The sequence below is a fragment of the Triturus cristatus genome, chromosome 1_1 (genome assembly GCF_964204655.1).
Source record: "Triturus cristatus chromosome 1_1, aTriCri1.1, whole genome shotgun sequence".
Taxonomy (NCBI): Eukaryota; Metazoa; Chordata; class Amphibia; order Caudata; family Salamandridae; genus Triturus; species Triturus cristatus.
In genome coordinates, this window is record NC_140579.1 from 588317471 (window position 1) to 588389559 (window position 72089).

Genomic DNA, 72089 nt, shown 5'->3' on the forward strand with positions numbered 1-72089 from the left:
TGGCAGTTCGGGCTGGACTGTTCCCATGAGGCACAGGGTCAAGACTGATTTGCATATGGCTTGGTTCAAACTGAAATGGCATGGTGAGCAAAATAACGATGGATTTAGGCCCAGATCCCTGTACTGGGGTGAATGTATGACATTGTTCTGCATTCTGTCCATCAACTGTAGTTTTTGCATTTGTCACCCCGAGTGGGACGGGTATGCCTAGACGTAGGTCCCGTGCTCTCCATGCCACTGGAATCAAGCTATCCTGGCTGAAGAGGGGTGACACCCCGAAACCGGTCCTAGGATGCTTGTTTCCAGTCCAGGGAGGACCTGGCTTGGCAGTTCGGGCTGGACGGTTCCCATGAGGCACAGGGTCAAGACTGAATTGCATATGGCTTGGTTCAAACTGGAATGGCATGGTGAGCAAAAAAACGATGGATTTAGGCCCAGATCTCTGTACTGGGGTGAATGTATGACATTGTTCTGCATTCTGTCCATCAACTGTAGTTTTTGCATTTGTCACCCCGAGTGTGACGGGTATGCTTAGATGTAGGTCCCGTGCTCTGCATGCCACTGGAATCAAGCTATCCTGGCTGAAGAGGGGTGAAACCCCGAAACCGGTCCTAGGATGCTTGTTTCCAGTCCAGGGAGGACCTGGCTTGGCAGTTCGGGCTGGACTGTTCCCATGAGGCACAGGGTCAAGACTGATTTGCATATGGCTTGGTTCAAACTGGAATGGCATGGTGAGCAAAAAAACGACGCATTTAGGCCCAGATCTCTATACTGGGGTGAATGTATGACATTGTTCTGCATTCTGTCCATCAACTGTAGTTTTTGCATTTGTCACCCCGAGTGGGACGGGTATGCCTAGACGTAGGTCCCGTGCTCTCCATGCCACTGGAATCAAGCTATCCTGGCTGAAGAGGGGTGAAACCCCGAAACCGGTCCTAGGATGCTTGTTCCAGTCCAGGGAGGACCTGGCTTGGCAGTTCGGGCTGGACTGTTCCCATGAGGCACAGGGTCAAGACTGAATTGCATATGGCTTGGTTCAAACTGGAATGGCATGGTGAGCAAAAAAACGATGGATTTAGGCCCAGATCTCTGTACTGGGGTGAATGTATGACATTGTTCTGCATTCTGTCCATCAACTGTAGTTTTTGCATTTGTCACCCCGAGTGGGACGGGTATGCCTAGACGTAGGTCCCGTGCTCTCCATGCCACTGAAATCAAGCTATCCTGGCTGAAGAGGGGTGAAACCCCGAAACCTGTCCTAGGATGCTTGTTTCCAGTCCAGGGAGGACCTGGCTTGGCAGTTCGGGCTGGACTGTTCCCATGAGGCACAGGGTCAAGACTGATTTGCATATGGCTTGGTTCAAACTGGAATGGCATGGTGAGCAAAAAAACGATGGATTTAGGCCCAGATCTCTGTACTGGGGTGAATGTATGACATTGTTCTGCATTCTGTCCATCAACTGTAGTTTTTGCTTTTGTCACCCCGAGTGGGACGGGTATGCCTAGACGTAGGTCCCGTGCTCTCCATGCCACTGGAATCAAGCTATCCTGGCTGAAGAGGGGTGAAACCCCGAAACCGGTCCTAGGATGCTTGTTTCCAGTCTAGGGAGGACCTGGCTTGGCAGTTCGGGCTGGACTGTTCCCATGAGGCACAGGGTCAAGACTGATTTGCATATGGCTTGGTTCAAACTGGAATGGCATGGTGAGCAAAAAAACGATGGATTTAGGCCCAGATCTCTGTACTGGGGTGAATGTATGACATTGTTCTGCATTCTGTCCATCAACTGTAGTTTTTGCATTTGTCACCCCGAGTGGGACGGGTATGCCTAGACGTAGGTCCCGTGCTCTCCATGCCACTGGAATCAAGCTATCCTGGCTGAAGAGGGATGAAACCCCGAAACCGGTCCTAGGATGCTTGTTTCCAGTCCAGGGAGGACCTGGCTTGGCAGTTCGGGCTGGACTGTTGCCATGAGGCACAGGGTCAAGACTGATTTGCATATGGCTTGGTTCAAACTGGAATGGCATGGTGAGCAAAAAAACGACGGATTTAGGCCCAGATCTCTATACTGGGGTGAATGTATGACATTGTTCTGCATTCTGTCCATCAACTGTAGTTTTTGCATTTGTCACCCCGAGTGGGACGGGTATTCCTAGACGTAGGTCCCGTGCTCTCCATGTCACTGGAATCAATCTATCCTGGCTGAAGAGGGGTGAAACCCCGAAACCGGTCCTAGGATGCTTGTTTCCAGTCCAGGGAGGACCTGGCTTGGCAGTTCGGGCTGGACTGTTCCCATGAGGCACAGGGTCAAGACTGAATTGCATATGGCTTGGTTCAAACTGGAATGGCATGGTGAGCAAAAAAACGATGGATTTAGGCCCAGATCTCTGTACTGGGGTGAATGTATGACATTGTTCTGCATTCTGTCCATCAACTGTAGTTTTTGCATTTGTCACCCCGAGTGGGACGGGTATGCCTAGACGTAGGTCCCGTGCTCTCCATGCCACTGAAATCAAGCTATCCTGGCTGAAGAGGGGTGAAACCCCGAAACCTGTCCTAGGATGCTTGTTTCCAGTCCAGGGAGGACCTGCCTTGGCAGTTCGGGCTGGACTGTTCCCATGAGGCACAGGGTCAAGACTGATTTGCATATGGCTTGGTTCAAACTGGAATGGCATGGTGAGCAAAAAAACGATGGATTTAGGCCCAGATCTCTGTACTGGGGTGAATGTATGACATTGTTCTGCATTCTGTCCATCAACTGTAGTTTTTGCATTTGTCACCCCGAGTGTGACGGGTATGCCTAGATGTAGGTCCCGTGCTCTGCATGCCACTGGAATCAAGCTATCCTGGCTGAAGAGGCGTGAAACCCCGAAACCGGTCCTAGGATGCTTGTTTCCAGTCAAGGGAGGACCTGGCTTGGCAGTTCGGGCTGGACTGTTCCCATGAGGCACAGGGTCAAGACTGATTTGCATATGGCTTGGTTCAAACTGGAATGGCATGGTGAGCAAAAAAACGACGGATTTAGGCCCAGATCTCTATACTGGGGTGAATGTATGACATTGTTCTGCATTCTGTCCATCAACTGTAGTTTTTGCATTTGTCACCCCGAGTGGGACGGGTATGCCTAGACGTAGGTCCTGTGCTCTCCATGCCACTGGAATCAAGCTATCCTGGCTGAAGAGGGGTGAAACCCCGAAACCGGTCCCTGGATGCTTGTTTCCAGTCCAGGGAGCACCTGGCTTGGCAGTTCGGGCTGGACTGTTCCCATGAGGCACAGGGTCAAGACTGATTTGCATATGGCTTGGTTCAAACTGGAATGGCATGGTGAGCAAAAAAACTATGGATTAATGCCCAGATCCCTGTACTGGGATGAATGTATGACATTGTTCTGCATTCTGTCCATCAACTGTAGTTTTTGCATTTGTCACCCCGAGTGGGACGGGTATGCCTAGACGTAGGTCCCGTGCTCTCCATGCCACTGGAATCAAGCTATCCTGGCTGAACAGGGGTGAAACCCCAAAACCGGTCCTAGGATGCTTGTTTCCAGTCCAGGGAGGACCTGGCTTGGCAGTTCGGGCTGGTCTGTTCCCATGAGGCACAGGGTCAAGACTGAATTGCATATGGCTTGGTTCAAACTGGAATGGCATGGTGAGCAAAAAAACGATGGATTTAGGCCCAGATCTCTGTACTGGGGTGAATGTATGACATTGTTCTGCATTCTGTCCATCAACTGTAGTTTTTGCATTTGTCACCCCGAGTGGGACGGGTATGCCTAGACGTAGGTGCCGTGCTCTCCATGCCACTGGAATCAAGCTATCCTGGCTGAAGAGGGGTGAAACCCCGAAACCGGTCCTAGGATGCTTGTTTCCAGTCCAGGGAGGACCTGGCTTGGCAGTTTGGGCTGGACTGTTCCCATAAGGCACAGGGTCAAGACTGATTTGCATATGGCTTGGTTCAAACTGGAATGGCATGGTGAGCAAAAAACCGATGGATTTAGTCCCAGATCTCTGTACTGGGGTGCATGTATGACATTGTTCTGCATTCTGTCCATCAACTGTAGGTTTTGCATTTGTCACCCCGAGTGGGACGGGTATGCCTAGACGTAGGTCCCGTGCTCTCCATGCCACTGGAATCAAGCTATCCTGGCTGAAGAGGGGTAAAACCCCGAAACCGGTCCCAGGATGCTTGTTTCCAGTCCAAGGAGGACCTGGCTTGGCAGTTCGGGCTGGACTGTTCCCATGAGGCACAGGGTCAAGACTGGTTTGCATATGGCTTGGTTCAAACTGGAATGGCATGGTGAGCAAAACAACGATGGATTTAGGCCCAGATCTCTGTACTGGGGTGAATGTATGACATTGTTCTGCATTCTGTCCATCAACTGTAGTTTTTGCATTTGTCACCCCGAGTGGGACGGATATGCCTAGACTAGGTCCCGTGCTCTCCATGCCACTGGAATCAAGCTATCCTGGCTGAAGAGGGGTAAAACCCCGAAACCGGTCCTAGGATGCTTGTTTCTAGTCCAGGGAGGACCTGGCTTGGCAGTTCAGACTGGACTGTTCCCATGAGGCACAGGGTCAAGACTGATTTGCATATGGCTTGGTTCAAACTGGAATGGTATGGTGAGCAAAAAAAGATGGATTTAGGCCCAGATCTCTGTACTGGGGTGAATGTATGACATTGTTCTGCATTCTGTCCATCAACTGTAGTTTTTGCATTTGTCACCCCGAGTGGGACGGGTATGCCTAGACATAGGTCCCGTGCTCTCCATGCCACTGGAATCAAGCTATCCTGGCTGAAGAGGGGTGAAACCCAGAAACCGGTCCTAGGATGCTTGTTTCCAGTCCAGGGAGGACCTGGCTTGGCAGTTCGGGCTGGACTGTTCCCATGAGGCACAGGGTCAAGACTGATTTGCATATGGCTTGGTTCAAACTGGAATGGCATGGTGAGCAAAAAAACGATGGATTTAGGCCCAGATCTCTGTACTGGGGTTAATGTATGACATTGTTCTGCATTCTGTCCATCAACTGTATTTTTTTCATTTGTCACCCCGAGTGGGACGGGTATGCCTAGACGTAGGTCCCGTGCTCTCCATGCCACTGGAATCAAGCTATCCTGGCTGAAGAGGGATGAAACCCCGAAACCGGTCATAGGATGCTTGTTTCCAGTCCAGGGAAGACCTGGCTTGGCAGTTCGGGCTGGAATGTTCCCATGAGGCACAGGGTCAAGACTGATTTGCATATGGCTTGGTTCAAACTGGAATGGCATGGTGAGCGAAAAAACGATGGATTTAGGCCCAGATCTCTGTACTGGGGTGAATGTATGACATTGTTCTGCATTCAGTCCATCAACTGTAGTTTTTGCATTTGTCACCCCGAGTGGGACGGGTATGCCTAGACGTAGGTCCCGTCCTCTCCATGCCACTGGAATCAAGGTATCCTGGCTGAAGAGGGGTGAAACCCCGAAACCGGTCCTAGGATGCTTGTGTCCAGTCCAGGGAGGACCTGGGTTGGCAGTTCGGGCTGGTCTGTTCCTATGAGGCACAGGGTCAAGACTGAATTGCATATGGCTTGGTTCAAACTGGAATGGCATGGTGAGCAAAAAAACGATGGATTTAGGCCCAGATCTCTGTACTGGGGTGAATGTATGACATTGTTCTGCATTCTGTCCATCAACTGTAGTTTTTGCATTTGTCACCCCGGTGGGACGGATATGCCTAGACTAGGTCACGTGCTCTCCATGCCACTGGAATCAAGCTATCCTGGCTGAAGAGGGGTAAAACCCCGAAACCGGTCCTAGGATGCTTGTTTCTAGTCCAGGGAGGACCTGGCTTGGCAGTTCGGACTGGACTGTTCCCATGAGGCACAGGGTCAAGACTGATTTGCATATGGCTTGGTTCAAACGAGGAATGGTATGGTGAGCAAAAAAAGATGGATTTAGGCCCAGATCTCTGTACTGGGGTGAATGTATGACATTGTTCTGCATTCTGTCCATCAACTGTAGTTTTTGCATTTGTCACCCCGAGTGGGATGGGTATGCCTAGACATAGGTCCCGTGCTCTCCATGCCACTGGAATCAAGCTATCCTGGCTGAAGAGGGGTGAAACCCCGAAACCGGTCCTAGGATGCTTGTTTCCAGTCCAGGGAGGACCTGGCTTGGCAGTTCGGGCTGGACTGTTCCCATGAGGCACAGGGTCAAGACTGATTTGCATATGGCTTGGTTCAAACTGGAATGGCATGGTGAGCAAAAAAACGATGGATTTAGGCCCAGATCTCTGTACTGGGGTTAATGTATGACATTGTTCTGCATTCTGTCCATCAACTGTATTTTTTTCATTTGTCACCCCGAGTGGGACGGGTATGCCTAGACGTAGGTCCCGTGCTCTCCATGCCACTGGAATCAAGCTATCCTGGCTGAAGAGGGATGAAACCCCGAAACCGGTCATAGGATGCTTGTTTCCAGTCCAGGGAAGACCTGGCTTGGCAGTTCGGGCTGGAATGTTCCCATGAGGCACAGGGTCAAGACTGATTTGCATATGGCTTGGTTCAAACTGGAATGGCATGGTGAGCGAAAAAACGATGGATTTAGGCCCAGATCTCTGTACTGGGGTGAATGTATGACATTGTTCTGCATTCAGTCCATCAACTGTAGTTTTTGCATTTGTCACCCCGAGTGGGACGGGTATGCCTAGACGTAGGTCCCGTCCTCTCCATGCCACTGGAATCAAGGTATCCTGGCTGAAGAGGGGTGAAACCCCAAAACCGGTCCTAGGATGCTTGTGTCCAGTCCAGGGAGGACCTGGCTTGGCAGTTCGGGCTGGTCTGTTCCCATGAGGCACAGGGTCAAGACTGAATTGCATATGGCTTGGTTCAAACTGGAATGGCATGGTGAGCAAAAAAACGATGGATTTAGGCCCAGATCTCTGTACTGGGGTGAATGTATGACATTGTTCTGCATTCTGTCCATCAACTGTAGTTTTTGCATTTGTCACCCCGAATGGGACGGGTATGCCTAGACGTAGGTCCCGTGCTCTCCATGCCACTGGAATCAAGCTATCCTGGCTGAAGAGGGGTGAAACCCCGAATCCGGTCCTAGGATGCTTGTTTCCAGTCCAGGGAGGACCTGGCTTGGCAGTTCGGGCTGGACTGTTCCCATGAGGCACAGGGTCAAGACTGATTTGCATATGGCTTGGTTCAAACTGGAATGGCATGGTGAGCAAAAAAACGATGGATTTAGGCCCAGATCTCTGTACTGGGGTGAATGTATGACATTGTTCTGCATTCTGTCCATCAACTGTAGTTTTTGCATTTGTCACCCCGAGTGGGACGGGTATGCCTAGACTAGGTCACGTGCTCTCCATGCCACTGGAATCAAGCTATCCTGGCTGAAGAGGGGTAAAACCCCGAAACCGGTCCTAGGATGCTTGTTTCTAGTCCAGGGAGGACCTGGCTTGGCAGTTCGGACTGGACTGTTCCCATGAGGCACAGGGTCAAGACTGATTTGCATATGGCTTGGTTCAAACGAGGAATGGTATGGTGAGCAAAAAAAGATGGATTTAGGCCCAGATCTCTGTACTGGGGTGAATGTATGACATTGTTCTGCATTCTGTCCATCAACTGTAGTTTTTGCATTTGTCACCCCGAGTGGGATGGGTATGCCTAGACATAGGTCCCGTGCTCTCCATGCCACTGGAATCAAGCTATCCTGGCTGAAGAGGGGTGAAACCCCGAAACCGGTCCTAGGATGCTTGTTTCCAGTCCAGGGAGGACCTGGCTTGGCAGTTCGGGCTGGACTGTTCCCATGAGGCACAGGGTCAAGACTGATTTGCATATGGCTTGGTTCAAACTGGAATGGCATGGTGAGCAAAAAAACGATGGATTTAGGCCCAGATCTCTGTACTGGGGTTAATGTATGACATTGTTCTGCATTCTGTCCATCAACTGTATTTTTTTCATTTGTCACCCCGAGTGGGACGGGTATGCCTAGACGTAGGTCCCGTGCTCTCCATGCCACTGGAATCAAGCTATCCTGGCTGAAGAGGGATGAAACCCCGAAACCGGTCATAGGATGCTTGTTTCCAGTCCAGGGAAGACCTGGCTTGGCAGTTCGGGCTGGAATGTTCCCATGAGGCACAGGGTCAAGACTGATTTGCATATGGCTTGGTTCAAACTGGAATGGCATGGTGAGCGAAAAAACGATGGATTTAGGCCCAGATCTCTGTACTGGGGTGAATGTATGACATTGTTCTGCATTCAGTCCATCAACTGTAGTTTTTGCATTTGTCACCCCGAGTGGGACGGGTATGCCTAGACGTAGGTCCCGTCCTCTCCATGCCACTGGAATCAAGGTATCCTGGCTGAAGAGGGGTGAAACCCCGAAACCGGTCCTAGGATGCTTGTGTCCAGTCCAGGGAGGACCTGGCTTGGCAGTTCGGGCTGGTCTGTTCCCATGAGGCACAGGGTCAAGACTGAATTGCATATGGCTTGGTTCAAACTGGAATGGCATGGTGAGCAAAAAAACGATGGATTTAGGCCCAGATCTCTGTACTGGGGTGAATGTATGACATTGTTCTGCATTCTGTCCATCAACTGTAGTTTTTGCATTTGTCACCCCGAATGGGACGGGTATGCCTAGACGTAGGTCCCGTGCTCTCCATGCCACTGGAATCAAGCTATCCTGGCTGAAGAGGGATGAAACCCCGAAACCGGTCCTAGGATGCTTGTTTCCAGTCCAGGGAGGACCTGGCTTGGCAGTTCGGGCTGGACGGTTCCTATGAGGCACAGGGTCAAGACTGAATTGCATATGGCTTGGTTCAAACTGGAATGACATGGTGAGCAAAAAAACGATGGATTTAGGCCCAGATCTCTGTACTGGGGTGAATGTATGACATTGTTCTGCATTCTGTCCATCAACTGTAGTTTTTGCATTTGTCACCCCGAGTGTGACGGGTATGCCTAGATGTAGGTCCCGTGCTCTGCATGCCACTGGAATCAAGCTATCCTGGCTGAAGAGGGGTGAAACCCGAAACCGGTCCTAGGATGCTTGTTTCCAGTCCAGGGAGGACCTGGCTTGGCAGTTCGGGCTGGACTGTTCCCATGAGGCACAGGGTCAAGACTGATTTGCATATGGCTTGGTTCAAACTGGAATGGCATGGTGAGCAAAAAAATGATGGATTTAGGCCCAGATCTCTGTACTGGGGTGAATGTATGACATTGTTCGGCATTCTGTCCATCAACTGTAGTTTTTGCATTTGTCACCCCGAGTGGGACGGGTATGCCTAGACGTAGGTCCCGTGCTCTCCATGCCACTGAAATCAAGCTATCCTGGCTGAAGAGGGGTGAAACCCCGAAACCTGTCCTAGGATGCTTGTTTCCAGTCCAGGGAGGACCTGGCTTGGCAGTTCGGGCTGGACTGTTCCCATGAGGCACAGGGTCAAGACTGATTTGCATATGGCTTGGTTCAAACTGAAATGGCATGGTGAGCAAAATAACGATGGATTTAGGCCCAGATCCCTGTACTGGGGTGAATGTATGACATTGTTCTGCATTCTGTCCATCAACTGTAGTTTTTGCATTTGTCACCCCGAGTGCGACGGGTATGCCTAGACGTAGGTCCCGTGCTCTCCATGCCACTGGAATCAAGCTATCCTGGCTGAAGAGGGGTGACACCCCGAAACCGGTCCTAGGATGCTTGTTTCCAGTCCAGGGAGGACCTGGCTTGGCAGTTCGGGCTGGACGGTTCCCATGAGGCACAGGGTCAAGACTGAATTGCATATGGCTTGGTTCAAACTGGAATGGCATGGTGAGCAAAAAAACGATGGATTTAGGCCCAGATCTCTGTACTGGGGTGAATGTATGACATTGTTCTGCATTCTGTCCATCAACTGTAGTTTTTGCATTTGTCACCCCGAGTGTGACGGGTATGCTTAGATGTAGGTCCCGTGCTCTGCATGCCACTGGAATCAAGCTATCCTGGCTGAAGAGGGGTGAAACCCCGAAACCGGTCCTAGGATGCTTGTTTCCAGTCCAGGGAGGACCTGGCTTGGCAGTTCGGGCTGGACTGTTCCCATGAGGCACAGGGTCAAGACTGATTTGCATATGGCTTGGTTCAAACTGGAATGGCATGGTGAGCAAAAAAACGACGCATTTAGGCCCAGATCTCTATACTGGGGTGAATGTATGACATTGTTCTGCATTCTGTCCATCAACTGTAGTTTTTGCATTTGTCACCCCGAGTGGGACGGGTATGCCTAGACGTAGGTCCCGTGCTCTCCATGCCACTGGAATCAAGCTATCCTGGCTGAAGAGGGGTGAAACCCCGAAACCGGTCCTAGGATGCTTGTTCCAGTCCAGGGAGGACCTGGCTTGGCAGTTCGGGCTGGACTGTTCCCATGAGGCACAGGGTCAAGACTGAATTGCATATGGCTTGGTTCAAACTGGAATGGCATGGTGAGCAAAAAAACGATGGATTTAGGCCCAGATCTCTGTACTGGGGTGAATGTATGACATTGTTCTGCATTCTGTCCATCAACTGTAGTTTTTGCATTTGTCACCCCGAGTGGGACGGGTATGCCTAGACGTAGGTCCCGTGCTCTCCATGCCACTGAAATCAAGCTATCCTGGCTGAAGAGGGGTGAAACCCCGAAACCTGTCCTAGGATGCTTGTTTCCAGTCCAGGGAGGACCTGGCTTGGCAGTTCGGGCTGGACTGTTCCCATGAGGCACAGGGTCAAGACTGATTTGCATATGGCTTGGTTCAAACTGGAATGGCATGGTGAGCAAAAAAACGATGGATTTAGGCCCAGATCTCTGTACTGGGGTGAATGTATGACATTGTTCTGCATTCTGTCCATCAACTGTAGTTTTTGCTTTTGTCACCCCGAGTGGGACGGGTATGCCTAGACGTAGGTCCCGTGCTCTCCATGCCACTGGAATCAAGCTATCCTGGCTGAAGAGGGGTGAAACCCCGAAACCGGTCCTAGGATGCTTGTTTCCAGTCTAGGGAGGACCTGGCTTGGCAGTTCGGGCTGGACTGTTCCCATGAGGCACAGGGTCAAGACTGATTTGCATATGGCTTGGTTCAAACTGGAATGGCATGGTGAGCAAAAAAACGATGGATTTAGGCCCAGATCTCTGTACTGGGGTGAATGTATGACATTGTTCTGCATTCTGTCCATCAACTGTAGTTTTTGCATTTGTCACCCCGAGTGGGACGGGTATGCCTAGACGTAGGTCCCGTGCTCTCCATGCCACTGGAATCAAGCTATCCTGGCTGAAGAGGGATGAAACCCCGAAACCGGTCCTAGGATGCTTGTTTCCAGTCCAGGGAGGACCTGGCTTGGCAGTTCGGGCTGGACTGTTGCCATGAGGCACAGGGTCAAGACTGATTTGCATATGGCTTGGTTCAAACTGGAATGGCATGGTGAGCAAAAAAACGACGGATTTAGGCCCAGATCTCTATACTGGGGTGAATGTATGACATTGTTCTGCATTCTGTCCATCAACTGTAGTTTTTGCATTTGTCACCCCGAGTGGGACGGGTATTCCTAGACGTAGGTCCCGTGCTCTCCATGTCACTGGAATCAATCTATCCTGGCTGAAGAGGGGTGAAACCCCGAAACCGGTCCTAGGATGCTTGTTTCCAGTCCAGGGAGGACCTGGCTTGGCAGTTCGGGCTGGACTGTTCCCATGAGGCACAGGGTCAAGACTGAATTGCATATGGCTTGGTTCAAACTGGAATGGCATGGTGAGCAAAAAAACGATGGATTTAGGCCCAGATCTCTGTACTGGGGTGAATGTATGACATTGTTCTGCATTCTGTCCATCAACTGTAGTTTTTGCATTTGTCACCCCGAGTGGGACGGGTATGCCTAGACGTAGGTCCCGTGCTCTCCATGCCACTGAAATCAAGCTATCCTGGCTGAAGAGGGGTGAAACCCCGAAACCTGTCCTAGGATGCTTGTTTCCAGTCCAGGGAGGACCTGCCTTGGCAGTTCGGGCTGGACTGTTCCCATGAGGCACAGGGTCAAGACTGATTTGCATATGGCTTGGTTCAAACTGGAATGGCATGGTGAGCAAAAAAACGATGGATTTAGGCCCAGATCTCTGTACTGGGGTGAATGTATGACATTGTTCTGCATTCAGTCCATCAACTGTAGTTTTTGCATTTGTCACCCCGAGTGGGACGGGTATGCCTAGACGTAGGTCCCGTCCTCTCCATGCCACTGGAATCAAGGTATCCTGGCTGAAGAGGGGTGAAACCCCGAAACCGGTCCTAGGATGCTTGTGTCCAGTCCAGGGAGGACCTGGCTTGGCAGTTCGGGCTGGTCTGTTCCCATGAGGCACAGGGTCAAGACTGAATTGCATATGGCTTGGTTCAAACTGGAATGGCATGGTGAGCAAAAAAACGATGGATTTAGGCCCAGATCTCTGTACTGGGGTGAATGTATGACATTGTTCTGCATTCTGTCCATCAACTGTAGTTTTTGCATTTGTCACCCCGAATGGGACGGGTATGCCTAGACGTAGGTCCCGTGCTCTCCATGCCACTGGAATCAAGCTATCCTGGCTGAAGAGGGGTGAAACCCCGAATCCGGTCCTAGGATGCTTGTTTCCAGTCCAGGGAGGACCTGGCTTGGCAGTTCGGGCTGGACTGTTCCCATGAGGCACAGGGTCAAGACTGATTTGCATATGGCTTGGTTCAAACTGGAATGGCATGGTGAGCAAAAAAACGATGGATTTAGGCCCAGATCTCTGTACTGGGGTGAATGTATGACATTGTTCTGCATTCTGTCCATCAACTGTAGTTTTTGCATTTGTCACCCCGAGTGGGACGGGTATGCCTAGACGTAGGTCCCGTGCTCTCCATGCCACTGGAATCAAGCTATCCTGGCTGAAGAGGGATGAAACCCCGAAACCGGTCCTAGGATGCTTGTTTCCAGTCCAGGGAGGACCTGGCTTGGCAGTTCGGGCTGGACGGTTCCTATGAGGCACAGGGTCAAGACTGAATTGCATATGGCTTGGTTCAAACTGGAATGACATGGTGAGCAAAAAAACGATGGATTTAGGCCCAGATCTCTGTACTGGGGTGAATGTATGACATTGTTCTGCATTCTGTCCATCAACTGTAGTTTTTGCATTTGTCACCCCGAGTGGGACGGGTATGCCTAGACGTAGGTCCCGTGCTCTCCATGCCACTGAAATCAAGCTATCCTGGCTGAAGAGGGGTGAAACCCCGAAACCTGTCCTAGGATGCTTGTTTCCAGTCCAGGGAGGACCTGGCTTGGCAGTTCGGGCTGGACTGTTCCCATGAGGCACAGGGTCAAGACTGATTTGCATATGGCTTGGTTCAAACTGGAATGGCATGGTGAGCAAAAAAACGATGGATTTAGGCCCAGATCTCTGTACTGGGATGAATGTATGACATTGTTCTGCATTCTGTCCATCAACTGTAGTTTTTGCATTTGTCACCCCGAGTGTGACGGGTATGCCTAGATGTAGGTCCCGTGCTCTGCATGCCACTGGAATCAAGCTATCCTGGCTGAAGAGGGGTGAAACCCGAAACCGGTCCTAGGATGCTTGTTTCCAGTCCAGGGAGGACCTGGCTTGGCAGTTCGGGCTGGACTGTTCCCATGAGGCACAGGGTCAAGACTGATTTGCATATGGCTTGGTTCAAACTGGAATGGCATGGTGAGCAAAAAAATGATGGATTTAGGCCCAGATCTCTGTACTGGGGTGAATGTATGACATTGTTCGGCATTCTGTCCATCAACTGTAGTTTTTGCATTTGTCACCCCGAGTGGGACGGGTATGCCTAGACGTAGGTCCCGTGCTCTCCATGCCACTGAAATCAAGCTATCCTGGCTGAAGAGGGGTGAAACCCCGAAACCTGTCCTAGGATGCTTGTTTCCAGTCCAGGGAGGACCTGGCTTGGCAGTTCGGGCTGGACTGTTCCCATGAGGCACAGGGTCAAGACTGATTTGCATATGGCTTGGTTCAAACTGAAATGGCATGGTGAGCAAAATAACGATGGATTTAGGCCCAGATCCCTGTACTGGGGTGAATGTATGACATTGTTCTGCATTCTGTCCATCAACTGTAGTTTTTGCATTTGTCACCCCGAGTGCGACGGGTATGCCTAGACGTAGGTCCCGTGCTCTCCATGCCACTGGAATCAAGCTATCCTGGCTGAAGAGGGGTGACACCCCGAAACCGGTCCTAGGATGCTTGTTTCCAGTCCAGGGAGGACCTGGCTTGGCAGTTCGGGCTGGACGGTTCCCATGAGGCACAGGGTCAAGACTGAATTGCATATGGCTTGGTTCAAACTGGAATGGCATGGTGAGCAAAAAAACGATGGATTTAGGCCCAGATCTCTGTACTGGGGTGAATGTATGACATTGTTCTGCATTCTGTCCATCAACTGTAGTTTTTGCATTTGTCACCCCGAGTGTGACGGGTATGCTTAGATGTAGGTCCCGTGCTCTGCATGCCACTGGAATCAAGCTATCCTGGCTGAAGAGGGGTGAAACCCCGAAACCGGTCCTAGGATGCTTGTTTCCAGTACAGGGAGGACCTGGCTTGGCAGTTCGGGCTGGACTGTTCCCATGAGGCACAGGGTCAAGACTGATTTGCATATGGCTTGGTTCAAACTGGAATGGCATGGTGAGCAAAAAAACGACGCATTTAGGCCCAGATCTCTATACTGGGGTGAATGTATGACATTGTTCTGCATTCTGTCCATCAACTGTAGTTTTTGCATTTGTCACCCCGAGTGGGACGGGTATGCCTAGACGTAGGTCCCGTGCTCTCCATGCCACTGGAATCAAGCTATCCTGGCTGAAGAGGGGTGAAACCCCGAAACCGGTCCTAGGATGCTTGTTCCAGTCCAGGGAGGACCTGGCTTGGCAGTTCGGGCTGGACTGTTCCCATGAGGCACAGGGTCAAGACTGAATTGCATATGGCTTGGTTCAAACTGGAATGGCATGGTGAGCAAAAAAACGATGGATTTAGGCCCAGATCTCTGTACTGGGGTGAATGTATGACATTGTTCTGCATTCTGTCCATCAACTGTAGTTTTTGCATTTGTCACCCCGAGTGGGACGGGTATGCCTAGACGTAGGTCCCGTGCTCTCCATGCCACTGAAATCAAGCTATCCTGGCTGAAGAGGGGTGAAACCCCGAAACCTGTCCTAGGATGCTTGTTTCCAGTCCAGGGAGGACCTGGCTTGGCAGTTCGGGCTGGACTGTTCCCATGAGGCACAGGGTCAAGACTGATTTGCATATGGCTTGGTTCAAACTGGAATGGCATGGTGAGCAAAAAAACGATGGATTTAGGCCCAGATCTCTGTACTGGGGTGAATGTATGACATTGTTCTGCATTCTGTCCATCAACTGTAGTTTTTGCTTTTGTCACCCCGAGTGGGACGGGTATGCCTAGACGTAGGTCCCGTGCTCTCCATGCCACTGGAATCAAGCTATCCTGGCTGAAGAGGGGTGAAACCCCGAAACCGGTCCTAGGATGCTTGTTTCCAGTCTAGGGAGGACCTGGCTTGGCAGTTCGGGCTGGACTGTTCCCATGAGGCACAGGGTCAAGACTGATTTGCATATGGCTTGGTTCAAACTGGAATGGCATGGTGAGCAAAAAAACGATGGATTTAGGCCCAGATCTCTGTACTGGGGTGAATGTATGACATTGTTCTGCATTCTGTCCATCAACTGTAGTTTTTGCATTTGTCACCCCGAGTGGGACGGGTATGCCTAGACGTAGGTCCCGTGCTCTCCATGCCACTGGAATCAAGCTATCCTGGCTGAAGAGGGATGAAACCCCGAAACCGGTCCTAGGATGCTTGTTTCCAGTCCAGGGAGGACCTGGCTTGGCAGTTCGGGCTGGACTGTTGCCATGAGGCACAGGGTCAAGACTGATTTGCATATGGCTTGGTTCAAACTGGAATGGCATGGTGAGCAAAAAAACGACGGATTTAGGCCCAGATCTCTATACTGGGGTGAATGTATGACATTGTTCTGCATTCTGTCCATCAACTGTAGTTTTTGCATTTGTCACCCCGAGTGGGACGGGTATTCCTAGACGTAGGTCCCGTGCTCTCCATGTCACTGGAATCAATCTATCCTGGCTGAAGAGGGGTGAAACCCCGAAACCGGTCCTAGGATGCTTGTTTCCAGTCCAGGGAGGACCTGGCTTGGCAGTTCGGGCTGGACTGTTCCCATGAGGCACAGGGTCAAGACTGAATTGCATATGGCTTGGTTCAAACTGGAATGGCATGGTGAGCAAAAAAACGATGGATTTAGGCCCAGATCTCTGTACTGGGGTGAATGTATGACATTGTTCTGCATTCTGTCCATCAACTGTAGTTTTTGCATTTGTCACCCCGAGTGGGACGGGTATGCCTAGACGTAGGTCCCGTGCTCTCCATGCCACTGAAATCAAGCTATCCTGGCTGAAGAGGGGTGAAACCCCGAAACCTGTCCTAGGATGCTTGTTTCCAGTCCAGGGAGGACCTGCCTTGGCAGTTCGGGCTGGACTGTTCCCATGAGGCACAGGGTCAAGACTGATTTGCATATGGCTTGGTTCAAACTGGAATGGCATGGTGAGCAAAAAAACGATGGATTTAGGCCCAGATCTCTGTACTGGGGTGAATGTATGACATTGTTCTGCATTCTGTCCATCAACTGTAGTTTTTGCATTTGTCACCCCGAGTGTGACGGGTATGCCTAGATGTAGGTCCCGTGCTCTGCATGCCACTGGAATCAAGCTATCCTGGCTGAAGAGGCGTGAAACCCCGAAACCGGTCCTAGGATGCTTGTTTCCAGTCAAGGGAGGACCTGGCTTGGCAGTTCGGGCTGGACTGTTCCCATGAGGCACAGGGTCAAGACTGATTTGCATATGGCTTGGTTCAAACTGGAATGGCATGGTGAGCAAAAAAACGACGGATTTAGGCCCAGATCTCTATACTGGGGTGAATGTATGACATTGTTCTGCATTCTGTCCATCAACTGTAGTTTTTGCATTTGTCACCCCGAGTGGGACGGGTATGCCTAGACGTAGGTCCTGTGCTCTCCATGCCACTGGAATCAAGCTATCCTGGCTGAAGAGGGGTGAAACCCCGAAACCGGTCCCTGGATGCTTGTTTCCAGTCCAGGGAGCACCTGGCTTGGCAGTTCGGGCTGGACTGTTCCCATGAGGCACAGGGTCAAGACTGATTTGCATATGGCTTGGTTCAAACTGGAATGGCATGGTGAGCAAAAAAACTATGGATTAATGCCCAGATCCCTGTACTGGGATGAATGTATGACATTGTTCTGCATTCTGTCCATCAACTGTAGTTTTTGCATTTGTCACCCCGAGTGGGACGGGTATGCCTAGACGTAGGTCCCGTGCTCTCCATGCCACTGGAATCAAGATATCCTGGCTGAACAGGGGTGAAACCCCGAAACCGGTCCTAGGATGCTTGTTTCCAGTCCAGGGAGGACCTGGCTTGGCAGTTCGGGCTGGTCTGTTCCCATGAGGCACAGGGTCAAGACTGAATTGCATATGGCTTGGTTCAAACTGGAATGGCATGGTGAGCAAAAAAACGATGGATTTAGGCCCAGATCTCTGTACTGGGGTGAATGTATGACATTGTTCTGCATTCTGTCCATCAACTGTAGTTTTTGCATTTGTCACCCCGAGTGGGACGGGTATGCCTAGACGTAGGTGCCGTGCTCTCCATGCCACTGGAATCAAGCTATCCTGGCTGAAGAGGGGTGAAACCCCGAAACCGGTCCTAGGATGCTTGTTTCCAGTCCAGGGAGGACCTGGCTTGGCAGTTCGGGCTGGACTGTTCCCATGAGGCACAGGGTCAAGACTGATTTGCATATGGCTTGGTTCAAACTGGAATGGCATGGTGAGCAAAAAAACGATGGATTTAGGCCCAGATCTCTGTACTGGGGTGAATGTATGACATTGTTCTGCATTCTGTCCATCAACTGTAGTTTTTGCATTTGTCACCCCGAGTGGGACGGGTATGCCTAGACGTAGGTCCCGTGCTCTCCATGCCACTGGAATCAAGCTATCCTGGCTGAAGAGGGATGAAACCCCGAAACCGGTCCTAGGATGCTTGTTTCCAGTCCACGGAGGACCTGGCTTGGCAGTTCGGGCTGGACTGTTCCCATGAGGCACAGGGTCAAGACTGATTTGCATATGGCTTGGTTCAAACTGGAATGGCATGGTGAGCAAAAAAACGACGGATTTAGGCCCAGATCTCTATACTGGGGTGAATGTATGACATTGTTCTGCATTCTGTCCATCAACTGTAGTTTTTGCATTTGTCACCCCCAGTGGGACGGGTATGCCTAGACGTAGGTCCCGTGCTCTCCATGCCACTGGAATCAAGCTATCCTGGCTGAAGAGGGGTGAAACCCCGAAACCGGTCCTAGGATGCTTGTTTCCAGTCCAGGGAGGACCTGGCTTGGCAGTTCGGGCTGGACTGTTCCCATGAGGCACAGGGTCAAGACTGATTTGCATATGGCTTGGTTCAAACTGGAATGGCATGGTGAGCAAAAAAACGATGGATTTAGGCCCAGATCTCTGTACTGGGGTGAATGTATGACATTGTTCTGCATTCTGTCCATCAACTGTAGTGTTTGCATTTGTCACCCCGAGTGTGACGGGTATGCCTAGATGTAGGTTCCGTGTTCTGCATGCCACTGGAATCAAGCTATCCTAGCTGAAGAGGGGTGATACCCCGAAACCGGTCCTAGGATGCTTGTTTCCAGTCCGGGGAGGACCTGGCTTGGCAGTTCGGGCTGGACTGTTCCCATGAGGCACAGGGTCAAGACTGATTTGCATATGGCTTGGTTCAAACTGGAATGGCATGGTGAGCAAAAAAACGACGGATTTAGGCCCAGATCTCTATACTGGGGTGAATGTATGACATTGTTCTGCATTCTGTCCATCAACTGTAGTTTTTGCATTTGTCACCCCGAGTGGGACGGGTATGCCTAGACGTAGGTCCTGTGCTCTCCATGCCACTGGAATCAAGCTATCCTGGCTGAAGAGGGGTGAAACCCCGAAACCGGTCCCTGGATCCTTGTTTCCAGTCCAGGGAGCACCTGGCTTGGCAGTTCGGGCTGGACTGTTCCCATGAGGCACAGGGTCAAGACTGATTTGCATATGGCTTGGTTCAAACTGGAATGGCATGGTGAGCAAAAAAACTATGGATTTATGCCCAGATCCCTGTACTGGGGTGAATGTATGACATTGTTCTGCATTCTGTCCATCAACTGTAGTTTTTGCATTTGTCACCCCGAGTGGGACGGGTATGCCTAGACGTAGGTCCCGTGCTCTCCATGCCACTGGAATCAAGCTATCCTGGCTGAAGAGGGATGAAACCCCGAAACCGGTCCTAGGATGCTTGTTTCCAGTCCAGGGAGGACCTGGCTTGGCAGTTCGGGCTGGAATGTTCCCATGAGGCACAGGGTCAAGACTGATTTGCATATGGCTTGGTTCAAACTGGAATGGCATGGTGAGCAAAAAAACGATGGATTTAGGCCCAGATCTCTGTACTGGGGTGAATGTATGACATTGTTCTGCATTCAGTCCATCAACTGTAGTTTTTGCATTTGTCACCCCGAGTGGGACGGGTATGCCTAGACGTAGGTCCCGTCCTCTCCATGCCACTGGAATCAAGCTATCCTGGCTGAAGAGGGGTGAAACCCCGAAACCGGTCCTAGGATGCTTGTTTCCAGTCCAGGGAGGACCTGGCTTGGCAGTTCGGGCTGGTCTGTTCCCATGAGGCACAGGGTCAAGACTGAATTGCATATGGCTTGGTTCAAACTGGAATGGCATGGTGAGCAAAAAAACGATGGATTTAGGCCCAGATCTCTGTACTGGGGTGAATGTATGACATTGTTCTGCATTCTGTCCATCAACTGTAGTTTTTGCATTTGTCACCCCGAGTGGGACGGGTATGCCTAGACGTAGGTCCCGTGCTCTCCATGCCACTGGAATCAAGCTATCCTGGCTGAAGAGGGATGAAACCCCGAAACCGGTCCTAGGATGCTTGTTTCCAGTCCACGGAGGACCTGGCTTGGCAGTTCGGGCTGGACTGTTCCCATGAGGCACAGGGTCAAGACTGATTTGCATATGGCTTGGTTCAAACTGGAATGGCATGGTGAGCAAAAAAACGACGGATTTAGGCCCAGATCTCTATACTGGGGTGAATGTATGACATTGTTCTGCATTCTGTCCATCAACTGTAGTTTTTGCATTTGTCACCCCGAGTGGGACGGGTATGCCTAGACGTAGGTCCCGTGCTCTCCATGCCACTGGAATCAAGCTATCCTGGCTGAAGAGGGGTGAAACCCCGAAACCGGTCCTAGGATGCTTGTTTCCAGTCCAGGGAGGACCTGGCTTGGCAGTTCGGGCTGGACTGTTCCCATGAGGCACAGGGTCAAGACTGATTTGCATATGGCTTGGTTCAAACTGGAATGGCATGGTGAGCAAAAAAACGATGGATTTAGGCCCAGATCTCTGTACTGGGGTGAATGTATGACATTGTTCTGCATTCTGTCCATCAACTGTAGTGTTTGCATTTGTCACCCCGAGTGTGACGGGTATGCCTAGATGTAGGTCCTGTGTTCTGCATGCCACTGGAATCAAGCTATCCTGGCTGAAGAGGGGTGAAACCCCGAAACCGGTCCCTGGATCCTTGTTTCCAGTCCAGGGAGCACCTGGCTTGGCAGTTCGGGCTGGACTGTTCCCATGAGGCACAGGGTCAAGACTGATTTGCATATGGCTTGGTTCAAACTGGAATGGCATGGTGAGCAAAAAAACTATGGATTTATGCCCAGATCCCTGTACTGGGGTGAATGTATGACATTGTTCTGCATTCTGTCCATCAACTGTAGTTTTTGCATTTGTCACCCCGAGTGGGACGGGTATGCCTAGACGTAGGTCCCGTGCTCTCCATGCCACTGGAGTCAAGCTATCCTGGCTGAAGAGGGATGAAACCCCGAAACCGGTCCTAGGATGCTTGTTTCCAGTCCAGGGAGGACCTGGCTTGGCAGTTCGGGCTGGAATGTTCCCATGAGGCACAGGGTCAAGACTGATTTGCATATGGCTTGGTTCAAACTGGAATGGCATGGTGAGCAAAAAAACGATGGATTTAGGCCCAGATCTCTGTACTGGGGTGAATGTATGACATTGTTCTGCATTCAGTCCATCAACTGTAGTTTTTGCATTTGTCACCCCGAGTGGGACGGGTATGCCTAGACGTAGGTCCCGTCCTCTCCATGCCACTGGAATCAAGCTATCCTGGCTGAAGAGGGGTGAAACCCCGAAACCGGTCCTAGGATGCTTGTTTCCAGTCCAGGGAGGACCTGGCTTGGCAGTTCGGGCTGGTCTGTTCCCATGAGGCACAGGGTCAAGACTGAATTGCATATGGCTTGGTTCAAACTGGAATGGCATGGTGAGCAAAAAAACGATGGATTTAGGCCCAGATCTCTGTACTGGGGTGAATGTATGACATTGTTCTGCATTCTGTCCATCAACTGTAGTTTTTGCAGTTGTCACCCCGAGTGGGACGGGTATGCCTAGACGTAGGTCCCGTGCTCTCCATGCCACTGGAATCAAGCTATCCTGGCTGAAGAGGGATGAAACCCCGAAACCGGTCCTAGGATGCTTGTTTCCAGTCCAGGGAGGACCTGGCTTGGCAGTTCGGGCTGGACTGTTCCCATGAGGCACAGGGTCAAGACTGATTTGCATATGGCTTGGTTCAAACTGGAATGGCATGGTGAGCAAAAAAACGATGGATTTAGGCCCAGATCTCTGTACTGGGGTGAATGTATGACATTGTTCTGCATTCTGTCCATCAACTGTAGTTTTTGCATTTGTCACCCCGAGTGGGACGGGTATGCCTAGACGCAGGTCCCGTGCTCTCCATGCCACTGGAATCAAGCTATCCTGGCTGAAGAGGGGTGAAACCCCGAAACCTGTCCTAGGATGCTTGTTTCCAGTCCAGGGAGGACCTGGCTTGGCAGTTCGGGCTGGACTGTTCCCATGAGGCACAGGGTCAAGACTGATTTGCATATGGCTTGGTTCAAACTGGAATGGCATGGTGAGCAAAAAAACGATGGATTTAGGCCCAGATCTCTGTACTGGGGTGAATGTATGACATTGTTCTGCATTCTGTCCATCAACTGTAGTTTTTGCATTTGTCACCCCGAGTGTGACGGGTATGCCTAGATGTAGGTCCCGTGCTCTGCATGCCACTGGAATCAAGCTATCCTGGCTGAAGAGGGGTGAAACCCGAAACCGGTCCTAGGATGCTTGTTTCCAGTCCAGGGAGGACCTGGCTTGGCAGTTCGGGCTGGACTGTTCCCATGAGGCACAGGGTCAAGACTGATTTGCATATGGCTTGGTTCAAACTGGAATGGCATGGTGAGCAAAAAAACGATGGATTTAGTCCCAGATCTCTGTACTGGGGTGAATGTATGACATTGTTCTGCATTCTGTCCATCAACTGTAGGTTTTGCATTTGTCACCCCGAGTGGGACGGGTATGCCTAGATGTAGGTCCCGTGCTCTCCATGCCACTGGAATCAAGCTATCCTGGCTGAAGAGGGGTGAAACCCCGAAACCGGTCCCAGGATGCTTGTTTCCAGTCCAAGGAGGACCTGGCTTGGCAGTTCGGGCTGGACTGTTCCCATGAGGCACAGGGTCAAGACTGGTTTGCATATGGCTTGGTTCAAACTGGAATGTCATGGCGAGCAAAACAACGATGGATTTAGGCCCAGATCTCTGTACTGGGGTGAATGTATGACATTGTTCTGCATTCTGTCCATCAACTGTAGTTTTTGCATTTGTCACCCCGAGTGGGACGGATATGCCTAGACGTAGGTCCCGTGCTCTCCATGCCACTGGAATCAAGCTATCCTGGCTGAAGAGGGGTAAAACCCCGAAACCGGTCCTAGGATGCTTGTTTCTAGTCCAGGGAGGGCCTGGCTTGGCAGTTCGGACTGGACTGTTCCCATGAGGCACAGGGTCAAGACTGATTTGCATATGGCTTGGTTCAAACTGGAATGGCATGGTGAGCAAAAAAACGATGGATTTAGGCCCAGATCTCTGTACTGGGGTGAATGTATGACATTGTTCTGCATTCTGTCCATCAACTGTAGTTTTTGCATTTGTCACCCCGAGTGTGACGGGTATGCCTAGATGTAGGTCCCGTGCTCTGCATGCCACTGGAATCAAGCTATCCTGGCTGAAGAGGGGTGAAACCCGAAACCGGTCCTAGGATGCTTGTTTCCAGTCCAGGGAGGACCTGGCTTGGCAGTTCGGGCTGGACTGTTCCCATGAGGCACAGGGTCAAGACTGATTTGCATATGGCTTGGTTCAAACTGGAATGGCATGGTGAGCAAAAAAACGACGGATTTAGGCCCAGATCTCTATACTGGGGTGAATGTATGACATTGTTCTGCATTCTGTCCATCAACTGTAGTTTTTGCATTTGTCACCCCGAGTGGGACGGGTATGCCTAGACGTAGGTCCCGTGCTCTCCATGCCACTGGAATCAAGCTATCCTGGCTGAAGAGGGGTGAAACCCCGAAACCGGTCCTAGGATGCTTGTTTCCAGTCCAGGGAGGACCTGGCTTGGCAGTTCGGGCTGGACTGTTCCCATGAGGCACAGGGTCAAGACTGATTTGCATATGGCTTGGTTCAAACTGGAATGGCATGGTGAGCAAAAAAACGATGGATTTAGGCCCAGATCTCTGTACTGGGGTGAATGTATGACATTGTTCTGCATTCTGTCCATCAACTGTAGTGTTTGCATTTGTCACCCCGAGTGGGACGGGTATGCCTAGATGTAGGTCCCGTGTTCTGCATGCCACTGGAATCAAGCTATCCTAGCTGAAGAGGGGTGATACCCCGAAACCGGTCCTAGGATGCTTGTTTCCAGTCCGTGGAGGACCTGGCTTGGCAGTTCGGGCTGGACTGTTCCCATGAGGCACAGGGTCAAGACTGATTTGCATATGGCTTGGTTCAAACTGGAATGGCATGGTGAGCAAAAAAACGACGGATTTAGGCCCAGATCTCTATACTGGGGTGAATGTATGACATTGTTCTGCATTCTGTCCATCAACTGTAGTTTTTGCATTTGTCACCCCGAGTGGGACGGGTATGCCTAGACGTAGGTCCTGTGCTCTCCATGCCACTGGAATCAAGCTATCCTGGCTGAAGAGGGGTGAAACCCCGAAACCGGTCCCTGGATCCTTGTTTCCAGTCCAGGGAGCACCTGGCTTGGCAGTTCGGGCTGGACTGTTCCCATGAGGCACAGGGTCAAGACTGATTTGCATATGGCTTGGTTCAAACTGGAATGGCATGGTGAGCAAAAAAACTATGGATTTATGCCCAGATCCCTGTACTGGGGTGAATGTATGACATTGTTCTGCATTCTGTCCATCAACTGTAGTTTTTGCATTTGTCACCCCGAGTGGGACGGGTATGCCTAGACGTAGGTCCCGTGCTCTCCATGCCACTGGAATCAAGCTATCCTGGCTGAAGAGGGATGAAACCCCGAAACCGGTCCTAGGATGCTTGTTTCCAGTCCAGGGAGGACCTGGCTTGGCAGTTCGGGCTGGAATGTTCCCATGAGGCACAGGGTCAAGACTGATTTGCATATGGCTTGGTTCAAACTGGAATGGCATGGTGAGCAAAAAAACGATGGATTTAGGCCCAGATCTCTGTACTGGGGTGAATGTATGACATTGTTCTGCATTCAGTCCATCAACTGTAGTTTTTGCATTTGTCACCCCGAGTGGGACGGGTATGCCTAGACGTAGGTCCCGTCCTCTCCATGCCACTGGAATCAAGCTATCCTGGCTGAAGAGGGGTGAAACCCCGAAACCGGTCCTAGGATGCTTGTTTCCAGTCCAGGGAGGACCTGGCTTGGCAGGTCGGGCTGGTCTGTTCCCATGAGGCACAGGGTCAAGACTGAATTGCATATGGCTTGGTTCAAACTGGAATGGCATGGTGAGCAAAAAAACGATGGATTTAGGCCCAGATCTCTGTACTGGGGTGAATGTATGACATTGTTCTGCATTCTGTCCATCAACTGTAGTTTTTGCATTTGTCACCCCGAGTGGGACGGGTATGCCTAGACGTAGGTCCCGTGCTCTCCATGCCACTGGAATCAAGCTATCCTGGCTGAAGAGGGATGAAACCCCGAAACCGGTCCTAGGATGCTTGTTTCCAGTCCAGGGAGGACCTGGCTTGGCAGTTCGGGCTGGACTGTTCCCATGAGGCACAGGGTCAAGACTGATTTGCATATGGCTTGGTTCAAACTGGAATGGCATGGTGAGCAAAAAAACGATGGATTTAGGCCCAGATCTCTGTACTGGGGTGAATGTATGACATTGTTCTGCATTCTGTCCATCAACTGTAGTTTTTGCATTTGTCACCCCGAGTGGGACGGGTATGCCTAGACGCAGGTCCCGTGCTCTCCATGCCACTGGAATCAAGCTATCCTGGCTGAAGAGGGGTGAAACCCCGAAACCTGTCCTAGGATGCTTGTTTCCAGTCCAGGGAGGACCTGGCTTGGCAGTTCGGGCTGGACTGTTCCCATGAGGCACAGGGTCAAGACTGATTTGCATATGGCTTGGTTCAAACTGGAATGGCATGGTGAGCAAAAAAACGATGGATTTAGGCCCAGATCTCTGTACTGGGGTGAATGTATGACATTGTTCTGCATTCTGTCCATCAACTGTAGTTTTTGCATTTGTCACCCCGAGTGTGACGGGTATGCCTAGATGTAGGTCCCGTGCTCTGCATGCCACTGGAATCAAGCTATCCTGGCTGAAGAGGGGTGAAACCCGAAACTGGTCCTAGGATGCTTGTTTCCAGTCCAGGGAGGACCTGGCTTGGCAGTTCGGGCTGGACTGTTCCCATGAGGCACAGGGTCAAGACTGATTTGCATATGGCTTGGTTCAAACTGGAATGGCATGGTGAGCAAAAAAACGATGGATTTAGTCCCAGATCTCTGTACTGGGGTGAATGTATGACATTGTTCTGCATTCTGTCCATCAACTGTAGGTTTTGCATTTGTCACCCCGAGTGGGACGGGTATGCCTAGATGTAGGTCCCGTGCTCTCCATGCCACTGGAATCAAGCTATCCTGGCTGAAGAGGGGTGAAACCCCGAAACCGGTCCCAGGATGCTTGTTTCCAGTCCAAGGAGGACCTGGCTTGGCAGTTCGGGCTGGACTGTTCCCATGAGGCACAGGGTCAAGACTGGTTTGCATATGGCTTGGTTCAAACTGGAATGTCATGGCGAGCAAAACAACGATGGATTTAGGCCCAGATCTCTGTACTGGGGTGAATGTATGACATTGTTCTGCATTCTGTCCATCAACTGTAGTTTTTGCATTTGTCACCCCGAGTGGGACGGATATGCCTAGACGTAGGTCCCGTGCTCTCCATGCCACTGGAATCAAGCTATCCTGGCTGAAGAGGGGTAAAACCCCGAAACCGGTCCTAGGATGCTTGTTTCTAGTCCAGGGAGGGCCTGGCTTGGCAGTTCGGACTGGACTGTTCCCATGAGGCACAGGGTCAAGACTGATTTGCATATGGCTTGGTTCAAACTGGAATGGTATGGTGAGCAAAAAACGATGGATTTAGGCCCAGATCTCTGTACTGGGGTGAATGTATGACATTGTTCTGCATTCTGTCCATCAACTGTAGTTTTTGCATTTGTCACCCCGAGTGGGACGGGTATGCCTAGACATAGGTCCCGTGCTCTCCATGCCACTGGAATCAAGCTATCCTGGCTGAAGAGGGGTGAAACCCCGAAACCGGTCCTAGGATGCTTGTTTCCAGTCCAGGGAGGACCTGGCTTGGCAGTTCGGGCTGGACTGTTCCCATGAGGCCCAGGGTCAAGACTGATTTGCATATGGCTTGGTTCAAACTGGAATGGCATGGTGAGCAAAAAAACGATGGATTTAGGCCCAGATCTCTGTACTGGGGTGAATGTATGACATTGTTCTGCATTCTGTCCATCAACTGTATTTTTTTCATTTGTCACCCCGAGTGGGACGGGTATGCCTAGACGTAGGTCCCGTGCTCTCCATGCCACTGGAATCAAGCTATCCTGGCTGAAGAGGGATGAAACCCCGAAACCGGTCCTAGGATGCTTGTTTCCAGTCCAGGGAGGACCTGGCTTGGCAGTTCGGGCTGGAATGTTCCCATGAGGCACAGGGTCAAGACTGATTTGCATATGGCTTGGTTCAAACTGGAATGGCATGGTGAGCAAAAAAACGATGGATTTAGGCCCAGATCTCTGTACTGGGGTGAATGTATGACATTGTTCTGCATTCTGTCCATCAACTGTAGTTTTTGCATTTGTCACCCCGAGTGGGACAGGTATGCCTAGACGTAGGTCCCGTGTTCTCCATGCTACTGGAATCAAGCTATCCTGGCTGAAGAGGGGTAAAACCCCGAAACCGGTCCTAGGATGCTTGTTTCCAGTCCAGGGAGGACCTGGCTTGGCAGTTCGGGCTGGTCTGTTCCCATGAGGCACAGGGTCAAGACTGAATTGCATATGGCTTGGTTCAAACTGGAATGGCATGGTGAGCAAAAAAACGATGGATTTAGGCCCAGATCTCTGTACTGAGGTGAATGTATGACATTGTTCTGCATTCTGTCCATCAACTGTAGTTTTTGCATTTGTCACCCCGAGTGGGACGGGTATGCCTAGACGTAGGTCCCGTGCTCTCCATGCCACTGGAATCAAGCTATCCTGGCTGAAGAGGGGTGAAACCCCGAAACCGGTCCTAGGATGCTTGTTTCCAGTCCAGGGAGGACCTGGCTTGGCAGTTCGGGCTGGACTGTTCCCATGAGGCACAGGGTCAAGACTGATTTGCATATGGCTTGGTTCAAACTGGAATGGCATAGTGAGCAAAAAAACGATGGATTTAGGCCCAGATCTCTGTACTGGGGTGAATGTATGACATTGTTCTGTATTCTGTCCATCAACTGTAGTTTTTGCATTTGTCACCCCGAGTGGGACGGGTATGCCTAGACGCAGGTCCCGTGCTCTCCATGCCACTGGAATCAAGCTATCCTGGCTGAAGAGGGATGAAACCCCGAAACCGGTCCTAGGATGCTTGTTTCCAGTCCAGGGAGGACCTGGCTTGGCAGTTCGGGCTGGACTGTTCCCATGAGGCACAGGGTCAAGACTGATTTGCATATGGCTTGGTTCAAACTGGAATGGCATGGTGAGCAAAAAAAGGATGGATTTAGGCCCAGATCTCTGTACTGGTGTGAATGTATGACATTGTACTGCATTCTGTCCATCAACTGTAGTTTTTACATTTGTCACCCCGAGTGGGACGGGTATGCCTAGACGTAGGTCCCGTGCTCTCCATGCCACTGGAATCAAGCTATCCTGGCTGAAGAGGGGTGAAACCCCGAAACCTGTCCTAGGATGCTTGTTTCCAGTCCAGGGAGGACCTGGCTTGGCAGTTCGGGCTGGACTGTTCCCATGAGGCACAGGGTCAAGACTGATTTGCATATGGCTTGGTTCAAACTGGAATGGCATGGTGAGCAAAAAAACGATGGATTTAGGCCCAGATCTCTGTACTGGGGTGAATGTATGACATTGTTCTGCATTCTGTCCATCAACTGTAGTTTTTGCATTTGTCACCCCGAGTGTGACGGGTATGCCTAGATGTAGGTCCCGTGCTCTGCATGCCACTGGAATCAAGCTATCCTGGCTAAAGAGGGGTGAAACCCGGAACCGGTCCTAGGATGCTTGTTTCCAGTCCAGGGGGGACCTGGCTTGGCAGTTCGGGCTGGACTGTTCCCATGAGGCACAGGGTCAAGACTGATTTGCATATGGCTTGGTTCAAACTGGAATGGCATGGTGAGCAAAAAAACGACGGATTTAGGCCCAGATCTCTATACTGGGGTGAATGTATGACATTGTTCTGCATTCTGTCCATCAACTGTAGTTTTTGCATTTGTCACCCCGAGTGGGACGGGTATGCCTAGACGTAGGTCCCGTGCTCTCCATGCCACTGAAATCAAGCTATCCTGGCTGAAGAGGGGTGAAACCCCGAAACCTGTCCTAGGATGCTTGTTTTTAGTCCAGGGAGGACCTGGCTTGGCAGTTCGGGCTGGACTGTTCCCATGAGGCACAGGGTCAAGACTGATTTGCATATGGCTTGGTTCAAACTGGAATGGCATGGTGAGCAAAAAAACGATGGATTTAGGCCCAGATCTCTGTACTGGGGTGAATGTATGACATTGTTCTGCATTCTGTCCATCAACTGTAGTTTTTGCATTTGTCACCCCGAGTGTGACGGGTATGCCTAGATGTAGGTCCCGTGCTCTGCATGCCACTGGAATCAAGTTATCCTGGCTGAAGAGGGGTGAAACCCCGAAACTGGTCCTAGGATGCTTGTTTCCAGTCCAGGGAGGATCTGGCTTGGCAGTTCGGGCTGGACTGTTCCCATGAGGCACAGGGTCAAGACTGAATTGCATATGGCTTGGTTCAAACTGGAATGGCATGGTGAGCAAAAAAACGATGGATTTAGGCCCAGATCTCTGTACTGGGGTGAATGTATGACATTGTTCTGCATTCTGTCCATCAACTGTAGTTTTTGCATTTGTCACCCCGAGTGTGACGGGTATGCCTAGATGTAGGTCCCGTGCTCTGCATGCCACTGGAATCAAGCTATCCTGGCTGAAGAGGGGTGATACCCCGAAACCGGTCCTAGGATGCTTGTTTCCAGTCCAGGGAGGACCTGGCTTGGCAGTTCGGGCTGGACTGTTCCCATGAGGCACAGGGTCAAGACTGATTTGCATATGGCTTGGTTCAAACTGGAATGGCATGGTGAGCAAAAAAACGATGGATTTAGGCCCAGATCTCTATACTGGGGTGAATGTATGACATTGTTCTGCATTCTGTCCATCAACTGTAGATTTTGCATTTGTCACCCCGAGTGGGACGGGTATGCCTAGACGTAGGTCCTGTGCTCTCCATGCCACTGGAATCAAGCTATCCTGGCTGAAGAGGGGTGAAACCCCGAAACCGGTCCCTGGATGCTTGTTTCCAGTCCAGGGAGCACCTGGCTTGGCAGTTCGGGCTGGACTGTTCCCATGAGGCACAGGGTGAAGACTGATTTGCATATGGCTTGGTTCAAACTGGAATGGCATGGTGAGCAAAAAAACTATGGATTTATGCCCAGATCCCTGTACTGGGGTGAATGTATGACATTGTTCTGCATTCTGTCCATCAACTGTAGTTTTTGCATTTGTCACCCCGAGTGGGACGGGTATGCCTAGACGTAGGTCCCGTGCTCTCCATGCCACTGGAATCAAGCTATCCTGGCTGAAGAGGGGTGAAACCCCGAAACCGGTCCTAGGATGCTTGTTTCCAGTCCAGGGAGGACCTGGCTTGGCAGTTCGGGCTGGACTGTTCCCATGAGGCACAGGGTCAAGACTTATTTGCATATGGCTTGGTTCAAACTGAAATGGCATGGTGAGCAAAAAAACGATGGATTTAGGCCCTGATCCCTGTACTGGGGTGAATGTATGACATTGTTCTGCATTCTGTCCATCAACTGTAGTTTTTGCATTTGTCACCCCGAGTGGGACGGGTATGCCGAGACGTAGATCCCGTGCTCTCCATGCCACTGGAATCAAGCTATCTTGGCTGAAGAGGGGTGAAACCCCGAAACCGGTCCTAGGATGCTTGTTTCCAGTCCAGGGAGGACCTGGCTTGGCAGTTCGGGCTGGAATGTTCCCATGAGGCACAGGGTCAAGACTGATTTGCATATGGCTTGGTTCAAACTGGAATGGCATGGTGAGCAAAAAAACGATGGATTTAGGCCCAGATCTCTGTACTGGGGTGAATGTATGACATTGTTCTGCATTCAGTCCATCAACTGTAGTTTTTGCATTTGTCACCCCGAGTGGGACGGGTATGCCTAGACGTAGGTCCCGTCCTCTCCATGCCACTGGAATCAAGCTATCCTGGCTGAAGAGGGGTGAAACCCCGAAACCGGTCCTAGGATGCTTGTTTCCAGTCCAGGGAGGACCTGGCTTGGCAGTTCGGGCTGGTCTGTTACCATGAGGCACAGGGTCAAGACTGAATTGCATATGGCTTGGTTCAAACTGAAATGGCATGGTGAGCAAAAAAACGATGGATTTAGGCCCAGATCTCTGTACTGGGGTGAATGTATGACATTGTTCTGCATTCTGTCCATCAACTGTAGTTTTTGCATTTGTCACCCCGAGTGGGACGGGTATGCCTAGACGTAGGTCCCGTGCTCTCCATGCCACTGGAATCAAGCTATCCTGGCTGAAGAGGGGTGAAACCCCGAAACCGGTCCTAGGATGCTTGTTTCCAGTCCAGGGAGGACCTGGCTTGGCAGTTCGGTCTGGACTGTTCCCATGAGGCACAGGGTCAAGACTGATTTGCATATGGCTTGGTTCAAACTGGAATGGCATGGTGAGCAAAAAAACGATGGATTTAGGCCCAGATCTCTGTACTGGGGTGAATGTATGACATTGTTCTGCATTCTGTCCATCAACTGTAGTTTTTGCATTTGTCACCCCGAGTGGGACGGGTATGCCTAGACGTAGGTCCCGTGCTCTCCATGCCACTGGAATCAAGCTATCCTGGCTGAAGAGGGATGAAACCCCGAAACCGGTCCTAGGATGCTTGTTTCCAGTCCAGGGAGGACCTGGCTTGGCAGTTCAGGCTGGACTGTTCCCATGAGGCACAGGGTCAAGACTGATTTGCATATGGCTTGGTTCAAACTGGAATGGCATGGTGAGCAAAAAAACGATGGATTTAGGCCCAGATCTCTGTACTGGGGTGAATGTATGACATTGTTCTGCATTCTGTCCATCAACTGTAGTTTTTACATTTGTCACCCCGAGTGGGACGGGTATGCCTAGACGTAGGTCCCTTGCTCTCCATGCCACTGGAATCAAGCTATCCTGGCTGAAGAGGGGTGAAACCCCGAAACCTGTCCTAGGATGCTTGTTTCCAGTCCAGGGAGGACCTGGCTTGGCAGTTCGGGCTGGACTGTTCCCATGAGGCACAGGGTCAAGACTGATTTGCATATGGCTTGGTTCAAACTGGAATGGCATGGTGAGCAAAAAAACGATGGATTTAGGCCCAGATCTCTGTACTGGGGTGAATGTATGACATTGTTCTGCATTCTGTCCATCAACTGTAGTTTTTGCATTTGTCACCCCGAGTGTGACGGGTATGCCTAGATGTAGGTCCCGTGCTCTGCATGCCACTGGAATCAAGCTATCCTGGCTGAAGAGGGGTGAAACCCGAAACCGGTCCTAGGATGCTTGTTTCCAGTCCAGGGAGGACCTGGCTTGGCAGTTCGGGCTGGACTGTTCCCATGAGGCACAGGGTCAAGACTGATTTGCATATGGCTTGGTTCAAACTGGAATGGTATGGTGAGCAAAAAAAGATGGATTTAGGCCCAGATCTCTGTACTGGGGTGAATGTATGACATTGTTCTGCATTCTGTCCATCAACTGTAGTTTTTGCATTTGTCACCCCGAGTGGGACGGGTATGCCTAGACATAGGTCCCGTGCTCTCCATGCCACTGGAATCAAGCTATCCTGGCTGAAGAGGGGTGAAACCCCGAAACCGGTCCTAGGATGCTTGTTTCCAGTCCAGGGAGGACCTGGCTTGGCAGTTCGGGCTGGACTGTTCCCATGAGGCACAGGGTCAAGACTGATTTGCATATGGCTTGGTTCAAACTGGAATGGCATGGTGAGCAAAAAAACGATGGATTTAGGCCCAGATCTCTGTACTGGGGTGAATGTATGACATTGTTCTGCATTCTGTCCATCAACTGTATTTTTTTCATTTGTCACCCCGAGTGGGACGGGTATGCCTAGACGTAGGTCCCGTGCTCTCCATGCCACTGGAATCAAGCTATCCTGGCTGAAGAGGGATGAAACCCCGAAACCGGTCCTAGGATGCTTGTTTCCAGTCCAGGGAGGACCTGGCTTGGCAGTTCGGGCTTGAATGTTCCCATGAGGCACAGGGTCAAGACTGATTTGCATATGGCTTGGTTCAAACTGGAATGGCATGGTGAGCAAAAAAACGATGGATTTAGGCCCAGATCTCTGTACTGGGGTGAATGTATGACATTGTTCTGCATTCTGTCCATCAACTGTAGTTTTTGCATTTGTCACCCCGAGTGGGACGGGTATGCCTAGACGCAGGTCCCGTGCTCTCCATGCCACTGGAATCAAGCTATCCTGGCTGAAGAGGGGTGAAACCCCGAAACCTGTCCTAGGATGCTTGTTTCCAGTCCAGGGAGGACCTGGCTTGGCAGTTCGGGCTGGACTGTTCCCATGAGGCACAGGGTCAAGACTGATTTGCATATGGCTTGGTTCAAACTGGAATGGCATGGTGAGCAAAAAAACGATGGATTTAGGCCCAGATCTCTGTACTGGGGTGAATGTATGACATTGTTCTGCATTCTGTCCATCAACTGTAGTTTTTGCATTTGTCACCCCGAGTGTGACGGGTATGCCTAGATGTAGGTCCCGTGCTCTGCATGCCACTGGAATCAAGCTATCCTGGCTGAAGAGGGGTGAAACCCGAAACCGGTCCTAGGATGCTTGTTTCCAGTCCAGGGAGGACCTGGCTTGGCAGTTCGGGCTGGACTGTTCCCATGAGGCACAGGGTCAAGACTGATTTGCATATGGCTTGGTTCAAACTGGAATGGCATGGTGAGCAAAAAACCGATGGATTTAGTCCCAGATCTCTGTACTGGGGTGAATGTATGACATTGTTCTGCATTCTGTCCATCAACTGTAGGTTTTGCATTTGTCACCCCGAGTGGGACGGGTATGCCTAGACGTAGGTCCCGTGCTCTCCATGCCACTGGAATCAAGCTATCCTGGCTGAAGAGGGGTGAAACCCCGAAACCGGTCCCAGGATGCTTGTTTCCAGTCCAAGGAGGACCTGGCTTGGCAGTTCGGGCTGGACTGTTCCCATGAGGCACAGGGTCAAGACTGGTTTGCATATGGCTTGGTTCAAACTGGAATGTCATGGCGAGCAAAACAACGATGGATTTAGGCCCAGATCTCTGTACTGGGGTGAATGTATGACATTGTTCTGCATTCTGTCCATCAACTGTAGTTTTTGCATTTGTCACCCCGAGTGGGACGGATATGCCTAGACGTAGGTCCCGTGCTCTCCATGCCACTGGAATCAAGCTATCCTGGCTGAAGAGGGGTAAAACCCCGAAACCGGTCCTAGGATGCTTGTTTCTAGTCCAGGGAGGGCCTTGCTTGGCAGTTCGGACTGGACTGTTCCCATGAGGCACAGGGTCAAGACTGATTTGCATATGGCTTGGTTCAAACTGGAATGGTATGGTGAGCAAAAAAAGATGGATTTAGGCCCAGATCTCTGTACTGGGGTGAATGTATGACATTGTTCTGCATTCTGTCCATCAACTGTAGTTTTTGCATTTGTCACCCCGAGTGGGACGGGTATGCCTAGACATAGGTCCCGTGCTCTCCATGCCACTGGAATCAAGCTATCCTGGCTGAAGAGGGGTGAAACCCCGAAACCGGTCCTAGGATGCTTGTTTCCAGTCCAGGGAGGACCTGGCTTGGCAGTTCGGGCTGGACTGTTCCCATGAGGCACAGGGTCAAGACTGATTTGCATATGGCTTGGTTCAAACTGGAATGGCATGGTGAGCAAAAAAACGATGGATTTAGGCCCAGATCTCTGTACTGGGGTGAATGTATGACATTGTTCTGCATTCTGTCCATCAACTGTATTTTTTTCATTTGTCACCCCGAGTGGGACGGGTATGCCTAGACGTAGGTCCCGTGCTCTCCATGCCACTGGAATCAAGCTATCCTGGCTGAAGAGGGATGAAACCCCGAAACCGGTCCTAGGATGCTTGTTTCCAGTCCAGGGAGGACCTGGCTTGGCAGTTCGGGCTGGAATGTTCCCATGAGGCACAGGGTCAAGACTGATTTGCATATGGCTTGGTTCAAACTGGAATGGCATGGTGAGCAAAAAAACGATGGATTTAGGCCCAGATCTCTGTACTGGGGTGAATGTATGACATTGTTCTGCATTCTGTCCATCAACTGTAGTTTTTGCATTTGTCACCCCGAGTGGGACAGGTATGCCTAGACGTAGGTCCCGTGTTCTCCATGCTACTGGAATCAAGCTATCCTGGCTGAAGAGGGGTGAAACCCCGAAACCGGTCCTAGGATGCTTGTTTCCAGTCCAGGGAGGACCTGGCTTGGCAGTTCGGGCTGGTCTGTTCCCATGAGGCACAGGGTCAAGACTGAATTGCATATGGCTTGGTTCAAACTGGAATGGCATGGTGAGCAAAAAAACGATGGATTTAGGCCCAGATCTCTGTACTGAGGTGAATGTATGACATTGTTCTGCATTCTGTCCATCAACTGTAGTTTTTGCATTTGTCACCCCGAGTGGGACGGGTATGCCTAGACGTAGGTCCCGTGCTCTCCATGCCACTGGAATCAAGCTATCCTGGCTGAAGAGGGGTGAAACCCCGAAACCAGTCCTAGGATGCTTGTTTCCAGTCCAGGGAGGACCTGGCTTGGCAGTTCGGGCTGGACTGTTCCCATGAGGCACAGGGTCAAGACTGATTTGCATATGGCTTGGTTCAAACTGGAATGGCATAGTGAGCAAAAAAACGATGGATTTAGGCCCAGATCTCTGTACTGGGGTGAATGTATGACATTGTTCTGTATTCTGTCCATCAACTGTAGTTTTTGCATTTGTCACCCCGAGTGGGACGGGTATGCCTAGACGCAGGTCCCGTGCTCTCCATGCCACTGGAATCAAGCTATCCTGGCTGAAGAGGGATGAAACCCCAAAACCGGTCCTAGGATGCTTGTTTCCAGTCCAGGGAGGACCTGGCTTGGCAGTTCGGGCTGGACTGTTCCCATGAGGCACAGGGTCAAGACTGATTTGCATATGGCTTGGTTCAAACTGGAATGGCATGGTGAGCAAAAAAAGGATGGATTTAGGCCCAGATCTCTGTACTGGTGTGAATGTATGACATTGTTCTGCATTCTGTCCATCAACTGTAGTTTTTACATTTGTCACCCCGAGTGGGACGGGTATGCCTAGACGTAGGTCCCGTGCTCTCCATGCCACTGGAATCAAGCTATCCTGGCTGAAGAGGGGTGAAACCCCGAAACCGGTCCTAGGATGCTTGTTTCCAGTCCAGAGAGGACCTGGCTTGGCAGTTCGGGCTGGACGGTTCCTATGAGGCACAGGGTCAAGACTGAATTGCGTATGGCTTGGTTCAAACTGGAATGACATGGTGAGCAAAAAAACGATGGATTTAGGCCCAGATCTGTGTACTGGGGTGAATGTATGACATTGTTCTGCATTCTGTCCATCAACTGTAGTTTTTGCATTTGTCACCCCTTGTGGGACGGGTATGCCTAGACGTAGTTCCCGTGCTCTCCATGCCACTGGAATCAAGCTATCCTGGCTGAAGAGGGGTGAAACCCGGAACCGGTCCTAGGATGCTTGTTTCCAGTCCAGGGGGGACCTGGCTTGGCAGTTCGGGCTGGACTGTTCCCATGAGGCACAGGGTCAAGACTGATTTGCATATGGCTTGGTTCAAACTGGAATGGCATGGTGAGCAAAAAAACGACGGATTTAGGCCCAGATCTCTATACTGGGGTGAATGTATGACATTGTTCTGCATTCTGTCCATCAACTGTAGTTTTTGCATTTGTCACCCCGAGTGGGACGGGTATGCCTAGACGTAGGTCCTGTGCTCTCCATGCCACTGAAATCAAGCTATCCTGGCTGAAGAGGGGTGAAACCCCGAAACCTGTCCTAGGATGCTTGTTTCTAGTCCAGGGAGGACCTGGCTTGGCAGTTCGGGCTGGACTGTTCCCATAAGGCACAGGGTCAAGACTGATTTGCATATGGCTTGGTTCAAACTGGAATGGCATGGTGAGCAAAAAAACGATGGATTTAGGCCCAGATCTCTGTACTGGGGTGAATGTATGACATTGTTCTGCATTCTGTCCATCAACTGTAGTTTTTGCATTTGTCACCCCGAGTGTGACGGGTATGCCTAGATGTAGGTCCCGTGCTCTGCATGCCACTGGAATCAAGTTATCCTGGCTGAAGAGGGGTGAAACCCCGAAACCGGTCCTAGGATGCTTGTTTCCAGTCCAGGGAGGACCTGGCTTGGCAGTTCGGGCTGGACTGTTCCCATGAGGCACAGGGTCAAGACTGATTTGCATATGGCTTGGTTCAAACTGGAATGGCATGATGAGTAAAAAAACGACGGATTTAGGCCCAGATCTCTATACTGGGGTGAATGTATGACATTGTTCTGCATTCTGTCCATCAACTGTAGTTTTTGCATTTGTCACCCCGAGTGGGACGGGTATGCCTAGACGTAGGTCCCGTGCTCTCCATGCCACGTGAATCAAGCTATCCTGGCTGAAGAGGGGTGATACCCCGAAACCGGTCCTAGGATGCTTGTTTCCAGTCCAGGGAGCACCTGGCTTGGCAGTTCGGGCTGGACTGTTCCCATGAGGCACAGGGTGAAGACTGATTTGCATATGGCTTGGTTCAAACTGGAATGGCATGGTGAGCAAAAAAACTATGGATTTATGCCCAGTTCCCTGTACTGGGGTGAATGTATGACATTGTTCTGCATTCTGTCCATCAACTGTAGTTTTTGCATTTGTCACCCCGAGTGGGACGGGTATGCCTAGACGTAGGTCCCGTGCTCTCCATGCCACTGGAATCAAGCTATCCTGGCTGAAGAGGGGTGAAACCCCGAAACCGGTCCTAGGATGCTTGTTTCCAGTCCAGGGAGGACCTGGCTTGGCAGTTCGGGCTGGACTGTTCCCATGAGGCACAGGGTCAAGACTTATTTGCATATGGCTTGGTTCAAACTGAAATGGCATGGTGAGCAAAAAAACGATGGATTTAGGCCCTGATCCCTGTACTGGGGTGAATGTATGACATTGTTCTGCATTCTGTCCATCAACTGTAGTTTTTGCATTTGTCACCCCGAGTGGGACGGGTATGCCTAGACGTAGGTCCTGTGCTCTCCATGCCACTGGAATCAAGCTATCCTGGCTGAAGAGGGGTGAAACCCCGAAACCAGTCCTAGGATGCTTGTTTCCAGTCCAGGGAGGACCTGGCTTGGCAGTTCGGGCTGGACTGTTCCCATGAGGCACAGGGTCAAGACTGATTTGCATATGGCTTGGTTCAAATTGGAATGGCATGGTGAGCAAAAAAACGATGGATTTAGGCCCAGATCTCTGTACTGGGGTGAATGTATGACATTGTTCTGCATTCTGTCCATCAACTGTAGTTTTTGCATTTGTCACCCCGAGTGGGACGGGTATGCCTAGACGTAGATCCCGTGCTCTCCATGCCACTGGAATCAAGCTATCTTGGCTGAAGAGGGGTGAAACCCCGAAACCGGTCCTAGGATGCTTGTTTCCAGTCCAGGGAGGACCTGGCTTGGCAGTTCGGGCTGGAATGTTCCCATGAGGCACAGGGTCAAGACTGATTTGCATATGGCTTGGTTCAAACTGGAATGGCATGGTGAGCAAAAAAACGATGGATTTAGGCCCAGATCTCTGTACTGGGGTGAATGTATGACATTGTTCTGCATTCAGTCCATCAACTGTAGTTTTTGCATTTGTCACCCCGAGTGGGACGGGTATGCCTAGACGTAGGTCCCGTGCTCTCCATGCCACTGGAATCAAGCTATCCTGGCTGAAGAGGGGTGAAACCCCGAAACCGGTCCCAGGATGCTTGTTTCCAGTCCAAGGAGGACCTGGCTTGGCAGTTCGGGCTGGACTGTTCCCATGAGGCACAGGGTCAAGACTGGTTTGCATATGGCTTGGTTCAAACTGGAATGTCATGGCGAGCAAAACAACGATGGATTTAGGCCCAGATCTCTGTACTGGGGTGAATGTATGACATTGTTCTGCATTCTGTCCATCAACTGTAGTTTTTGCATTTGTCACCCCGAGTGGGACGGATATGCCTAGACGTAGGTCCCGTGCTCTCCATGCCACTGGAATCAAGCTATCCTGGCTGAAGAGGGGTAAAACCCCGAAACCGGTCCTAGGATGCTTGTTTCTAGTCCAGGGAGGGCCTTGCTTGGCAGTTCGGACTGGACTGTTCCCATGAGGCACAGGGTCAAGACTGATTTGCATATGGCTTGGTTCAAACTGGAATGGTATGGTGAGCAAAAAAAGATGGATTTAGGCCCAGATCTCTGTACTGGGGTGAATGTATGACATTGTTCTGCATTCTGTCCATCAACTGTAGTTTTTGCATTTGTCACCCCGAGTGGGACGGGTATGCCTAGACATAGGTCCCGTGCTCTCCATGCCACTGGAATCAAGCTATCCTGGCTGAAGAGGGGTGAAACCCCGAAACCGGTCCTAGGATGCTTGTTTCCAGTCCAGGGAGGACCTGGCTTGGCAGTTCGGGCTGGACTGTTCCCATGAGGCACAGGGTCAAGACTGATTTGCATATGGCTTGGTTCAAACTGGAATGGCATGGTGAGCAAAAAAACGATGGATTTAGGCCCAGATCTCTGTACTGGGGTGAATGTATGACATTGTTCTGCATTCTGTCCATCAACTGTATTTTTTTCATTTGTCACCCCGAGTGGGACGGGTATGCCTAGACGTAGGTCCCGTGCTCTCCATGCCACTGGAATCAAGCTATCCTGGCTGAAGAGGGATGAAACCCCGAAACCGGTCCTAGGATGCTTGTTTCCAGTCCAGGGAGGACCTGGCTTGGCAGTTCGGGCTGGAATGTTCCCATGAGGCACAGGGTCAAGACTGATTTGCATATGGCTTGGTTCAAACTGGAATGGCATGGTGAGCAAAAAAACGATGGATTTAGGCCCAGATCTCTGTACTGGGGTGAATGTATGACATTGTTCTGCATTCTGTCCATCAACTGTAGTTTTTGCATTTGTCACCCCGAGTGGGACAGGTATGCCTAGACGTAGGTCCCGTGTTCTCCATGCTACTGGAATCAAGCTATCCTGGCTGAAGAGGGGTGAAACCCCGAAACCGGTCCTAGGATGCTTGTTTCCAGTCCAGGGAGGACCTGGCTTGGCAGTTCGGGCTGGTCTGTTCCCATGAGGCACAGGGTCAAGACTGAATTGCATATGGCTTGGTTCAAACTGGAATGGCATGGTGAGCAAAAAAACGATGGATTTAGGCCCAGATCTCTGTACTGAGGTGAATGTATGACATTGTTCTGCATTCTGTCCATCAACTGTAGTTTTTGCATTTGTCACCCCGAGTGGGACGGGTATGCCTAGACGTAGGTCCCGTGCTCTCCATGCCACTGGAATCAAGCTATCCTGGCTGAAGAGGGGTGAAACCCCGAAACCAGTCCTAGGATGCTTGTTTCCAGTCCAGGGAGGACCTGGCTTGGCAGTTCGGGCTGGACTGTTCCCATGAGGCACAGGGTCAAGACTGATTTGCATATGGCTTGGTTCAAACTGGAATGGCATAGTGAGCAAAAAAACGATGGATTTAGGCCCAGATCTCTGTACTGGGGTGAATGTATGACATTGTTCTGTATTCTGTCCATCAACTGTAGTTTTTGCATTTGTCACCCCGAGTGGGACGGGTATGCCTAGACGCAGGTCCCGTGCTCTCCATGCCACTGGAATCAAGCTATCCTGGCTGAAGAGGGATGAAACCCCGAAACCGGTCCTAGGATGCTTGTTTCCAGTCCAGGGAGGACCTGGCTTGGCAGTTCGGGCTGGACTGTTCCCATGAGGCACAGGGTCAAGACTGATTTGCATATGGCTTGGTTCAAACTGGAATGGCATGGTGAGCAAAAAAAGGATGGATTTAGGCCCAGATCTCTGTACTGGTGTGAATGTATGACATTGTTCTGCATTCTGTCCATCAACTGTAGTTTTTACATTTGTCACCCCGAGTGGGACGGGTATGCCTAGACGTAGGTCCCGTGCTCTCCATGCCACTGGAATCAAGCTATCCTGGCTGAAGAGGGGTGAAACCCCGAAACCGGTCCTAGGATGCTTGTTTCCAGTCCAGAGAGGACCTGGCTTGGCAGTTCGGGCTGGACGGTTCCTATGAGGCACAGGGTCAAGACTGAATTGCGTATGGCTTGGTTCAAACTGGAATGATATGGTGAGCAAAAAAACGATGGATTTAGGCCCAGATCTGTGTACTGGGGTGAATGTATGACATTGTTCTGCATTCTGTCCATCAACTGTAGTTTTTGCATTTGTCACCCCTTGTGGGACGGGTATGCCTAGACGTAGTTCCCGTGCTCTCCATGCCACTGGAATCAAGCTATCCTGGCTGAAGAGGGGTGAAACCCGGAACCGGTCCTAGGATGCTTGTTTCCAGTCCAGGGGGGACCTGGCTTGGCAGTTCGGGCTGGACTGTTCCCATGAGGCACAGGGTCAAGACTGATTTGCATATGGCTTGGTTCAAACTGGAATGGCATGGTGAGCAAAAAAACGACGGATTTAGGCCCAGATCTCTATACTGGGGTGAATGTATGACATTGTTCTGCATTCTGTCCATCAACTGTAGTTTTTGCATTTGTCACCCCGAGTGGGACGGGTATGCCTAGACGTAGGTCCTGTGCTCTCCATGCCACTGAAATCAAGCTATCCTGGCTGAAGAGGGGTGAAACCCCGAAACCTGTCCTAGGATGCTTGTTTCTAGTCCAGGGAGGACCTGGCTTGGCAGTTCGGGCTGGACTGTTCCCATAAGGCACAGGGTCAAGACTGATTTGCATATGGCTTGGTTCAAACTGGAATGGCATGGTGAGCAAAAAAACGATGGATTTAGGCCCAGATCTCTGTACTGGGGTGAATGTATGACATTGTTCTGCATTCTGTCCATCAACTGTAGTTTTTGCATTTGTCACCCCGAGTGTGACGGGTATGCCTAGATGTAGGTCCCGTGCTCTGCATGCCACTGGAATCAAGTTATCCTGGCTGAAGAGGGGTGAAACCCCGAAACCGGTCCTAGGATGCTTGTTTCCAGTCCAGGGAGGACCTGGCTTGGCAGTTCGGGCTGGACTGTTCCCATGAGGCACAGGGTCAAGACTGATTTGCATATGGCTTGGTTCAAACTGGAATGGCATGATGAGTAAAAAAACGACGGATTTAGGCCCAGATCTCTATACTGGGGTGAATGTATGACATTGTTCTGCATTCTGTCCATCAACTGTAGTTTTTGCATTTGTCACCCCGAGTGGGACGGGTATGCCTAGACGTAGGTCCCGTGCTCTCCATGCCACGTGAATCAAGCTATCCTGGCTGAAGAGGGGTGATACCCCGAAACCGGTCCTAGGATGCTTGTTTCCAGTCCAGGGAGCACCTGGCTTGGCAGTTCGGGCTGGACTGTTCCCATGAGGCACAGGGTGAAGACTGATTTGCATATGGCTTGGTTCAAACTGGAATGGCATGGTGAGCAAAAAAACTATGGATTTATGCCCAGTTCCCTGTACTGGGGTGAATGTATGACATTGTTCTGCATTCTGTCCATCAACTGTAGTTTTTGCATTTGTCACCCCGAGTGGGACGGGTATGCCTAGACGTAGGTCCCGTGCTCTCCATGCCACTGGAATCAAGCTATCCTGGATGAAGAGGGGTGAAACCCCGAAACCGGTCCTAGGATGCTTGTTTCCAGTCCAGGGAGGACCTGGCTTGGCAGTTCGGGCTGGACTGTTCCCATGAGGCACAGGGTCAAGACTTATTTGCATATGGCTTGGTTCAAACTGAAATGGCATGGTGAGCAAAAAAACGATGGATTTAGGCCCTGATCCCTGTACTGGGGTGAATGTATGACATTGTTCTGCATTCTGTCCATCAACTGTTGTTTTTGCATTTGTCACCCCGAGTGGGACGGGTATGCCTAGACGTAGGTCCTGTGCTCTCCATGCCACTGGAATCAAGCTATCCTGGCTGAAGAGGGGTGAAACCCCGAAACCAGTCCTAGGATGCTTGTTTCCAGTCCAGGGAGGACCTGGCTTGGCAGTTCGGGCTGGACTGTTCCCATGAGGCACAGGGTCAAGACTGATTTGCATATGGCTTGGTTCAAATTGGAATGGCATGGTGAGCAAAAAAACGATGGATTTAGGCCCAGATCTCTGTACTGGGGTGAATGTATGACATTGTTCTGCATTCTGTCCATCAACTGTAGTTTTTGCATTTGTCACCCCGAGTGGGACGGGTATGCCTAGACGTAGATCCCGTGCTCTCCATGCCACTGGAATCAAGCTATCTTGGCTGAAGAGGGGTGAAACCCCGAAACCGGTCCTAGGATGCTTGTTTCCAGTCCAGGGAGGACCTGGCTTGGCAGTTCGGGCTGGAATGTTCCCATGAGGCACAGGGTCAAGACTGATTTGCATATGGCTTGGTTCAAACTGGAATGGCATGGTGAGCAAAAAAACGATGGATTTAGGCCCAGATCTCTGTACTGGGGTGAATGTATGACATTGTTCTGCATTCAGTCCATCAACTGTAGTTTTTGCATTTGTCACCCCGAGTGGGACGGGTATGCCTAGACGTAGGTCCCGTCCTCTCCATGCCACTGGAATCAAGCTATCCTGGCTGAAGAGGGGTGAAACCCCGAAACCGGTCCTAGGATGCTTGTTTCCAGTCCAGGGAGGACCTGGCTTGGCAGTTCGGGCTGGTCTGTTACCATGAGGCACAGGGTCAAGACTGAATTGCATATGGCTTGGTTCAAACTGAAATGGCATGGTGAGCAAAAAACGATGGATTTAGGCCCAGATCTCTGTACTGGGGTGAATGTATGACATTGTTCTGCATTCTGTCCATCAACTGTAGTTTTTGCATTTGTCACCCCGAGTGGGACGGGTATGCCTAGACGTAGGTCCCGTGCTCTCCATGCCACTGGAATCAAGCTATCCTGGCTGAAGAGGGGTGAAACCCCGAAACCGGTCCTAGGATGCTTGTTTCCAGTCCAGGGAGGACCTGGCTTGGCAGTTCGGGCTGGACTGTTCCCATGAGGCACAGGGTCAAGACTGATTTGCATATGGCTTGGTTCAAACTGGAATGGCATGGTGAGCAAAAAAACGATGGATTTAGGCCCAGATCTCTGTACTGGGGTGAATGTATGACATTGTTCTGCATTCTGTCCATCAACTGTAGTTTTTGCATTTGTCACCCCGAGTGGGACGGGTATGCCTAGACGTAGGTCCCGTGCTCTCCATGCCACTGGAATCAAGCTATCCTGGCTGAAGAGGGATGAAACCCCGAAACCGGTCCTAGGATGCTTGTTTCCAGTCCAGGGAGGACCTGGCTTGGCAGTTCGGGCTGGACTGTTCCCATCAGGCACAGGGTCAAGACTGATTTGCATATGGCTTGGTTCAAACTGGAATGGCATGGTGAGCAAAAAAACGATGGATTTAGGCCCAGATCTCTGTACTGGGGTGAATGTATGACATTGTTCTGCATTCTGTCCATCAACTGTAGTTTTTACATTTGTCACCCCGAGTGGGACGGGTATGCCTAGACGTAGGTCCCGTGCTCTCCATGCCACTGGAATCAAGCTATCCTGGCTGAAGAGGGGTGAAACCCCGAAACCGGTCCTAGGATGCTTGTTTCCAGTCCAGGGAGGACCTGGCTTGGCAGTTCGGGCTGGACGGTTCCTATGAGGCACAGGGTCAAGACTGATTTGCATATGGCTTGGTTCAAACTGGAATGACATGGTGAGCAAAAAAACGATGGATTTAGGCCCAGATCTCTGTACTGGGGTGAATGTATGACATTGTTCTGCATTCTGTCCATCAACTGTAGTTTTTGCATTTGTCACCCCGAGTGGGACGGGTATGCCTAGACGCAGGTCCCGTGCTCTCCATGCCACTGGAATCAAGCTATCCTGGCTGAAGAGGGGTGAAACCCCGAAACCTGTCCTAGGATGCTTGTTTCCAGTCCAGGGAGGACCTGGCTTGGCAGTTCGGGCTGGACTGTTCCCATGAGGCACAGGGTCAAGACTGATTTGCATATGGCTTGGTTCAAACTGGAATGGCATGGTGAGCAAAAAAACGATGGATTTAGGCCCAGATCTCTGTACTGGGGTGAATGTATGACATTGTTCTGCATTCTGTCCATCAACTGTAGTTTTTGCATTTGTCACCCCGAGTGTGACGGGTATGCCTAGATGTAGGTCCCGTGCTCTGCATGCCACTGGAATCAAGCTATCCTGGCTGAAGAGGGGTGAAACCCGAAACCGGTCCTAGGATGCTTGTTTCCAGTCCAGGGAGGACCTGGCTTGGCAGTTCGGGCTGGACTGTTCCCATGAGGCACAGGGTCAAGACTGATTTGCATATGGCTTGGTTCAAACTGGAATGGCATGGTGAGCAAAAAACCAATGGATTTAGTCCCAGATCTCTGTACTGGGGTGAATGTATGACATTGTTCTGCATTCTGTCCATCAACTATAGGTTTTGCATTTGTCACCCCGAGTGGGACGGGTATGCCTAGACGTAGGTCCCGTGCTCTCCATGCCACTGGAATCAAGCTATCCTGGCTGAAGAGGGGTGAAACCCCGAAACCGGTCCCAGGATGCTTGTTTCCAGTCCAAGGAGGACCTGGCTTGGCAGTTCGGGCTGGACTGTTCCCATGAGGCACAGGGTCAAGACTGGTTTGCATATGGCTTGGTTCAAACTGGAATGTCATGGCGAGCAAAACAACGATGGATTTAGGCCCAGATCTCTGTACTGGGGTGAATGTATGACATTGTTCTGCATTCTGTCCATCAACTGTAGTTTTTGCATTTGTCACCCCGAGTGGGACGGATATGCCTAGACGTAGGTCCCGTGCTCTCCATGCCACTGGAATCAAGCTATCCTGGCTGAAGAGGGGTAAAACCCCGAAACCGGTCCTAGGATGCTTGTTTCTAGTCCAGGGAGGGCCTGGCTTGGCAGTTCGGACTGGACTGTTCCCATGAGGCACAGGGTCAAGACTGATTTGCATATGGCTTGGTTCAAACTGGAATGGTATGGTGAGCAAAAAAAGATGGATTTAGGCCCAGATCTCTGTACTGGGGTGAATGTATGACATTGTTCTGCATTCTGTCCATCAACTGTAGTTTTTGCATTTGTCACCCCGAGTGGGACGGGTATGCCTAGACATAGGTCCCGTGCTCTCCATGCCACTGGAATCAAGCTATCCTGGCTGAAGAGGGGTGAAACCCCGAAACCGGTCCTAGGATGCTTGTTTCCAGTCCAGGGAGGACCTGGCTTGGCAGTTCGGGCTGGACTGTTCCCATGAGGCACAGGGTCAAGACTGATTTGCATATGGCTTGGTTCAAACTGGAATGGCATGGTGAGCAAAAAAACGATGGATTTAGGCCCAGATCTCTGTACTGGGGTGAATGTATGACATTGTTCTGCATTCTGTCCATCAACTGTATTTTTTTCATTTGTCACCCCGAGTGGGACGGGTATGCCTAGACGTAGGTCCCATGCTCTCCATGCCACTGGAATCAAGCTATCCTGGCTGAAGAGGGATGAAACCCCGAAACCGGTCCTAGGATGCTTGTTTCCAGTCCAGGGAGGACCTGGCTTGGCAGTTCGGGCTGGAATGTTCCCATGAGGCACAGGGTCAAGACTGATTTGCATATGGCTTGGTTCAAACTGGAATGGCATGGTGAGCAAAAAAACGATGGATTTAGGCCCAGATCTCTGTACTGGGGTGAATGTATGACATTGTTCTGCATTCTGTCCATCAACTGTAGTTTTTGCATTTGTCACCCCGAGTGGGACGGGTATGCCTAGACGTAGGTCCCGTGTTCTCCATGCTACTGGAATCAAGCTATCCTGGCTGAAGAGGGGTGAAACCCCGAAACCGGTCCTAGGATGCTTGTTTCCAGTCCAGGGAGGACCTGGCTTGGCAGTTCGGGCTGATCTGTTCCCATGAGGCACAGGGTCAAGACTGAATTGCATATGGCTTGGTTCAAACTGGAATGGCATGGTGAGCAAAAAAACGATGGATTTAGGCCCAGATCTCTGTACTGAGGTGAATGTATGACATTGTTCTGCATTCTGTCCATCAACTGTAGTTTTTGCATTTGTCACCCCGAGTGGGACGGGTATGCCTAGACGTATGTCCCGTGCTCTCCATGCCACTGGAATCAAGCTATCCTGGCTGAAGAGGGGTGAAACCCCGAAACCGGTCCTAGGATGCTTGTTTCCAGTCCAGGGAGGACCTGGCTTGGCAGTTCGGGCTGGACTGTTCCCATGAGGCACAGGGTCAAGACTGATTTGCATATGGCTTGGTTCAAACTGGAATGGCATTGTGAGCAAAACAACGATGGATTTAGGCCCAGATCTCTGTACTGGGGTGAATGTATGACATTGTTCTGCATTCTGTCCATCAACTGTAGTTTTTGCATTTGTCACCCCGAGTGTGACGGGTATGCCTAGATGTAGGTCCCGTGCTCTGCATGCCACTGGAATCAAGTTATCCTGGCTGAAGAGGGGTGAAACCCCGAAACCGGTCCTAGGATGCTTGTTTCCAGTCCAGGGAGGACCTGGCTTGGCAGTTCGGGCTGGACTGTTCCCATGAGGCACAGGGTCAAGACTGATTTGCATATGGCTTGGTTCAAACTGGAATGGCATGATGAGCAAAAAAACGACGGATTTAGGCCCAGATCTCTATACTGGGGTGAATGTATGACATTGTTCTGCATTCTGTCCATCAACTGTAGTTTTTGCATTTGTCACCCCGAGTGGGACGGGTATGCCTAGACGTAGGTCCCGTGCTCTCCATGCCACGTGAATCAAGCTATCCTGGCTGAAGAGGGGTGAAACCCCGAAACCGGTCCTAGGATGCTTGTTTCCAGTCCAGGGAGGACCTGACTTGGCAGTTCGGGCTGGACTGTTCCCATGAGGCACAGGGTCAAGACTGAATTGCATATGGCTTGGTTCAAACTGGAATGGCATGGTGAGCAAAAAAACGATGGATTTAGGCCCAGATCTCTGTACTGGGGTGAATGTATGACATTGTTCTGCATTCTGTCCATCAACTGTAGTTTTTGCATTTGTCACCCCGAGTGTGACGGGTATGCCTAGATGTAGGTCCCGTGCTCTGCATGCCACTGGAATCAAGCTATCCTGGCTGAAGAGGGGTGAAACCCCGAAACCGGTCCTAGGATGCTTGTTTCCAGTCCAGGGAGGACCTGGCTTGGCAGTTCGGGCTGGACTGTTCCCATGAGGCACAGGGTCAAGACTGATTTGCATATGGCTTGGTTCAAACTGGAATGGCATGGTGAGCAAAAAAACAATGGATTTAGGCCCAGATCTCTATACTGGGGTGAATGTATGACATTGTTCTGCATTCTGTCCATCAACTGTAGATTTTGCATTTGTCACCCCGAGTGGGACGGGTATGCCTAGACGTAGGTCCTGTGCTGTCCATGCCACTGGAATCAAGCTATCCTGGCTGAAGAGGGGTGAAACCCCGAAACCGGTCCCTGGATGCTTGTTTCCAGTCCAGGGAGCACCTGGCTTGGCAGTTCGGGCTGGACTGTTCCCATGAGGCACAGGGTGAAGACTGATTTGCATATGGCTTGGTTCAAACTGGAATGGCATGGTGAGCAAAAAAACTATGGATTTATGCCCAGATCCTTGTACTGGGGTGAATGTATGACATTGTTCTGCATTCTGTCCATCAACTGTAGTTTTTGCATTTGTCACCCCGAGTGGGACGGGTATGCCTAGACGTAGGTCCCGTGCTCTCCATGCCACTGGAATCAAGCTATCCTGGCTGAAGAGGGGTGAAACCCCGAAACCGGTCCTAGGATGCTTGTTTCCAGTCCAGGGAGGACCTGGCTTGGCAGTTCGGGCTGGACTGTTCCCATGAGGCACAGGGTCAAGACTTATTTGCATATGGCTTGGTTCAAACTGAAATGGCATGGTGAGCAAAAAAACGATGGATTTAGGCCCTGATCCCTGTACTGGGGTGAATGTATGACATTGTTCTGCATTCTGTCCATCAACTGTAGTTTTTGCATTTGTCACCCCGAGTGGGACGGGTATGCCTAGACGTAGGTCCTGTGCTCTCCATGCCACTGGAATCAAGCTATCCTGGCTGAAGAGGGGTGAAACCCCGAAACCAGTCCTAGGATGCTTGTTTCCAGTCCAGGGAGGACCTGGCTTGGCAGTTCGGGCTGGACTGTTCCCATGAGGCACAGGGTCAAGACTGATTTGCATATGGCTTGGTTCAAATTGGAATGGCATGGTGAGCAAAAAAACGATGGATTTAGGCCCAGATCTCTGTACTGGGGTGAATGTATGACATTGTTCTGCATTCTGTCCATCAACTGTAGTTTTTGCATTTGTCACCCCGAGTGGGACGGGTATGCCGAGACGTAGATCCCGTGCTCTCCATGCCACTGGAATCAAGCTATCTTGGCTGAAGAGGGGTGAAACCCCGAAACCGGTCCTAGGATGCTTGTTTCCAGTCCAGGGAGGACCTGGCTTGGCAGTTCGGGCTGGTCTGTTCCCATGAGGCACAGGGTCAAGACTGAATTGCATATGGCTTGGTTCAAACTGGAATGGCATGGTGAGCAAAAAAACGATGGATTTAGGCCCAGATCTCTGTACTGGGGTGAATGTATGACATTGTTCTGCATTCTGTCCATCAACTGTAGTTTTTGCATTTGTCACCCCGAGTGGGACGGGTATGCCTACACGTAGGTCCCGTGCTCTCCATGCCACTGGAATCAAGCTATCCTGGCTGAAGAGGGGTGAAACCCCGAAACCGGTCCTAGGATGCTTGTTTCCAGTCCAGGGAGGACCTGGCTTGGCAGTTCGGGCTGGACTGTTCCCATGAGGCACAGGGTCAAGACTGATTTGCATATGGCTTGGTTCAAACTGGAATGGCATGGTGAGCAAAAAAACTATGGATTTAGGCCCAGATCTCTGTACTGGGGTGAATGTATGACATTGTTCTGCATTCTGTCCATCAACTGTAGTTTTTGCATTTGTCACCCCGAGTGGGACGGGTATGCCTAGACGTAGGTCCCGTGCTCTCAATGCCACTGGAATCAAGCTATCCTGGCTGAAGAGGGATGAAACCCCGAAACCGGTCCAAGGATGCTTGTTTCCAATCCAGGGAGGACCTGGCTTGGCAGTTCGGGCTGGATTGTTCCCATGAGGCACAGGGTCAAGACTGATTTGCATATGGCTTGGTTCAAACTGGAATGGCATGGTGAGCAAAAAAACGATGGATTTAGGCCCAGATCTCTGTACTGGTGTGAATGTATGAAATTGTTCTGCATTCTGTCCATCAACTGTAGTTTTTACATTTGTCACCCCGAGTGTGACGGGTATGCCTAGACGTAGGTCCCGTGCTCTCCATGCCACTGGAATCAAGCTATCCTGGCTGAAGAGGGGTGAAACCCCAAAACCGGTCCTAGGATGCTTGTTTCCAGTCCAGGGAGGACCTGACTTGGCAGTTCGGGCTGGACTGTTCCCATGAGGCACAGGGTCAAGACTGATTTGCATATGGCTTGGTTCAAACTGGAATGGCATGGTGAGCAAAAAAACGGTGGATTTAGGCCCAGATCTCTGTGCTGGGGTGAATGTATGACATTGTTCTGCATTCTGTCCATCAACTGTAGTTTTTGCATTTGTCACCCCGAGTGTGACGGGTATGCCTAGACGTAGGTCCCGTGCTCTGCATGCCACTGGAATCAAGCTATCCTGGCTGAAGAGGGGTGAAACCCCGAAACCGGTCCTAGGATGCTTGTTTCCAGTCCAGGGAGGACCTGGCTTGGCAGTTCGGGCTGGACTGTTCCAATGAGGCACAGGGTCAAGACTGATTTGCATATAGCTTGGTTCAAACTGGAATGGCATGGTGAGCAAAAAAACAACGGATTTAGGCCCAGATCTCTATACTGAGGTGAATGTATGACATTGTTCTGCATTCTGTCCATCAACTGTAGTTTTTGCATTTGTCACCCCGAGTGGGAAGGGTATGCCTAGACGTAGGTCCTGTGCTCTCCATGCCACTGGAATCAAGCTATCCTGGCTGAAGAGGGGTGAAACCCCGAAACCGGTCCCTGGATGCTTGTTTCCAGTCCAGGGAGGACCTGGCTTGGCAGTTCGGGCTGGACTGTTCCCATGAGGCACAGGGTCAAGACTGATTTCCATATGGCTTGGTTCAAACTGGAATGGCATGGTGAGCAAAAAACGATGGATTTAGGCCCAGATCTCTGTACTGGGGTGAATGTATGACATTGTTCTGCTGTCTGTCCATCAACTGTAGTTTTTGCATTTGTCACCCCGAGTGGGACGGGTATGCCTAGACGTAGGTCCCGTGCTCTCCATGCCACTGGAATCAAGCTATCCTGGCTGAAGAGGGGTGAAACCCCGAAACCGGTCCTAGGATGCTTGTTTCCAGTCCAGGGAGGACCTGGCTTGGCAGTTCGGGCTGGACTGTTCTCATGAGGCAAAGGGTCAGGACTGATTTGCATATGGCTTGGTTCAAACTGGAATGGCATGGTGAGCAAAAAAACTATGGATTTAGGCCCAGATCTCTGTACTGGGGTGAATGTATGACATTGTTCTGCATTCTGTCCATCAACTGTAGTTTTTGCATTTGTCACCCCGAGTGGGACGGGTATGCCTAGACGTAGGTCCCGTGCTCTCCATGCCACTGGAATCAAGATATCCTGGCTGAAGAGGGGTGAAACCCCGAAACCGGTCCTAGGATGCTTGTTTCCAGTCCAGGGAGGACCTGGCTTGGCAGTTCGGGCTGGACTGTTCTCATGAGGCAAAGGGTCAGGACTGATTTGCATATGGCTTGGTTCAAACTGGAATGGCATGGTGAGCAAAAAAACTATGGATTTAGGCCCAGATCTCTGTACTGGGGTGAATGTATAACATTGTTCTGCATTCTGTCCATCAACTGTAGTTTTTGCATTTGTCACCACGAGTGGGACGGGTATGCCTAGACGTAGGTTCCGTGCTCTCCATGCCACTGGAATCAAGCTATCCTGGCTGAAGAGGGGTGAAACCCCGAAACCGGTCCTAGGATGCTTGTTTCCAGTCCAGGGAGGACCTGGCTTGGCAGTTCGGGCTGGACTGTTCCCATGAGGCACAGGGTCAAGACTTATTTGCATATGGCTTGGTTCAAACTGAAATGGCATGGTGAGCAAAAAAACGATGGATTTAGGCCCAGATCCCTGTACTGGGGTGAATGTATGACATTGTTCTGCATTCTGTCCATCAACTGTAGTTCTTGCATTTGTCATCCCGAGTGGGACGGGTATGCCTAGACGTAGGTCCCGTGCTCTCCATGCCACTGGAATCAAGCTATCCTGGCTGAAGAGGGGTGAAACCCCGAAACCGGTCCTAGGATGCTTGTTTCCAGTCCAGGGAGGACCTGGCTTGGCAGTTCGGGCTGGACTGTTCCCATGAGGCACAGGGTCAAGACTGATTTCCATATGGCTTGGTTCAAACTGGAATGGCATGGTGAGCAAAAAACGAAGGATTTAGGCCCAGATCTCTGTACTGGGGTGAATGTATGACATTGTTCTGCTGTCTGTCCATCAACTGTAGTTTTTGCATTTGTCACCCCGAGTGGGACGGGTATGCCTAGACGTAGGTCCCGTGCTCTCCATGCCACTGGAATCAAGCTATCCTGGCTGAAGAGGGGTGAAACCCCGAAACCGGTCCTAGGATGCTTGTTTCCAGTCCAGGGAGGACCTGGCTTGGCAGTTCGGGCTGGACTGTTCTCATGAGGCAAAGGGTCAGGACTGATTTGCATATGGCTTGGTTCAAACTGGAATGGCATGGTGAGCAAAAAAACTATGGATTTAGGCCCAGATCTCTGTACTGGGGTGAATGTATGACATTGTTCTGCATTCTGTCCATCAACTGTAGTTTTTGCATTTGTCACCCCGAGTGGGACGGGTATGCCTAGACGTAGGTCCCGTGCTCTCCATGCCACTGGAATCAAGATATCCTGGCTGAAGAGGGGTGAAACCCCGAAACCGGTCCTAGGATGCTTGTTTCCAGTCCAGGGAGGACCTGGCTTGGCAGTTCGGGCTGGACTGTTCTCCTGAGGCAAAGGGTCAGGACTGATTTGCATATGGCTTGGTTCAAACTGGAATGGCATGGTGAGCAAAAAAACTATGGATTTAGGCCCAGATCTCTGTACTGGGGTGAATGTATAACATTGTTCTGCATTCTGTCCATCAACTGTAGTTTTTGCATTTGTCACCACGAGTGGGACGGGTATGCCTAGACGTAGGTTCCGTGCTCTCCATGCCACTGGAATCAAGCTATCCTGGCTGAAGAGGGGTGAAACCCCGAAACCGGTCCTAGGATGCTTGTTTCCAGTCCAGGGAGGACCTGGCTTGGCAGTTCGGGCTGGACTGTTCCCATGAGGCACAGGGTCAAGACTTATTTGCATATGGCTTGGTTCAAACTGAAATGGCATGGTGAGCAAAAAAACGATGGATTTAGGCCCAGATCCCTGTACTGGGGTGAATGTATGACATTGTTCTGCATTCTGTCCATCAACTGTAGTTCTTGCATTTGTCACCCTGAGTGGGACGGGTATGCCTAGACGTAGGTCCCGTGCTCTCCATGCCACTGGAATCAAGCTATCCTGGCTGAAGAGGGGTGAAACCCCGAAACCGGTCCTAGGATGCTTGTTTCCAGTCCAGGGAGGACCTGGCTTGGCAGTTCGGGCTGGACTGTTCCCATGAGGCACAGGGTCAAGACTGAATTGCATATGGCTTGGTTCAAACTAGAATGGCATGGTGAGCAAAAAAACGATGGATTTAGGCCCAGATCTCTGTACTGGGGTGAATGTATGACATTGTTCTGCATTCTGTCCATCAACTGTAGTTTTTGCATTTGTCACCCCGAGTGGGACGGGTATGCCTAGACGTAGGTCCCGTGCTCTCCATGCCACTGGAATCAAGCTATCCTGGCTGAAGAGGGGTGAAACCCCGAAACCGGTCCTAGGATGCTTGTTTCCAGTCCAGGGAGGACCTGGCTTGGCAGTTCGGGCTGGACTGTTCCCATGAGGCACAGGGTCAAGTCTGATTTGCATATGGCTTGGTTCAAACTGGAATGGCATGGTGAGAAAAAAAATGATGGATTTAGGCCCAGATCTCTGTACTGGGGTGAATGTATGATATTGTTCTGCATTCTGTCCATCAACTGTAGTTTTTGCATTTGTCACCTCGAGTGGGACGGGTATGCCTAGACGTAGGTCCCGTGCTCTCCATGCCACTGGAATCAAGCTATCCTGGCTGAAGAGGGGTGAAAACCCGAAACCGGTCCTAGGATGCTTGTTTCCAGTCCAGGGAGGACCTGGCTTGGCAGTTAGGGCTGGAATGTTCCCATGAGGCACAGGGTCAAGACTGATTTGCATATGGCTTGGTTCAAACTGGAATGGCATGGTGAGCAAAAAAACGATGGATTTAGGCCCAGATCTCTGTACTGGGGTGAATGTATGACATTGTTCTGCATTCTGTCCATCAACTGTAGTTTTTGCATTTGTCACCCCGAGTGGGACGGGTATGCCTAGACGTAGGTCCCGTGTTCTCCATGCTACTGGAATCAAGCTATCCTGGCTGAAGAGGGGTGAAACCCCGAAACCGGTCCTAGGATGCTTGTTTCCAGTCCAGGGAGGACCTGGCTTGGCAGTTCGGGCTGGTCTGTTCCCATGAGGCACAGGGTCAAGACTGAATTGCATATGGCTTGGTTCAAACTGGAATGGCATGGTGAGCAAAAAAACGATGGATTTAGGCCCAGATCTCTGTACTGGGGTGAATGTATGTCATTGTTCTGCATTCTGTCCATCAACTGTAGTTTTTGCATTTGTCACCCCGAGTGGGACGGGTATGCCTAGACGTAGGTCCCGTGCTCTCCATGCCACTGGAATCAAGCTATCCTGGCTGAAGAGGGGTGAAACCCCGAAACCGGTCCTAGGATGCTTGTTTCCAGTCCAGGGAGGACCTGGCTTGGCAGTTCGGGCTGGACTGTTCCCATGAGGCACAGGGTCAAGACTGATTTGCATATGGCTTGGTTCAAACTGGAATGGCATAGTGAGCAAAAAAACGATGGATTTAGGCCCAGATCTCTGTACTGGGGTGAATGTATGACATTGTTCTGCATTCTGTCCATCAACTGTAGTTTTTGCATTTGTCACCCCGAGTGGGACGGGTATGCCTAGACGCAGGTCCCGTGCTCTCCATGCCACTGGAATCAAGCTATCCTGGCTGAAGAGGGATGAAACCCCGAAACCGGTCCTAGGATGCTTTTTTCCAGTCCAGGGAAGACCTGGCTTGGCAGTTCGGGCTGGACTGTTCCGATGAGGCACAGGGTCAAGACTGATTTGCATATGGCTTGGTTCAAACTGGAATGGCATGGTGAGCAAAAAAACGATGGATTTAGGCCCAGATCTCTGTACTGGGGTGAATGTATGACATTGTTCTGCATTCTGTCCATCAACTGTAGTTTTTACATTTGTCACCCCGAGTGGGACGGGTATGCCTAGACGTAGGTCCCGTGCTCTCCATGCCACTGGAATCAAGCTATCCTGGCTGAAGAGGGGTGAAACCCCGAAACCGGTCCTAGGATGCTTGTTTCCAGTCCAGAGAGGACCTGGCTTGGCAGTTCGGGCTGGACGGTTCCTATGAGGCACAGGGTCAAGACTGAATTGCATATGGCTTGGTTCAAACTTGAATGACATGGTGAGCAAAAAAACGATGGATTTAGGCCCAGATCTCTGTACTGGGGTGAATGTATGACATTGTTCTGCATTCTGTCCATCAACTGTAGTTTTTGCATTTGTCACCCCTTGTGGGACGGGTATGCCTAGACGTAGTTCCCGTGCTCTCCATGCCACTGGAATCAAGCTATCCTGGTTGAAGAGGGGTGAAACCCCGAAACCTGTCCTAGGATGCTTGTTTCCAGTCCAGGGAGGACCTGGCTTGGCAGTTCGGGCTGGACTGTTCCCATGAGGCACAGGGTCAAGACTGATTTGCATATGGCTTGGTTCAAACTGGAATGGCATGGTGAGCAAAAAAACGATGGATTTAGGCCCAGATCTCTGTACTGGGGTGAATGTATGACATTGTTCTGCATTCTGTCCATCAACTGTAGTTTTTGCATTTGTCACCCCGAGTGTGATGGGTATGCCTAGATGTAGGTCCCGTGCTCTGCATGCCACTGGAATCAAGCTATCCTGGCTGAAGAGGGGTGAAACCCGAAACCGGTCCTAGGATGCTTGTTTCCAGTCCAGGGGGGACCTGGCTTGGCAGTTCGGGCTGGACTGTTCCCATGAGGCACAGGGTCAAGACTGATTTGCATATGGCTTGGTTCAAACTGGAATGGCATGGTGAGCAAAAAAACGACGGATTTAGGCCCAGATCTCTATACTGGGGTGAATGTATGACATTGTTCTGCATTCTGTCCATCAACTGTAGTTTTTGCATTTGTCACCCCGAGTGGGACGGTATGCCTAGACGTAGGTCCTGTGCTCTCCATGCCACTGGAATCAAGCTATCCTGGCTGAAGAGGGGTGAAACCCCGAAACCGGTCCTAGGATGCTTGTTTCCAGTCCAGGGAGGACCTGGCTTGGCAGTTCGGGCTGGACTGTTCCCATGAGGCACAGGGTCAAGTCTGATTTGCATATGGCTTGGTTCAAACTGGAATGGCATGGTGAGAAAAAAAATGATGGATTTAGGCCCAGATCTCTGTACTGGGGTGAATGTATGATATTGTTCTGCATTCTGTCCATCAACTGTAGTTTTTGCATTTGTCACCTCGAGTGGGACGGGTATGCCTAGACGTAGGTCCCGTGCTCTCCATGCCACTGGAATCAAGCTATCCTGGCTGAAGAGGGGTGAAAACCCGAAACCGGTCCTAGGATGCTTGTTTCCAGTCCAGGGAGGACCTGGCTTGGCAGTTCGGGCTGGTCTGTTCCCATGAGGCACAGGGTCAAGACTGAATTGCATATGGCTTGGTTCAAACTGGAATGGCATGTTGAGCAAAAAAACGATGGATTTAGGCCCAGATCTCTGTACTGGGGTGAATGTATGTCATTGTTCTGCATTCTGTCCATCAACTGTAGTTTTTGCATTTGTCACCCCGAGTGGGACGGGTATGCCTAGACGTAGGTCCCGTGCTTTGCATGCCACTGGAATCAAGCTATCCTGGCTGAAGAGGGGTGAAACCCCGAAACCGGTCCTAGGATGCTTGTTTCCAGTCCAGGGAGGACCTGGCTTGGCAGTTCGGGCTGGACTGTTCCAATGAGGCACAGGGTCAAGACTGATTTGCATATAGCTTGGTTCAAACTGGAATGGCATGGTGAGCAAAAAAACAACGGATTTAGGCCCAGATCTCTATACTGAGGTGAATGTATGACATTGTTCTGCATTCTGTCCATCAACTGTAGTTTTTGCATTTGTCACCCCGAGTGGGAAGGGTATGCCTAGACGTAGGTCCTGTGCTCTCCATGCCACTGGAATCAAGCTATCCTGGCTGAAGAGGGGTGAAACCCCGAAACCGGTCCCTGGATGCTTGTTTCCAGTCCAGGGAGGACCTGGCTTGGCAGTTCGGGCTGGACTGTTCCCATGAGGCACAGGGTCAAGACTGATTTCCATATGGCTTGGTTCAAACTGGAATGGCATGGTGAGCAAAAAACGATGGATTTAGGCCCAGATCTCTGTACTGGGGTGAATGTATGACATTGTTCTGCTGTCTGTCCATCAACTGTAGTTTTTGCATTTGTCACCCCGAGTGGGACGGGTATGCCTAGACGTAGGTCCCGTGCTCTCCATGCCACTGGAATCAAGCTATCCTGGCTGAAGAGGGGTGAAACCCCGAAACCGGTCCTAGGATGCTTGTTTCCAGTCCAGGGAGGACCTGGCTTGGCAGTTCGGGCTGGACTGTTCTCATGAGGCAAAGGGTCAGGACTGATTTGCATATGGCTTGGTTCAAACTGGAATGGCATGGTGAGCAAAAAAACTATGGATTTAGGCCCAGATCTCTGTACTGGGGTGAATGTATGACATTGTTCTGCATTCTGTCCATCAACTGTAGTTTTTGCATTTGTCACCCCGAGTGGGACGGGTATGCCTAGACGTAGGTCCCGTGCTCTCCATGCCACTGGAATCAAGATATCCTGGCTGAAGAGGGGTGAAACCCCGAAACCGGTCCTAGGATGCTTGTTTCCAGTCCAGGGAGGACCTGGCTTGGCAGTTCGGGCTGGACTGTTCTCATGAGGCAAAGGGTCAGGACTGATTTGCATATGGCTTGGTTCAAACTGGAATGGCATGGTGAGCAAAAAAACTATGGATTTAGGCCCAGATCTCTGTACTGGGGTGAATGTATAACATTGTTCTGCATTCTGTCCATCAACTGTAGTTTTTGCATTTGTCACCACGAGTGGGACGGGTATGCCTAGACGTAGGTTCCGTGCTCTCCATGCCACTGGAATCAAGCTATCCTGGCTGAAGAGGGGTGAAACCCCGAAACCGGTCCTAGGATGCTTGTTTCCAGTCCAGGGAGGACCTGGCTTGGCAGTTCGGGCTGGACTGTTCCCATGAGGCACAGGGTCAAGACTTATTTGCATATGGCTTGGTTCAAACTGAAATGGCATGGTGAGCAAAAAAACGATGGATTTAGGCCCAGATCCCTGTACTGGGGTGAATGTATGACATTGTTCTGCATTCTGTCCATCAACTGTAGTTCTTGCATTTGTCACCCCGAGTGGGACGGGTATGCCTAGACGTAGGTCCCGTGCTCTCCATGCCACTGGAATCAAGCTATCCTGGCTGAAGAGGGGTGAAACCCCGAAACCGGTCCTAGGATGCTTGTTTCCAGTCCAGGGAGGACCTGGCTTGGCAGTTCGGGCTGGACTGTTCCCATGAGGCACAGGGTCAAGACTGAATTGCATATGGCTTGGTTCAAACTAGAATGGCATGGTGAGCAAAAAAACGATGGATTTAGGCCCAGATCTCTGTACTGGGGTGAATGTATGACATTGTTCTGCATTCTGTCCATCAACTGTAGTTTTTGCATTTGTCACCCCGAGTGGGACGGGTATGCCTAGACGTAGGTCCCGTGCTCTCCATGCCACTGGAATCAAGCTATCCTGGCTGAAGAGGGGTGAAACCCCGAAACCGGTCCTAGGATGCTTGTTTCCAGTCCAGGGAGGACCTGGCTTGGCAGTTCGGGCTGGACTGTTCCCATGAGGCACAGGGTCAAGACTGATTTCCATATGGCTTGGTTCAAACTGGAATGGCATGGTGAGCAAAAAACGATGGATTTAGGCCCAGATCTCTGTACTGGGGTGAATGTATGACATTGTTCTGCTGTCTGTCCATCAACTGTAGTTTTTGCATTTGTCACCCCGAGTGGGACGGGTATGCCTAGACGTAGGTCCTGTGCTCTCCATGCCACTGGAATCAAGCTATCCTGGCTGAAGAGGGGTGAAACCCCGAAACCGGTCCTAGGATGCTTGTTTCCAGTCCAGGGAGGACCTGGCTTGGCAGTTCGGGCTGGACTGTTCTCATGAGGCAAAGGGTCAGGACTGATTTGCATATGGCTTGGTTCAAACTGGAATGGCATGGTGAGCAAAAAAACTATGGATTTAGGCCCAGATCTCTGTACTGGGGTGAATGTATGACATTGTTCTGCATTCTGTCCATCAACTGTAGTTTTTGGATTTGTCACCCCGAGTGGGACGGGTATGCCTAGACGTAGGTCCCGTGCTCTCCATGCCACTGGAATCAAGATATCCTGGCTGAAGAGGGGTGAAACCCCGAAACCGGTCCTAGGATGCTTGTTTCCAGTCCAGGGAGGACCTGGCTTGGCAGTTCGGGCTGGACTGTTCTCCTGAGGCAAAGGGTCAGGACTGATTTGCATATGGCTTGGTTCAAACTGGAATGGCATGGTGAGCAAAAAAACTATGGATTTAGGCCCAGATCTCTGTACTGGGGTGAATGTATAACATTGTTCTGCATTCTGTCCATCAACTGTAGTTTTTGCATTTGTCACCACGAGTGGGACGGGTATGCCTAGACGTAGGTTCCGTGCTCTCCATGCCACTGGAATCAAGCTATCCTGGCTGAAGAGGGGTGAAACCCCGAAACCGGTCCTAGGATGCTTGTTTCCAGTCCAGGGAGGACCTGGCTTGGCAGTTCGGGCTGGACTGTTCCCATGAGGCACAGGGTCAAGACTTATTTGCATATGGCTTGGTTCAAACTGAAATGGCATGGTGAGCAAAAAAACGATGGATTTAGGCCCAGATCCCTGTACTGGGGTGAATGTATGACATTGTTCTGCATTCTGTCCATCAACTGTAGTTCTTGCATTTGTCACCCTGAGTGGGACGGGTATGCCTAGACGTAGGTCCCGTGCTCTCCATGCCACTGGAATCAAGCTATCCTGGCTGAAGAGGGGTGAAACCCCGAAACCGGTCCTAGGATGCTTGTTTCCAGTCCAGGGAGGACCTGGCTTGGCAGTTCGGGCTGGACTGTTCCCATGAGGCACAGGGTCAAGACTGAATTGCATATGGCTTGGTTCAAACTAGAATGGCATGGTGAGCAAAAAAACGATGGATTTAGGCCCAGATCTCTGTACTGGGGTGAATGTATGACATTGTTCTGCATTCTGTCCATCAACTGTAGTTTTTGCATTTGTCACCCCGAGTGGGACGGGTATGCCTAGACGTAGGTCCCGTGCTCTCCATGCCACTGGAATCAAGCTATCCTGGCTGAAGAGGGGTGAAACCCCGAAACCGGTCCTAGGATGCTTGTTTCCAGTCCAGGGAGGACCTGGCTTGGCAGTTCGGGCTGGACTGTTCCCATGAGGCACAGGGTCAAGTCTGATTTGCATATGGCTTGGTTCAAACTGGAATGGCATGGTGAGAAAAAAAATGATGGATTTAGGCCCAGATCTCTGTACTGGGGTGAATGTATGATATTGTTCTGCATTCTGTCCATCAACTGTAGTTTTTGCATTTGTCACCTCGAGTGGGACGGGTATGCCTAGACGTAGGTCCCGTGCTCTCCATGCCACTGGAATCAAGCTATCCTGGCTGAAGAGGGGTGAAAACCCGAAACCGGTCCTAGGATGCTTGTTTCCAGTCCAGGGAGGACCTGGCTTGGCAGTTAGGGCTGGAATGTTCCCATGAGGCACAGGGTCAAGACTGATTTGCATATGGCTTGGTTCAAACTGGAATGGCATGGTGAGCAAAAAAACGATGGATTTAGGCCCAGATCTCTGTACTGGGGTGAATGTATGACATTGTTCTGCATTCTGTCCATCAACTGTAGTTTTTGCATTTGTCACCCCGAGTGGGACGGGTATGCCTAGACGTAGGTCCCGTGTTCTCCATGCTACTGGAATCAAGCTATCCTGGCTGAAGAGGGGTGAAACCCCGAAACCGGTCCTAGGATGCTTGTTTCCAGTCCAGGGAGGACCTGGCTTGGCAGTTCGGGCTGGTCTGTTCCCATGAGGCACAGGGTCAAGACTGAATAGCATATGGCTTGGTTCAAACTGGAATGGCATGGTGAGCAAAAAAACGATGGATTTAGGCCCAGATCTCTGTACTGGGGTGAATGTATGTCATTGTTCTGCATTCTGTCCATCAACTGTAGTTTTTGCATTTGTCACCCCGAGTGGGACGGGTATGCCTAGACGTAGGTCCCGTGCTCTCCATGCCACTGGAATCAAGCTATCCTGGCTGAAGAGGGGTGAAACCCCGAAACCGGTCCTAGGATGCTTGTTTCCAGTCCAGGGAGGACCTGGCTTGGCAGTTCGGGCTGGACTGTTCCCATGAGGCACAGGGTCAAGACTGATTTGCATATGGCTTGGTTCAAACTGGAATGGCATAGTGAGCAAAAAAACGATGGATTTAGGCCCAGATCTCTGTACTGGGGTGAATGTATGACATTGTTCTGCATTCTGTCCATCAACTGTAGTTTTTGCATTTGTCACCCCGAGTGGGACGGGTATGCCTAGACGCAGGTCCCGTGCTCTCCATGCCACTGGAATCAAGCTATCCTGGCTGAAGAGGGATGAAACCCCGAAACCGGTCCTAGGATGCTTTTTTCCAGTCCAGGGAAGACCTGGCTTGGCAGTTCGGGCTGGACTGTTCCGATGAGGCACAGGGTCAAGACTGATTTGCATATGGCTTGGTTCAAACTGGAATGGCATGGTGAGCAAAAAAACGATGGATTTAGGCCCAGATCTCTGTACTGGGGTGAATGTATGACATTGTTCTGCATTCTGTCCATCAACTGTAGTTTTTACATTTGTCACCCCGAGTGGGACGGGTATGCCTAGACGTAGGTCCCGTGCTCTCCATGCCACTGGAATCAAGCTATCCTGGCTGAAGAGGGGTGAAACCCCGAAACCGGTCCTAGGATGCTTGTTTCCAGTCCAGAGAGGACCTGGCTTGGCAGTTCGGGCTGGACGGTTCCTATGAGGCACAAGGTCAAGACTGAATTGCATATGGCTTGGTTCAAACTTGAATGACATGGTGAGCAAAAAAACGATGGATTTAGGCCCAGATCTCTGTACTGGGGTGAATGTATGACATTGTTCTGCATTCTGTCCATCAACTGTAGTTTTTGCATTTGTCACCCCTTGTGGGACGGGTATGCCTAGACGTAGTTCCCGTGCTCTCCATGCCACTGGAATCAAGCTATCCTGGTTGAAGAGGGGTGAAACCCCGAAACCTGTCCTAGGATGCTTGTTTCCAGTCCAGGGAGGACCTGGCTTGGCAGTTCGGGCTGGACTGTTCCCATGAGGCACAGGGTCAAGACTGATTTGCATATGGCTTGGTTCAAACTGGAATGGCATGGTGAGCAAAAAAACGATGGATTTAGGCCCAGATCTCTGTACTGGGGTGAATGTATGACATTGTTCTGCATTCTGTCCATCAACTGTAGTTTTTGCATTTGTCACCCCGAGTGTGATGGGTATGCCTAGATGTAGGTCCCGTGCTCTGCATGCCACTGGAATCAAGCTATCCTGGCTGAAGAGGGGTGAAACCCGAAACCGGTCCTAGGATGCTTGTTTCCAGTCCAGGGGGGACCTGGCTTGGCAGTTCGGGCTGGACTGTTCCCATGAGGCACAGGGTCAAGACTGATTTGCATATGGCTTGGTTCAAACTGGAATGGCATGGTGAGCAAAAAAACGACGGATTTAGGCCCAGATCTCTATACTGGGGTGAATGTATGACATTGTTCTGCATTCTGTCCATCAACTGTAGTTTTTGCATTTGTCACCCCGAGTGGGACGGTATGCCTAGACGTAGGTCCTGTGCTCTCCATGCCACTGGAATCAAGCTATCCTGGCTGAAGAGGGGTGAAACCCCGAAACCGGTCCTAGGATGCTTGTTTCCAGTCCAGGGAGGACCTGGCTTGGCAGTTCGGGCTGGACTGTTCCCATGAGGCACAGGGTCAAGTCTGATTTGCATATGGCTTGGTTCAAACTGGAATGGCATGGTGAGAAAAAAAATGATGGATTTAGGCCCAGATCTCTGTACTGGGGTGAATGTATGATATTGTTCTGCATTCTGTCCATCAACTGTAGTTTTTGCATTTGTCACCTCGAGTGGGACGGGTATGCCTAGACGTAGGTCCCGTGCTCTCCATGCCACTGGAATCAAGCTATCCTGGCTGAAGAGGGGTGAAAACCCGAAACCGGTCCTAGGATGCTTGTTTCCAGTCCAGGGAGGACCTGGCTTGGCAGTTAGGGCTGGAATGTTCCCATGAGGCACAGGGTCAAGACTGATTTGCATATGGCTTGGTTCAAACTGGAATGGCATGGTGAGCAAAAAAACGATGGATTTAGGCCCAGATCTCTGTACTGGGGTGAATGTATGACATTGTTCTGCATTCTGTCCATCAACTGTAGTTTTTGCATTTGTCACCCCGAGTGGGACGGGTATGCCTAGACGTAGGTCCCGTGTTCTCCATGCTACTGGAATCAAGCTATCCTGGCTGAAGAGGGGTGAAACCCCGAAACCGGTCCTAGGATGCTTGTTTCCAGTCCAGGGAGGACCTGGCTTGGCAGTTCGGGCTGGTCTGTTCCCATGAGGCACAGGGTCAAGACTGAATTGCATATGGCTTGGTTCAAACTGGAATGGCATGGTGAGCAAAAAAACGATGGATTTAGGCCCAGATCTCTGTACTGGGGTGAATGTATGTCATTGTTCTGCATTCTGTCCATCAACTGTAGTTTTTGCATTTGTCACCCCGAGTGGGACGGGTATGCCTAGACGTAGGTCCCGTGCTCTCCATGCCACTGGAATCAAGCTATCCTGGCTGAAGAGGGGTGAAACCCCGAAACCGGTCCTAGGATGCTTGTTTCCAGTCCAGGGAGGACCTGGCTTGGCAGTTCGGGCTGGACTGTTCCCATGAGGCACAGGGTCAAGACTGATTTGCATATGGCTTGGTTCAAACTGGAATGGCATAGTGAGCAAAAAAACGATGGATTTAGGCCCAGATCTCTGTACTGGGGTGAATGTATGACATTGTTCTGCATTCTGTCCATCAACTGTAGTTTTTGCATTTGTCACCCCGAGTGGGACGGGTATGCCTAGACGCAGGTCCCGTGCTCTCCATGCCACTGGAATCAAGCTATCCTGGCTGAAGAGGGATGAAACCCCGAAACCGGTCCTAGGATGCTTTTTTCCAGTCCAGGGAAGACCTGGCTTGGCAGTTCTTGCTGGACTGTTCCCATGAGGCACAGGGTCAAGACTGATTTGCATATGGCTTGGTTCAAACTGGAATGGCATGGTGAGCAAAAAAACGATGGATTTAGGCCCAGATCTCTGTACTGGGGTGAATGTATGACATTGTTCTGCATTCTGTCCATCAACTGTAGTTTTTACATTTGTCACCCCGAGTGGGACGGGTATGCCTAGACGTAGGTCCCGTGCTCTCCATGCCACTGGAATCAAGCTATCCTGGCTGAAGAGGGGTGAAACCCCGAAACCGGTCCTAGGATGCTTGTTTCCAGTCCAGAGAGGACCTGGCTTGGCAGTTCGGGCTGGACGGTTCCTATGAGGCACAGGGTCAAGACTGAATTGCATATGGCTTGGTTCAAACTTGAATGACATGGTGAGCAAAAAAACGATGGATTTAGGCCCAGATCTCTGTACTGGGGTGAATGTATGACATTGTTCTGCATTCTGTCCATCAACTGTAGTTTTTGCATTTGTCACCCCTTGTGGGACGGGTATGCCTAGACGTAGTTCCCGTGCTCTCCATGCCACTGGAATCAAGCTATCCTGGTTGAAGAGGGGTGAAACCCCGAAACCTGTCCTAGGATGCTTGTTTCCAGTCCAGGGAGGACCTGGCTTGGCAGTTCGGGCTGGACTGTTCCCATGAGGCACAGGGTCAAGACTGATTTGCATATGGCTTGGTTCAAACTGGAATGGCATGGTGAGCAAAAAAACGATGGATTTAGGCCCAGATCTCTGTACTGGGGTGAATGTATGACATTGTTCTGCATTCTGTCCATCAACTGTAGTTTTTGCATTTGTCACCCCGAGTGTGACGGGTATGCCTAGATGTAGGTCCCGTGCTCTGCATGCCACTGGAATCAAGCTATCCTGGCTGAAGAGGGGTGAAACCCGAAACCGGTCCTAGGATGCTTGTTTCCAGTCCAGGGGGGACCTGGCTTGGCAGTTCGGGCTGGACTGTTCCCATGAGGCACAGGGTCAAGACTGATTTGCATATGGCTTGGTTCAAACTGGAATGGCATGGTGAGCAAAAAAACGACGGATTTAGGCCCAGATCTCTGTACTGGGGTGAATGTATGACATTGTTCTGCATTCTGTCCATCAACTGTAGTTTTTGCATTTGTCACCCCGAGTGGGACGGGTATGCCTAGACGTAGGTCCCGTGCTCTCCATGCCACTGGAATCAAGCTATCCTGGCTGAAGAGGGGTGAAACCCCGAAACCGGTCCTAGGATGCTTGTTTCCAGTCCAGGGAGGACCTGGCTTGGCAGTTCGGGCTGGACTGTTCCCATGAGGCATAGGGTCAAGACTGAATTGCATATGGCTTGGTTCAAACTGGAATGGCATGGTGAGCAAAAAAACGATGGATTTAGGCCCAGATCTCTGTACTGGGGTGAATGTATGACATTGTTCTGCATTCTGTCCATCAACTGTAGTTTTTGCATTTGTCACCCCTAGTGGGACGGGTATGCCTAGACGTAGGTCCCATGCTCTCCATGCCACTGAAATCAAGCTATCCTGGCTGAAGAGGGGTGAAACCCCGAAACCTGTCCTAGGATGCTTGTTTCCAGTCCAGGAGGACCTGGCTTGGCAGTTCGGGCTGGACTGTTCCCATGAGGCACAGGGTCAAGACTGATTTGCATATGGCTTGATTCAAACTGGAATGGCATGGTGAGCAAAAAAACGATGGATTTAGGCCCAGATCTCTGTACTGGGGTGAATGTATGACATTGTTCTGCATTCTGTCCATCAACTGTAGTTTTTGCATTTGTCACCCCGAGTGTGACGGGTATGCCTAGATGTAGGTCCCGTGCTCTGCATGCCACTGGAATCAAGTTATCCTGGCTGAAGAGGGGTGAAACCCCGAAACCGGTCCTAGGATGCTTGTTTCCAGTCCAGGGAGGACCTGGCTTGGCAGTTCGGGCTGGACTGTTCCCATGAGGCACAGGGTCAAGACTGATTTGCATATGGCTTGGTTCAAACTGGAATGGCATGGTGAGCAAAAAAACGACGGATTTAGGCCCAGATCTCTATACTGGGGTGAATGTATGACATTGTTCTGCATTCTGTCCATCAACTGTAGTTTTTGCATTTGTCACCCCGAGTGGGACGGGTATGCCTAGACGTAGGTCCCGTGCTCTCCATGCCACGTGAATCAAGCTATCCTGGCTGAAGAGGGGTGAAACCCCGAAACCGGTCCTAGGATGCTTGTTTCCAGTCCAGGGAGGACCTGGCTTGGCAGTTCGGGCTGGACTGTTCCCATGAGGCACAGGGTCAAGACTGAATTGCATATGGCTTGGTTCAAACTGGAATGGCATGGTGAGCAAAAAAACGATGGATTTAGGCCCAGATCTCTGTACTGGGGTGAATGTATGACATTGTTCTGCATTCTGTCCATCAACTGTAGTTTTTGCATTTGTCACCCCGAGTGTGACGGGTATGCCTAGATGTAGGTCCCGTGCTCTGCATGCCACTGGAATCAAGCTATCCTGGCTGAAGAGGCGTGAAACCCCGAAACCGGTCCTAGGATGCTTGTTTCCAGTCCAGGGAGGACCTGGCTTGGCAGTTCGGGCTGGACTGTTCCCATGAGGCACAGGGTCAAGACTGATTTGCATATGGCTTGGTTCAAACTGGAATGGCATGGTGAGCAAAAAAACGACGGATTTAGGCCCAGATCTCAATACTGGGGTGAATGTATGACATTGTTCTGCATTCTGTCCATCAACTGTAGATTTTGCATTTGTCACCCCGAGTGGGACGGGTATGCCTAGACGTAGGTCCTGTGCTCTCCATGCCACTGGAATCAAGCTATCCTGGCTGAAGAGGGGTGAAACCCCGAAACCGGTCCCTGGATGCTTGTTTCCAGTCCAGGGAGCACCTGGCTTGGCAGTTCGGGCTGGACTGTTCCCATGAGGCACAGGGTGAAGACTGATTTGCATATGGCTTGGTTCAAACTGGAATGGCATGGTGAGCAAAAAAACTATGGATTTATGCCCAGATCCCTGTACTGGGGTGAATGTATGACATTGTTCTGCATTCTGTCCATCAACTGTAGTTTTTGCATTTGTCACCCCGAGTGGGACGGGTATGCCTAGACGTAGGTCCCGTGCTCTCCATGCCACTGGAATCAAGCTATCCTGGCTGAAGAGGGGTGAAACCCCGAAACTGGTCCTAGGATGCTTGTTTCCAGTCCAGGGAGGACCTGGCTTGGAAGTTCGGGCTGGACTGTTCCTATGAGGCACAGGGTCAAGACTTATTTGCATATGGCTTGGTTCAAACTGAAATGGCATGGTGAGCAAAAAAACGATGGATTTAGGCCCAGATCCCTGTACTGGGGTGAATGTATGACATTGTTCTGCATTCTGTCCATCAACTGTAGTTTTTGCATTTGTCACCCCGAGTGGGACGGGTATGCCTAGACGTAGGTCCCGTGCTCTCCATGCCACTGGAATCAAGCTATCCTGGCTGAAGAGGGGTGAAACCCTGAAACCAGTCCTAGGATGCTTGTTTCCAGTCCAGGGAGGACCTGGCTTGGCAGTTCGGGCTGGACTGTTCCCATGAGGCACAGGGTCAAGACTGATTTGCATATGGCTTGGTTCAAACTGAAATGGCATGGTGAGCAAAAAAACGATGGATTTAGGCCCAGATCCCTGTACTGGGGTGAATGTATGACATTGTTCTGCATTCTGTCCATCAACTGTAGTTCTTGCATTTGTCACCCCGAGTGGGACGGGTATGCCTAGACGTAGGTCCCGTGCTCTCCATGCCACTGGAATCAAGCTATCCTGGCTGAAGAGGGGTGAAACCCCGAAACCGGTCCTAGGATGCTTGTTTCCAGTCCAGGGAGGACCTGGCTTGGCAGTTCGGGCTGGACTGTTCCCATGAGGCACAGGGTCAAGACTGAATTGCATATGGCTTGGTTCAAACTAGAATGGCATGGTGAGCAAAAAAACGATGGATTTAGGCCCAGATCTCTGTACTGGGGTGAATGTATGACATTGTTCTGCATTCTGTCCATCAACTGTAGTTTTTGCATTTGTCACCCCGAGTGGGACGGGTATGCCTAGACGTAGGTCCCGTGCTCTCCATGCCACTGGAATCAAGCTATCCTGGCTGAAGAGGGGTGAAACCCCGAAACCGGTCCTAGGATGCTTGTTTCCAGTCCAGGGAGGACCTGGCTTGGCAGTTCGGGCTGGACTGTTCCCATGAGGCACAGGGTCAAGTCTGATTTGCATATGGCTTGGTTCAAACTGGAATGGCATGGTGAGAAAAAAAATGATGGATTTAGGCCCAGATCTCTGTACTGGGGTGAATGTATGATATTGTTCTGCATTCTGTCCATCAACTGTAGTTTTTGCATTTGTCACCTCGAGTGGGACGGGTATGCCTAGACGTAGGTCCCGTGCTCTCCATGCCACTGGAATCAAGCTATCCTGGCTGAAGAGGGGTGAAAACCCGAAACCGGTCCTAGGATGCTTGTTTCCAGTCCAGGGAGGACCTGGCTTGGCAGTTAGGGCTGGAATGTTCCCATGAGGCACAGGGTCAAGACTGATTTGCATATGGCTTGGTTCAAACTGGAATGGCATGGTGAGCAAAAAAACGATGGATTTAGGCCCAGATCTCTGTACTGGGGTGAATGTATGACATTGTTCTGCATTCTGTCCATCAACTGTAGTTTTTGCATTTGTCACCCCGAGTGGGACGGGTATGCCTAGACGTAGGTCCCGTGTTCTCCATGCTACTGGAATCAAGCTATCCTGGCTGAAGAGGGGTGAAACCCCGAAACCGGTCCTAGGATGCTTGTTTCCAGTCCAGGGAGGACCTGGCTTGGCAGTTCGGGCTGGTCTGTTCCCATGAGGCACAGGGTCAAGACTGAATTGCATATGGCTTGGTTCAAACTGGAATGGCATGGTGAGCAAAAAAACGATGGATTTAGGCCCAGATCTCTGTACTGGGGTGAATGTATGTCATTGTTCTGCATTCTGTCCATCAACTGTAGTTTTTGCATTTGTCACCCCGAGTGGGACGGGTATGCCTAGACGTAGGTCCCGTGCTCTCCATGCCACTGGAATCAAGCTATCCTGGCTGAAGAGGGGTGAAACCCCGAAACCGGTCCTAGGATGCTTGTTTCCAGTCCAGGGAGGACCTGGCTTGGCAGTTCGGGCTGGACTGTTCCCATGAGGCACAGGGTCAAGACTGATTTGCATATGGCTTGGTTCAAACTGGAATGGCATAGTGAGCAAAAAAACGATGGATTTAGGCCCAGATCTCTGTACTGGGGTGAATGTATGACATTGTTCTGCATTCTGTCCATCAACTGTAGTTTTTGCATTTGTCACCCCGAGTGGGACGGGTATGCCTAGACGCAGGTCCCGTGCTCTCCATGCCACTGGAATCAAGCTATCCTGGCTGAAGAGGGATGAAACCCCGAAACCGGTCCTAGGATGCTTTTTTCCAGTCCAGGGAGGACCTGGCTTGGCAGTTCGGGCTGGACTGTTCCCATGAGGCACAGGGTCAAGACTGATTTGCATATGGCTTGGTTCAAACTGGAATGGCATGGTGAGCAAAAAAACGATGGATTTAGGCCCAGATCTCTGTACTGGGGTGAATGTATGACATTGTTCTGCATTCTGTCCATCAACTGTAGTTTTTACATTTGTCACCCCGAGTGGGACGGGTATGCCTAGACGTAGGTCCCGTGCTCTCCATGCCACTGGAATCAAGCTATCCTGGCTGAAGAGGGGTGAAACCCCGAAACCGGTCCTAGGATGCTTGTTTCCAGTCCAGAGAGGACCTGGCTTGGCAGTTCGGGCTGGACGGTTCCTATGAGGCACAGGGTCAAGACTGAATTGCATATGGCTTGGTTCAAACTTGAATGACATGGTGAGCAAAAAAACGATGGATTTAGGCCCAGATCTCTGTACTGGGGTGAATGTATGACATTGTTCTGCATTCTGTCCATCAACTGTAGTTTTTGCATTTGTCACCCCTTGTGGGACGGGTATGCCTAGACGTAGTTCCCGTGCTCTCCATGCCACTGGAATCAAGCTATCCTGGCTGAAGAGGGGTGAAACCCCGAAACCTGTCCTAGGATGCTTGTTTCCAGTCCAGGGAGGACCTGGCTTGGCAGTTCGGGCTGGACTGTTCCCATGAGGCACAGGGTCAAGACTGATTTGCATATGGCTTGGTTCAAACTGGAATGGCATGGTGAGCAAAAAAACGATGGATTTAGGCCCAGATCTCTGTACTGGAGTGAATGTATGACATTGTTCTGCATTCTGTCCATCAACTGTAGTTTTTGCATTTGTCACCCCGAGTGTGACGGGTATGCCTAGATGTAGGTCCCGTGCTCTGCATGCCACTGGAATCAAGCTATCCTGGCTGAAGAGGGGTGAAACCCGAAACCGGTCCTAGGATGCTTGTTTCCAGTCCAGGGGGGACCTGGCTTGGCAGTTCGGGCTGGACTGTTCCCATGAGGCACAGGGTCAAGACTGATTTGCATATGGCTTGGTTCAAACTGGAATGGCATGGTGAGCAAAAAAACGACGGATTTAGGCCCAGATCTCTATACTGGGGTGAATGTATGACATTGTTCTGCATTCTGTCCATCAACTGTAGTTTTTGCATTTGTCACCCCGAGTGGGACGGGTATGCCTAGACGTAGGTCCTGTGCTCTCCATGCCACTGGAATCAAGCTATCCTGACTGAAGAGGGGTGAAACCCCGAAACCGGTCCCTGGATTCTTGTTTCCAGTCCAGGGAGGACATGGCTTGGCAGTTTGGGCTGGACTGTTCCCATGAGGCACAGGGTCAAGACTGATTTGCATATGGCTTGGTTCAAACTGGAATGGCATGGTGAGCAAAAAAACAATGGATTTATGCCCAGATCCCTGTACTGGGGTGAATGTATGACATTGTTCTGCATTCTGTCCATCAACTGTAGTTTTTGCATTTGTCACCCCGAGTGGGACGGGTATGCCTAGACGTAGGTCCCGTGCTCTCCATGCCACTGGAATCAAGCTATCCTGGCTGAAGAGGGGTGAAACCCCGAAACCGGTCCTAGGATGCTTGTTTCCAGTCCAGGGAGGACCTGGCTTGGCAGTTCGGGCTGGACTGTTCCCATGAGGCACAGGGTCAAGACTGAATTGCATATGGCTTGGTTCAAACTGGAATGGCATGGTGAGCAAAAAAACGATGGATTTAGGCCCAGATCTCTGTACTGGGGTGAATGTATGACATTGTTCTGCATTCTGTCCATCAACTGTAGTTTTTGCATTTGTCACCCCGAGTGGG